Below are 51,732 nucleotides of genomic sequence, written 5' to 3'. Positions count from 1 at the left end.
AAAAATCAGTACGCAGTCTGACTAAACCTAAATCTGAATAATCTTATGTTCTGAAGTTGTTTAGGCTGTTAAACTAAAGTCGTCAAGTTTTGAGTTTTGATGTGGTTCGTTATGCTCAATCTTGTTTTTGACGTTGTGTTTTGTATCTTGTTGTAACGCTTTATGAATATGTATGTCCCATTCAAGAACCTTTGGATAAAACAAGGCAACATTTGTAAACCAGTGTTCAAAGAGCCAAAAGTCGCTTGAGAAAAGCAATTCAGGGTACAAATCAATTCCAGAGAATCACATCATCTATAAGAGGAAAATGGAAAAGACACACTAAAGTACAACAAAACCCAACGCCTGACACATCTGATCAGTTAGTTGCGTGCATTGTTATCCATCATATAAGTGTTACAGTCCTTGTTTTGCGCATACAATGTTTAAAATTTTCTTATATTAGCATGTTGTTGCTTTTGTCTTTTAACCTTTAGTGTTAACAATTAACTTAATCCAAAGCTTCCATTTGGTATTTTTATAGGTTTCAGTTTCTTTTATTATCAACAATGCGATGTCAAGAGGTTATACAAGTATCCGTATTATAATTGCTCCTTTGTAAGAGCAATAAAATTCATTTACACTTCATAAACACAAACATTAAGCAACATCTAACTGTTTTTGCTTCTATTTTTGGTTATACAATTAAATTTGAGACTGCTTTGTTTCCATATATTTCGTTATTCTATTGTTGATCGACAGGTAAGAATTCAGGTATAGATTTTATTCCTAGGTATCTAAAAACAGGTTTTCTATAGCTACATACAAACTTGCTGTGTGTACGGTAAAAATTCTGTTTAAAAGATGCCCAGACATAAGTTAATAATTAAACAAAAATGGAAAGTCATTAGTATGCGCACTAATGAATTAAATCTGCGCAGAATAGCTGTTCAATTTTGTGTTTCATATAGTGTCCTGACGAGGTTACTAAAGCGCCATAGCGAAAGTTGGACCGTTTTTGAGCGTAAACATTCTTGTTAGAATATAATGACGCTTAGTTCAAAGCATGTTACGACGGGTGGGTGAACTTTTACGGAAGCGTAAAGGATACACTCGCTACTAACCTAAATTGTACTTAAAAGTATTCATAAGTTGTAACTATTGAGTTTTGAAAAGAATTTCGTGTATAGTGAATAGCAAACATGTCAAATACTACAGTTTAATATTAATTAAGTTGAATCTTTATCTAGTCTTTATTGGTTGCCATTTTACAACCATTTGCCCAAAATAAAAGAGACAACTATTCAATCATGAAAACAAATTTTCACTTGTCAATTAATAGTTTGTGTGTTATCTTATAAAAACATGAATTGAGTTCATTGCATAGATATTTCGGTTACTTATGAATTCTTAAAAAAAAAAAAGATTCTGAAAAATTATCAGGTGTTTAATGTTCGGCATTCCCGCCAACATGGAACAGAAAAGAGAGACCTAAGGAAGAGTTATCTTGTAGGGACATTCCAACCAAGAATAAAAGAGTTTGGATGTAAGGTAGTTTTCTTAACTATTCCCCTCTGCATTTTGATTTATAAGCTGCAATGATATTAATCTGGTGCTATTTTTGGCGGCTTCCTATTTTTCTGTCTATTGACAAGGATTAGTTAAACTTTTTCAGCAATTGTAAACTGTAACAATCCTTTCTAGACGCATTAAAAGTAACTGTTAAATTATTCCGTCATGTAAATAATAGAAACGAAAATAGATATAAGAATCAATAAAACGAAGGATTAACCTGAGTGATAAAAAAGTCCAAAAACTAAGGTAGCAATACACAATTGATGTTTAGTTAACATATAGGTCTGTTTGAATTTTTCAAATATGACATATATTGTGCATTAAAATTGATTTTAAATAGCCTTCACAGTTGATATTGTGAATACCAAGACATTTGCTTATTTATATTTTATAAGCCATTTCTTGTTTGACAGTCCGCATTTTCACATCCTGTCTCGCCATTAGATCCAGAAATCATTATAGTTTTTTCCAATACAATTGCGATTTTTGAATGTAATGGCAATGGGCTGCATTACATGGCTATTGATTGAGGTTAACTATATAAACTTACCCGCACCGTTAAGCTTCAACAGGCCTCGACATGACGTAATGTTAGAACATTACCAGAAACAATATCATTGCACTAGATAGCCTTTCCAACAAACGAAAAATTGCATTAGTGATACTCTAGGCTTATCAAAGTAAATTGCCAAAACATATTACAAACGTCAAGGAAATGTTAAACCAAGTACGTCGTACCAAATGAAGTGTCACAATCCTCACAATAATCAAGTATTGGCATAAAAAAGCATTTGATATAATTTGGTTAAATTTGAGATATTATCAAAATGATTTATACTGGAATAAAAACTAATGGTGTGTTTTAAATACAAATAGCTGTATTCACTTTTTTCCTTTTTCCTTTTTCTGATTTGAACGTAACTTAAAGTCTTGTATGTGTCTGGCGTCTGGCGTACGAAATGAAAAGTCTTGGTTTTTTTTAGGTTTGGTTTATATAAAACAGTAATGTACAGGCCATCTACATGCTTAAGAGATGTATGAACTACTAAAAGTATTTAGTGATGTTTGCTATAAAAAGTCCTCTGTTTTTCACATTTCAAATTTCCAATTACACTTCGTTTTTAGAGAATATCTATTTACCAGAAGTTTTTTTCAAAGTGCTATTGCACGCATTTGAATTTAAGCTTATCTTGTCAGAATACTATAAGGTAAATACTTCATGTAGACAATTAACAGAACCATTGTATGTTGTTCTTCAACGCATTGCATTAATTTAATCATAATACAATTTCTTGCAGATAACAGTTGAGTTATTATTTTATAAGAAAACATGGCAAAAGTGTTAAGATGTTTATTCAACATATAAGTATAAGTATATATCAAACTATTGGTGTCTCAAATAAAAGGCAACACTTATAACAGGGCATATATGCTAGTTCATGCAAAACTACAAACAAACATTCTCTCGAAACAGACTAATAGTTGAGAAATTTAGAAGAAACCAATTAAAGATAACGTCATAATTAGCTTTCGACCAGTCATTTGCTAAGAACAGATACTTCACAAGTGAGGACAAATATTTTTCTCCCACCACTCATGAAATGTGAAAATGGCACAAACATTTAATTTAGATAAAATACTAGTATAAGGTCAGGAATATGAAAGTATTTATCCATTTGTTTGATGTGTTTAAGCTTTTGATCTTGCTATTTGGTATGGGAATTTCCATTTTGAATTTTTCTCGGATTTTTTTTTTAAATTTTATTTTGTGCTAGCTGGCAAAGTCAAAATAAAGAATTTACCTGCACCATACGGCTTTATGACCATTCCGAAATTTTAAGTTAAAACCAAGGACTGTGTTAATCTCTAGCCGTTCAATATAAATAGAAATTTAATTCGTTTAATTGTCGACATTTTTTTTTACTTCGGCAGCGCATTAAAAGTTGTTTTGAACATTTAATTCAGTACATTAAAACCATAAATATATATGTATAGTTTTAACCTTTTTAAACGACTAAAACAAAGAAGTTATGTAGTGCTTCAGTTGTTGTTTTATTCATTTATTTATTGTAAAAGATCTTAAGTTATGATAAGATAAAATCTTATTAAATAATGTGTGTTTACATCTTTAATATTATTGGTATTCTAGCTGACGTATGCTATATAAGACACAATTGGACACTAACATTTTGTTTGATTCGAATCAAGTCTTGCAACTGTAAAAAAATCGTTTGCTAGCTTTTTATAGATATTTTGATTTTATTATTCCATGTTGGTGTCAAAGGAATTCAATATTTTTTTATAATTTTACGATTTGGATGTAAGCGTGTTCATAAAACTGAGGTTTGTCGAATAGTATATTAATTTTACCCTATGTGTTTGGTCTTAATTCTATTGTAAAGGAATGAAAATCAAGGAGAAAAGAGCTTATATATGATAGGAAAAAAGATATACCTCTGAAAATAAAATAAAAAAAAAACACATTGCTTTTGATGATTTTCTATTCGAAATACATATAACCTTATGCTGATTAAGCATGATAGAAATTTCCTTGTCGCTAATTAAGTGCAATGAATGTGAAACCAAATTCCTAGAAGTTTATCTTAATGAATGGCGTGAATAAGTCCTGTTATAAAAATTGGACAAATATTTGAGCATTTAAACACAAATTTGAATTAAAAAAGCCCTTAAATTTTGCATTTTTTCACTGTGTAAAGATTGACAATAAACTCAAAGAACTAAAGAATATATAGGATGTAGCATTATTGCTTGCTTGCTATATAATGTAAATGAAGTTAAAAAAGACAAATATCAAAACCCATTAAAATAAAGCGTGCGCCAAACACAAAATTTATAAAGGAATATATACAATCAACAGTTTATCTGTTTATTAATATACCTTCAAATATTTAAACATAATTGTTGATTCTGAAAAAAAAGAACGGTGGATCCTTTTGTTCTCAAGCCCTTTTAAGGTATACTATATAAACCCAACAATTGTAGTCCTATTATGTATGCCACATTTGAAGTATAATATACCTCCCCTTCCGGAGCATTTTTGACCACATCTAACTGAGCTCGAAATGCTTAGTGTTTAGTTTTCGACGTTTTGTTTGGTAGAGTGATCGTTTTCTGTTGTTTTGCCATGGCGTTGTCTGTTGAACATTCCTGTCCCTCTTATACTGTCAGATATTTTGGCAAATTATGTATGAGTATTCTCAATAATAGATGCAATCGAAAAGGTTATTCAACTATTAATGGTATGGTTATTGTGCGCTCTTTATTTGAAATATTTGAAACTTGTGTAAGAAATAAACATGATTCTGCACTTTGAATGCTTGGTTAACATAGACTAGGTAATACAAAGTATAACACAAATACAGCAATTTATTATTAAGGGCGTAAACGATAGATAAATCAACAAATCAGAATGATTCGAATGATAGATTTAATTCCGACAATGTTAAGTTGTAGTCTCGTTTTTTGTTTCAGTATGTTTGTATGATCGAGAGGAATATCTAATATTGAAAATTTGTCCGGTTTTATTCAAATCCCAAGCGAGGTCCAAAATATTGTAAACATGGTAACTACTCCTTTTTAGATATTCTTACGGTAGATAAATCAAATTTTTTTATCGAATAAGAAAAAAGACTTCACTTGAGAATTTTGGAAAGTATTGTGGTTCTTTGGAAACTTAATTTTAAGGACTAAATAATTTTCGCTCCATATTACAGTAAACACCCTTGCACAATACCACTGTGAAGCATGGTGATTTGGAAATGTTAAATACTTGGAAATTTTATTTGAAATTCTGGAAACTCATAATGTATGTTAAATCGAAAAACAAAGCATTTATTAACGTAGTGCTTGGACGATATCTTTCAAAACTAGATTTCAATGTCAGATTAGTATCGAACCTGATTCAAATTCTACAGATCACGGACAGTAAATAGTGTTTTATTATGTATAAAGTAATAGTATACCTAGATTAGGCAAACTAAGCCGGTTCTGTATGGCTTTATCATATAGAACATATTCCAAAAATGTGTCGTTCTTCTTTTGAAATGTTAGTAAGTATGAACACAGTTGGGTACCATTTTCAGTTTTTCATAGCATAATTAATTTATATCTTTATTTTACCATAAAGTTATTATAAGCACATAATTATAGAATTGAATTTAATTGAATATATAAAAGAAAATGTGGTACAATTGCCAATGAGAAAACTCTTAACAACAGACAAAATGGCACAGAACAACTAATTCAATATTTAAGACAAGGGTATATTGACCCGCTTGAAATTAACAATTTAAATGTAAAAGAAGATTGACCATTTAAAGAAGAAAGACAACTGGTTTACTGTGCAAAGCTTAGGATATTTGAGATGAATATCTCTTGATGATACTTTGTTGATAACCCGGCTTGAAATGATACGACAAATGTAAACCATGGTATTATTTTGAGGTTAGGGATTTTGTTACTTAAATTTCAAAAGGTCACAAGTAGGAAATCTTTCTTAATTCACAAGAATTATGACAGAAAGTGTTTGTTTTGTTGGTTAAACAGTCTGAAAATAAAATTGACTGGTTACCTCTGAATGTAGATTGTAACTTGTGATTGGTATTGATTGGTAACACATTCCTAATCTCTCTACTTTTTTGTTTTTTTCCTTGCAATGTCACGCTACAATTTTTTGTACCTTTATCCCATCTCCTTCATGTTTTTTTTTCTCTGCATTGCCACCCAAACATCGACGATTGTTCCCAACATTGGTCCAAAATTTGAATAATAGATTGTCTGTTCGTTTTGCTTACACATATGTTTTAAAATAATGGAATTCAATGCGACTATCATACAAGTGAGATGTTTGGCTAGCTTTAAAATCCACCGTTTTCTACACGTTGAATATAACATTTATTTTCCATTCATTTGATGTGCATGAGCTATTTTGCCATTTGATAAAGGATTGTCTGTTTTGAGTTTACCTTAGAGTTCGGTTAGTTTGCTGATTTACTGTAATTACATGAAATATTACGCATACAATCTTGAAATTTAATATTCTAATGAATAAACGTATATATGCGATAGTTATCGATATTCATATGTATAATATTCGTATCTGAGTTGTGGTACTGTTATGTTGTCGAACTATCAGTCAAATATAGTACATTTTCACATTTTATTTTCCGCAAACCCAATTTTACTTTTACAACAACAGTTGCCGTACTACCTTATGATCATTCTGCTACCGTAAATATGTTTTTTATCTTCTTCTGAAGAAGTTATGTTATAAGGGAAGGAAATATGTCATATGCCGGAACTGATTTGATGATAGTTTCTGCCAAGTTTTAAAGTTTTATTTTCGTTTGAGTTCTTATTTTTTTCAATCTCCTAGACGTGTACTTTTTTTCTTTCGATAAATGACTTTCACCTCATTTTGACATGACCGGCTCATGAAGCCAAAGTAGTTACTTTTGTGAACATATGATATACTTGTAACTGTTTTATATGTTTCTGATTTTCTATTCGATATTTAGGTGAATAATCTGGACTATCATTTTGTAATATTTTATATTTGTACCTCCAACTCAGGATTTTTATATTCATTCAATTCCCCACATGAACAAATATTCGACAATTTTAAATATGCTTTTGAACACTTATGATTTTATAGATGTTCATTTTATTTTGTGCTTCTTTTTTGGCAGCTTTTCTAGAGCGGAAAGTGAAAAAAAACAAGTGACTTTTCATCATTTGATCAGAAAAGATGATACCACTTTGGACCAGTAAACAATATTTTCTACTTGTATTTTGGCTTTTATCACTTACAACAATATCAATTGGTCAAAGTAAGTGTTTATCAAACTTAACATATTTTCAGACGGCAGTAGGGTACTGATCATAATAAAACATCATAAACCAATGAAGGCGAGAAAATCAAGGTGACACACAAAAATTGATGGAATTGTATGTACTAAAACACAAACATCTTCTTGTATAAACTAGTTGCGTGCTTCTTGGTATTTATGTTTTCCCAACATGTAAATCTACAATAAGTCATAATGTCACCATCAGAAATACGTCGTAATCAGCAAATATTAGGAGAATTCATTGTATTGGGACTACATTCATTAGACATGCAAAACATATCTGAAAGATATCTTGAGGAAAATATTATGTTTAAATTGGCAATTATGTATGATTCATCTGAGGCTGTTTTTGTTGCTGTAGGGCTATGCATATATATGAAAACAAAGAATAGTGTTCTAAATGTTTAACATTTGATTTCTTTTACCAATTTACTTTTAGATACTCGACCGTAGTCTGAACGTATATTCAACCTGTACTCGACACGTACTTAATCATTTTATACGAGTCTGAACCATGTTCGACCCAGTCTGAACCATGTTCGACCCAGTCTGAATCATGTTCGACCTAGTCTGAACCATACTCGACCTAGTCTGAACCATACTCGACCTGGTCATAACTTTACTCAACCAAGTATGAACCAGCCTAGACCATTTTTTTGGTACCTACATATAAATCATTTCATCAATTTAGGGTCTGTTTTAACAACAGATATTTCCCTTAGCTAGTTTATAAATGAGTTAAAAAGGCGGAGTTAATAAAACAGCTTGAATAACAAATATTATTCCACAGGCATTTTATACAATTGTTTTATTTTTGTTATTTTGCGGAGCACTGAAGTAACAACCTGTGAAATCAACATGTTTTAAACCTTCCCAATAAGAGTTTTCATAATTTCCAATATGTTTTCATTGGATCACATTTATCTTTTGCCAAAGAGATGTTGAAAAATCAATCAAAATACAGTCAGTCTTCTAAATTGTCAGGGCATTGACACAATATAAGTGAATGCCAATCTCCAGATGTCCTTTTCTTCAAGATAAAATCACACAACTTATCATAAAAAGAAAACATCAGTTGAAATTGCCTACTTAAAATATATGAAAAAACTATAGCAATAGCCAAAAACATTCTTTGATTCTCGAAAAAGATTTCTCTTATTTTCATGCGTTTTTTTACATTTCCTGACCGGTGTTAGAAAAATATTTCTAATCTGAAGTGAAAAATTTGTTCTCAGCAAATGATTGGTCAAAATTTTATTGTGACGTTAAATTTTCTTTGTTTCTTCTGAATTTTTCTATTTTGACGTCATGAATATAGCGACCATTCCTGATGACGACACATACAAAGTACACAACCTTCTTCAAATCTTTGAAAAAGAAGGATAAAAATCATTAGTCTAAGAGAAACAGATTCAACAACTATAACTCGTGTATTATGATATTTCTCCACTATCGACAGTTAATTTTTAACTATTTAAAAGGTCGGCAAAGCCTCGCGCCTCAAATATTAAATTTCAAACGTCTCGAGTGGAGAAATATCGTAACACACTATGTTGTGGAATCTATATGTTCCTCATTGAGAAACTTTTGTTCTACACATAGTTCTTGAAATTCGTACTTTGGAAAAGAAAATAAAACTTGTAAATATATAAGAATGATCCGAGTTAAAAGTTTACAAAATACAAGACGATTTCAGAAAATCAGAAAAAAATATCCAAATTAGAAGTTTACAAAATACTAGAGGTTCTCGGAAAATCAGAAATGAGGCTAAAAACAGAATATAACTTTACCAATCCTATTTTTAGGTCCCAAAAAACTTTGTGTTTATCGATAGTCACGATACACAGAACAAGAACATTTAAATAGATTTTTAAAGATCGTTTAAGAGATTAACAGTTAAAATATTTTAAAATCATAATTAAAACAAAGCATCGAAATATTCGTTCACTTAATCGTCGATGTCTTACGAGAAAAGAAACCACTTTATATTATTCTCTTGGTTTCCACAACAGAAATGTGACATTTCAATTGTCCACAAGAAACTCATTAGTCAAAAGAAATGATTTAACAAATTAACAAACATATTTTTGTCAAAACAATTGAAAGTCTATTTACCCGAAAATATTTATTTTGATTACAAACATTATAAAAACTGGTTTAATATGTCATTCCCTGGTAAAATGATAGCTGATTGTACGATGATTTAAAAAATATATGATTACTAGACACTTTTTTTTTAACTTTTATATAATTGAGATAATTTGATACATCCGGTTTGAAAAATGACACGTCCTGTATAATTTGATAGTTTTCTTGACACGGATTCCTAAAACATATGGTTTTATATGCTTGTGCATTACACACATTCTATTCTTCCGGTTTGCACAAGGTCACTTCCAGTTGTCTTTGCCAAGGTAATATGGCTTGCACCTCAATGCAAAAAGTCTCATTGCTTTATTATATATACAAATGAAATAAAAGCAACATTCCTTATCTAGAACGTCAAAGTTGAGCTCAAATTGAAGGTCATAAACCAAGGACCTCAAATTAAAAGACACTTGTTCTTAACATACATGTTGAATGAGTTATGTCATCAATCGTGAAATTTCAAATATAAAAGAGGATAAAGCTCAAATTTAATGTTAGCATACCTTTTTTCAACAAATATGTATGTGTCGGAACTAACAATTTAGCGAAAATATATTGTTGGTAAATACGGCTTTTTGAAAGAGAAATATGCTAAGAACAAAATTTAGATTATGACATTTTTCGATGGACCTTAGGTCTCTTCACTTCTGGTTTACCAGTAAAAGAGAGATGTAACTTATATCATGCGCATAAGAGGCTCATGTATAGTCTCCAGATAGCTTTCGTCAAAATAAAACGTAACAACCTGAGGATATAATGAGCATTTTGAAAAATGAATTCGTCAATATCTTTTACGGGTGCGAAAGATTTTTCATAACAAGAAAAAATATGTTCTGAAAGATAACCCTTACACAGACAAGTGTTCTGTTTAACAGGGCCAGTTTTAAAAGCACATAGACTGTATGATGGTATGTAGAAATAAAATCAGAGACATCTTGTGAAACGAAAATATAACACAAGAGAAAAATCTGGCAGAAAAAAAAATTATAATCCAAATTAAACCACTAGATCTTCCCATAAAAAATCATTTTTTTTCTAACTAACAACTTAATTCCTGATGTCATCATAATATCCTGACCTAACACTTAGCGGAAGATGAGATAGAGCAGATTGTGCCGACAAGAAATCATTGTCAATTTAGGAAAAATCTAGGATATCACGGATATGTGTTATAATAACTGACATAGATATGCTTTTACAATTGTCCTTTCCATTTGTTTATTACTTGCTTTCAATCATTGGTTTTAATTTCAAAATATAATATGCTGTCTTTTATTGATTAATCTACACGAAAGAATGACCTAAACACAATTGTTAAAAACATATGATTAAGAGAATGCAGTCCTAGTGTTAAATATAGATTACTAATTAAGGAATAAAAGTACTGTAGTTGAAGAGTTGCCACCGTCAATTGTCGATTTGATAATCTCAAAGGCAGTTTCACGTCGACGCGTATTCATTTTTAATAAACTTGATATTATAATCTGAGATAGAAGATGAGGTGTTTTTACACTCCAGACATTTCGAGGTTTTAACAGTTTTAATGTACTTTGAAATTATTCTAAATGCATATCATCTGATATATATATTCGTCTTTTTCAACTATATCCACATATTGATATGTTGTATTTTTTTAGCTCCTGATATTCCAATAATCACTGGTCCGACGTTTATACTTGATGGTAACTCTGTAACGTTAACATGTACATCAACCGGTGGCAATCCTGCACCCACAGTATATTGGTACCGTGTAAATAAGTTGTTAGATACAACATTCAACACTACAAATGGAGTTACAACAAACACATATAACTTTGTTGCCAACGGAAGTCATCATATTGCTGTATTTGAATGTCGGGTTAATAGTTCAGAATTAGAGAGCTATCTGAGCGCAACATGGTACTTCCAAGTTTACAGTATGTACCATTATCTTGCAGGGATAACATGCACTTAATTAAAATTTCTTCAGCACTTAAAATAGATTCATACAACATAGATGGTAATAAAAATGTATACACTGTAATTATAAGACAAACCATTTTAAAATGAAATGAGATCAAAGTGAATATATTTGATATTCGAATTAACAATGTTCATGCATCAGAATGAAGTAAATCAGAATATTCAAACACGCCTTTCTATTATATAGCATCATATTTTCATACAAATATTGTTATTTAAAAAATAAATATGTTTTTCTAACAGAAACTATGTTATTTTAATAGAAATTATGTTCCTTCAATAGAAATTATGTTTTTTCAACAGAACTTATATTATTTCATAAGAAACTGTGTTATAATGTTAGAAACTATGTTATTGTAACAACATACGTGTGAGTTAATAATTAGACACAACGATATATGCTTTTTTAAAATACTCACTAGAAATTACAAATTTCAAATTGAATATAACTCGATGCGTATAACTTCTTACAGTCGAACCAAGTCAACCGACGTTGACTGGACCTCAAACTCTTTTGACTGGTAATACCTATCAGTGGACGTGTATAAGCACAGGAGGAAATCCTTCGCCAACAATGACTCTGAGGATAGGTAACAGTCAGTTCAGTACTGGCATCACACAATCATCAGTACTGCAGTCTGACAGTACCCATACTGTTACCGTATCACTATCATGGAATCCAAGTATAAGTAACAATGGACAGACACTTTTCTGTGATGTACAACATTCAGAGACACGTGGTAATAACCTCCAGACAGCCAGTCTTCAGTTAACAGTTAATGGTACGCTTACAAATAACGGCAATAGTAGTATACCACTGTTCAATAATCATAAATCGGTTTAACGGAACTAAATACAGGGTCACAAACCAAAACTGAGGGAAACATATCAACTATAAGAAAAATCAAAAGGAAAACAAAAACACTGAACTGTAACAAAAACAAACGCAAACGTACATAGAAACGGACTATCTGATACAAACTGACATACTTCTGACCATGTATATGATATTTTAAGATAAACGGTTGTTTCGCCTGGTTGTATTGCTAGCCAAACCTCCCGCTTATATGTCAATGTCATATTTACCGTTCAAATGCCATCAATACGTGACAGGAATACAGTACAAATAAATGCAAGAACACTCAATACAGACAAACACATAAATAAATAATACAATATTAAATTTCAACATGTAAGCCACAGAATAACAATGAACACCTAACATTAATGTATGACAGAAGAAGATGATTATGAACTAGGCGTCATACGACGTATCAACGCCACAAAACAAGTGACTTCACAGGAAAATTTCTAAAAATAAAACATGATATTTGGATCAGGTTTGTCATCTGTGTGAATGTTGGCGAAACGATCAATGTATGAAGCAGTTCTTTTAATATCAGAATAATCCTGAATTTTAAGTTCACTTGAATAAATGAATGTGTTTGTTAATAGATGTTTTTGTGTTCTGATAAATTGTTCCTTTTAAAATTGTTACACGATGATGACTGCTGTTCCCATATTTTGACTATTTTATTTATTATGTCTTTTTAGTTTACGAATCATTTTAAATATAACGGAATGTGATGAGACTGTCATCAAAGTGAGAGGGTTAGCGCTATAAAACCAGGTTTAATCCACCATTTTTTACATTTGAAAATACATGTACCAAGTCAGGAATATGACAGTTCTTGTCCATTCGCTTTTGATGTGTTTTGTTATTTGATTTTGCCACGTGATTATGGACTTTCCGATAAGATTTTCCTCTAAGTTCAGTATTTTTGTGATTTCACTTTTTGAAATATGAGATATAATTACTGGTTGAAAAATGGGATATTCAGCGATAGCACATCATCACTATATCTGAAAGTAAAATTTAAGAATTTCGATATTTGTATTTTTTTGTTTTATTTAGAGATTTTTAATAACTGAATGATAAGCAGCACTGTTGTATTTTAAATGACGAGTGTTTTAGTTTGATTTTCAGACACTTTTTCGATGAATGCTGACTTTACCACTGTCGTATCTCATATTTCAAAGGTTACTGTCATTTGCCAAACCTTTATCAATGAAAACAATATTGTTTCTTTTTATTTCGCATTGTATGATTTTTCTACCATTTATTAGTCTGACAAAATCAGACGTTAGACTTTATCTTCCAACGGATAGAATAGAAAATAATTGATAAATTCAATATTTATTTTATTTATTTGCAGACCCGTTATCTGTGAATGCGCCTCAGACACAGTATCAACAGAATGTGGGTACCTTAGTTGTAATGAACTGTGTAATTACTGGAACCGCGACATCTATCTCTTGGTACTTTAACAACCAAGTCATTAATATTGCTTCTTCTTCGAAATATTCCAACGGCAATACCATCAACCCTTCATTGACTGTATCAAACGTGGCTTTGTCTGATGCGGGACAATATTACTGTCAGGCAACCAATGGATTAGTCACAGCCAACTCCAATACCATAACATTAACAGTTCTAGGTAATTTTAATATTTATTTCAACAAATGTATTGATATCTTTCAGCTTGTTTCAATACTTTTAAGAAGAAGATTAATCGTGTATTTTATTTCCTCAGTACAATGACAATTATTTCATGCAAATCAAAGACAAAAAGTCTTTACCCTCAACCCGTTGAAGCGAATGGTTTTTAGTAAGTCTAGTAAGATATGATTTATATTTGAAATAAGCGATCAACTGGAATTCAGAAGCTGCGAGTTCGTTAGATTCATACTTCCTGTCTTCTATTTTGTCTTCCAATTGTGCACCTCTTCTTGCCGACTTGTTTCTTTATTATTATGAGGTTGGCTTGGTACAGGAACTTTTTAGGAAGAAAGATAATAAGTTCACAATATCCTTTAACTTTACTGTTTGCTATATAGATGCTGTTCTCTCACTAAATAATTCAAACGTTGGTGACTATGTCGAACGCATATCTCCCATCGAACTAGAGATAAATGATACTACAGGTACAGTAAAGTCGGCCTCATATCTTGACTTATATCTAAACATTGACAATGGTGTTCGATTGAAAACAAAACTTTACGAGAAAAGAGATGATTTCAGCTTTCCAATTGTGAACTTTCCATTTCGAAGTAGCAACATTCCAGCAGCACCTGCATACGGGGTATATATCTCCCAATTGATTCGATATTCCCGTGCTTGTATTTCTTATCATGATTCTCTTGATAGAGGGTTGCTGCATACAATGAAGCTATAAAACCAAGAGTTCCAAATGATGGAGTTGAAATCATCCCTTCGTAAATTTTACGGAGGCCATCACGATTTGGCTGACCGTTTTGGAATAACCGTTTCACAGATAATATTAGATATGTTCCTTACGTCGAAACTACAATCTCCTTCCCTTTCATGAATGTGACCTACCGCACTAGACATTTTACCGAATGTGTTAAAACATGAGCAACACGACGGGTGCCACATGTGGAACAGGATCTATTTACCCTTCCGAAGCACATGATATCACCCCTAGGTTTTAGTGGGGTTCGTGTTGCTTATTCTTTAGTTTTCTGTGTTGTGTCATATGTACTATTGTTTGTCTGTTTGTCTTTTTCAATTTTAACCATGGCGTTGTCAGTTTATTTTCGATTTATGAGTTTTACTTTCCCTCTGGTATCTTTCGTCCCTCCTTTAGGAGCTAGGATTAATATAGAATTTGACATTTGCAGATATACCAAGCGTTAATTTACAACAATCGATATATAATGTCAACTATGGTAGTTCTGTTGTCCTTGTATGTTCCGTCACAGCGAATCCAGTTCATACAACAGTTTACTGGCGAAAGATAAAGAATGGCGTTACCACAGATATAAATGTAGTTAACAGTAACAACAAGTATAGTGGTTCCTCAGTCAGTAGCCCGTCTCTACAGATAAATAACGTTGATCTAAACGATGAAGCATATTATGTTTGCTTTGCTACCAATAGTGTTGGTTCCGGACAAAGTTCGCAAACGTTCCTAGATGTGATTGGAGGTAAGTTATATAAATATGCATGAATGAAATAGTATATGTCTTTGTTGCCTGGATCATTAACTCGGTTTTAAAAATAGTACAACTAAGTAAGAATTCCATCGTACTTTTCAAAATTTTGCATTTAACCATAATACTCATATCATAGGAGAGAAGTGATCATGCACATGAAAAATCTGTCACATTATCCATGTGCAAGAAATAGAAATATGATTGATTGTGGTTCATGTCTGTTAAAAAAATTGTTTTTTTTTATTAATGAATAACGTCCTGTCTGGTTTTTTTTTTATATAAAATTGAGAATGGAAATGGGGAATGTGTCAAAGAGACAACAACCTGTCCATAGAAAAAACAACAGCAGAAGGTCACCATCAGGTCTTTAATGTAGCGAGAAATTCCCGCATCCGGAGGCGTCCTTCAGCTGGCCCCTAAACAAATATATACTAGTTCAGTGATAATGACGGCCATACTAATTTCCAAATTGTACACACGAAACTAAAATTAAAATAATACAACATATACAAAAGAAGATGTGGTATTATTCCCAATGACACAACTATCCACAAAAGACCAAATTGACAGAGACATTAACAACTATAAGGCATAGCTTATTTTATGCCATAGTTTATTTTGATTTTCAAAAATGCCACATATCTCTATTGTACAGTTTTCACATCGGCAATTATACTGTGTCACCTTTATTTTTCTCAATTGTTAATTGTAAATCTGTGTAAATGTAAAAGATTAAAAGAACAGTTTTAAGATTTATTATTGAAGATATTATAGTTTTTGATTGATTAACAATAAAATGATTCATAATGAGTTGTAGATAATAAAAATGGGAAATTATTTTCGGGTGCATGTAACGTCTGAAATAGATACGTATATATTTCATTGTTTTGGGAGTACATAAATGAAAATGAAAGTGACTTTTTTTTGCAGGCTTCCTAAATATCACCATTCCACAATCATCCTACAGTGTTTTGATTGGTCAACAGGTAACCATATCGTGTACTGTTACCGGAACTCCGACTCAGACTAACGTGTTCTGGAGTAAGGTGGTCAATGGTGTTCTAACAAACGTAGGTATAAATGGTAACGGTAGATATTCTGGAGGTACCACCTCAGCTCCATCATTGACAATAACCAACACTCAGAGATCAGATGAGGGAACATACGTGTGCTATGCTACAAACATTGTTGGTACATCAAACAGTCAAAATACATTCTTAGACGTTACAGGAGGTATGTAGGATTTTATGCGATGACAAAGATAAGATAATGTATTATTCCTAATTAAACAACTATCCAAAAGAGTTCACTTGGTTTAATATCAGCAATTATTCGCAATCATTCAGTCTTTATCAATACAAAAATACGTATAGGTGGCCATAAAAAGCCTCATCATGCAAAATGTGAATCAATTCAAACAAGTAAACTAACGGCCTGTTGTATGAAAAAACAAATTGACGAAAAGCAAATATAACAGACATAAAACAATTACTTTCACTGAACTTTGGACTGGTATGTAAAAAGTATATTTTAAAGATTTTCTTATTTCACTCCGAACTTTTTATCCTTGATATGGATCTTACTTCGAAATGTTTTATATTGGTTTTGCAGCAACAATTTACATGTTGTATCACTTTTCTAATATTATAGCACCATCTGTAACTATACACTATGTTTACTTTCAAAAAGTAGCAAATAACAAGTATGTTGCAACCATTTAGTTGATCTGGTTCAATAAAATTGAGAAGGAAAATGGGGAATGTGTCAAAGAGACAACAGCCCGGCCATAGTGCAGACAACAGCCGAAGGCCACAAAATGGTCTTCATTGCAGTGAAAAACTCCCGAACCCGAACGAGTCCTTCAGCTGACTCCTAAACAAATATGTATATTCAGTGATAATGGACCTCATTCTAAACTCAGAATTATACATAAGAAACTAACATTAAAAATCATACACGACTAACAAAGGTTTGAGGCTACTGACTTGGGATAGGCGCATACATGCAACAAAGAAAGAAGTAAGTGAAACAACGATATATGGTGGTCACCTTAGTACTGTACTGTAAGTCATAATATGGTGATATTGCCCAAGATTTTATTCTTAAAGTTGATTGAAGGGATTGCATTTCGATGTTTTAATGTTACTTGTTGTGTAGATTGCGCCACATTAGTATATACATTTTCTTTTGTAGGTGTTCCAATAGTACAAGTTAGCTTTCTTAGGTACCAAATTAATTTTGGCGGTTCGATAACTCTTGGATGTTCAGTCGTTTCAAATCCCGCCCACTTCCAAGTTTACTGGCGGAAGACTATCGGTGGAACAACATCAAATGTCGACGTCACCAATAGTGGCGGGAAATATTCTGGTTCCACGCTACTCATTCCAACTCTAACTATCAACAATGCTGCATTAAGTGATGAAGCGAACTACACATGTTATGCCACAAACATTGTAGGAACTGGACAGAGTGCAACTACCTTATTAGATGTTGTCGGTAGTAAGTATGACATATTGCTATTTTTCTAATCCGCCGTCAACATGAATAATATTTAAAAAAAAATGATTTTTAATGTTACAATTCCGTATGTTGCTTTTGAAAACATCTGGTGGTTTATTAACAACATCAAACTATTTTTTGAAAGTTAACTTTTAAACGATAAAGTCACTGGTTTATTAACCAAACAATTTTATAAATATTTATTTTCAGTATTTTTGATTACACAATATGGTAAAATATCAAAGCCCGACATGTTATGCTACAAAAAAAATCACAAAAATATTGAACTCCGAGGAAAATTCAAAAACAAATACCTTATCAAATGGCAAAATTAAAAGCTAAAACACATCAAACGAATGTATACCAACCTGACAGAATAGTAATGTGTGATATGAACTGGTAAAATTACTAAAATGTCACAAGTGCTGAATGTAATGTTATAATAAGAGAGACTGCATAGACATACATTCCCAATGAATAGGAATGACCGATTTTAACTGATGTTATACTTAAATTTCTAAGTTTGACTACGTTTAAGAAATGAGAACATGTACTGTGTATTTATAAATTCCAAATATATAGCACTGATAGATATGAACTAAGAATTTTTAAATTTCAAATTTTGATGCTAGTTACGCAATGAGAACGTGTCTGTGTACTTATACATCATAAATATATAGCATAGTGCCATCTAAACTGGCATAATTGTAGGTTTCAATGAGAAATTACAACAGAAACGGTGTAGTATTAAAACCCAAAGAAAAACACTGAACGATTAAAAATACACCTTTTCATTGGGGTTATCATGTGATAACGTTTCTAGTTTTCTTATCAAAAATATCTCTGTCAAGTGGCACATTTATTGGGTTAAGGAATCTATTAATTTGTTTTCTTTATCATTGAATTTCAACAGTTACTTGATCTTTATCTGAGTCAAGTCCGCTTTTGTCCCCATGAACGTGAACTTTAGTTAGTAGTGTTATGTTAAAAATGTTCCTTGATTCTGAGGGAATTTTGATTTTGTCAAAACTAACAATCTAGCAATATACCATTTCAAATTAAACGGAGCTATTCATATGATTTATTTGGGATGCATAAGTTCGTAGTTATGTAGTTACTAATTAACTTTTGTTATTATTTTTAATTTACGAATTCCATCTTAGATACTTAATTACGCAGCCTCTGTTGTAGTTGCGTAACCTTCGTCAATATGTTTACATTTTAGTATTATATGATTAAAATCGGTCAGTGTTCTTCACTGAGAACGAATTTCTTAAGTTTCCCTTGTAATATTTTAACTCTGTCACCTGTGGAATGATAGAATTGTATCTGTTTATATTGCACAATAATTTTTCTTGAAACGTCTTCTGATTGTTTGGAAGTTTTCTTTCTATCAGGTCATAGACATAATTTTGTCAGGTGTCCGTCCCGTCAGCGACATTATTACATGAATTACTCCTTACAAAATAAAATTATAAGGAAGGACTGTCATATTTTTTCTGTCTATTCGTTATAACCCAAAATATGTAGGCACACTTTAGAATAACTCGCTACGCGAGACAGAAACTATATTATAGTCATTTATTAATTAGAATCATACATGCGATTCCCGGTGTAAAATTGTAAACCTGTAACGCTTGTTCCAATTAAACAAAAGTAAGGTGCTATGATTCCGTTTACATCGTCATAAGCATAATAGCTTATGAAGGATATCTGTATCCGAAATATTTATAGATACATTTTATGTTTTCTTTTTTAAAATATTTTTTTTTGTGCAGTTGTTTGGCATTAATGTGTCTAAACATCTATAAACATAACGTGCACATGTTGCAAATAAGTATTGCGATGCTTTATTGATTTAAGTCATATTTCCTACTACATATTTCATTAAAAGATTGTTTTCCCAATATTACATAGCTACAGTTTTCGTATGATTTTACAAAAGATTTTACACGTTATACAAATTATTAAACCAGAGACTTGGACTAAAATAGAGTTTTACAATTTTAGATCTACCAACTGTTTCTATACAACAATCGATATACAATGTCAACTATGGTAGTTCTGTTGTCCTTGTATGTTCCGTCACAGCAAATCCAGCTCATACAACAGTTTACTGGCGAAAGATAAAGAATGGCATTACCACAGATATAACTGTAGCTAACAGTAACAACAAGTATAGTGGTTCCTCAGTCAGTAGCCCATCTTTACAAATTAATAATGCTGATCTCACCGATGAAGGGCATTATGCTTGCTTTGCTACCAATGTTATTGGTACAGCACAAAGTGCACAGGCATTCCTGGATGTCACTGGAGGTACATCACTTTTGCATTAATGAAATAGTCTATCTAATATAAAAAAGAAGATGTGGTATGATTGCCAATGAGACAACTATCCACAAAAGACCAAAATAACACAGACATTAACAACTATATTATATTTGATTTGGTTCAACGTAATTAGTACGATGCATTACGGTTGCAGTTTGATTCTGAATTAACCGGACATAGAATATAGGTAGTTGTCTAATTGCTACCTCAGTATTGCAATTTTCATTGTTTTTTTTTTTGTTTTTTTTTTTTTTTTTGCAAAGTTAATATCTTTTATTATATATCTGCTGCTTTAACAATTTACTCGGATTACAGCGTTAGCCCGAGTATCCCTGTAATTAGTTACTGAATTTCCAGGGAAAAGTTCAGTAAAGTATACTAAAGTATTAAAGTGTTAATTATATATATCACATACACATTCTTTTAAATACAGTGTATGCATATTAACAATAAAATTTCATAGTATAAATCACGTGTTTACGGAACATCATTTTGCCTTCCGAATTTGTGTTCATCGTCCCGTGTTTACATCTTTGACCCAGTTAATTGTACTTGACCTTTTGTGCTGGATTAGTTACAAATCATTGTCCGAAAGCTAGTGCAAAAGGAAGCACATGTTTGTTGTGAAAATAAATTTTTGGATTAGATAAAACTTGTTTGGTAAGTGTTATTTACTATTCGTTAACAATTTTGTCATAGAAACAAAATAAATGTATCTAAAGTGAAAAAGATTAGATGTTTCTGGAAATATAATAGAAAGAATAAAGATTTTAACATGTGATTTGATACCAACAAAGTGAACATACACACAATAAATTACTTGATGATATTCGGTGTAAATTTAACAAATCAGTGTTGAATTATAATCATTTTAGCTTTATATATTACATTAAATAAAGTGTTTTGTTTGGTTTGTTTATACATACAAAAAATGAAAAACCGACCACTACAACATACATGTACAATATAAAATCTAGCATAGCTATTGATTATCACACCACACAATTGTATACATTTCAATTACATATAATTTTGAATATTTTTAAGCATCTTACTTATTGTTTTATTTCTATACTCCATCAGATGATATCTGTATTTAAATTCTTGTTTAAATATTTCATAAACATTAACTTGATTTATTTTATTATTTGAAATACAATTGCATTTGTCTAGAGTGAATAGGATGACTGTCAAGAGATAATTAATATCATTTAATGAGTCCTCTTCTATTTTATATCCTACTACTAAGTGTTTTAAAGTAACTATATGCTCACCAATATGAAGCCTATTTAATAAAATACAAATTTTATTCCAAAAAACTTTAAAATAAGTACATTCCATGAAATTGTGTTGATAAGTATCCGGTATCCCACACACTGAACACAGATTGGTGTTTTTAATTTTCCATGTGAAAAGATGTGTACCTACAGGTAGTGTATAATGTAATAATTTCCATCGAACCATTTTTAATTTATTGTCTTCTAAATAATTAAAAATAAAATTTAATGTGTATTTAATTTTTGGTTGAATTTTATCTATATTTAGTTCTTTTCGCCATTTTGTAAACCCTATAGGAATATCTTTATTTGCATTAGATAAGATGACATAAATATCTTTATTATTAATTTTTTGTAAATCATATATAATTGCGCCTTGTTTTAAACATAGTTGTTTTTTACAATTAACAATAGTTTTTAATGAGTTTTGTTTTTGTAATATATCTTTCCAATGATTTGGTATGCTCTTTCTTATTTGTATTATTTCTGCAATCCAATTTCTTTTACATTTTAACTTATTGAGTATTTTTTTTTTTGATATTTTTCCTCTGTCATCAATTATGTCATTTACATAGATTATGTTGTCTTTTATCCAATGATTAAAAACTAAACTGTGCCCATTTAACTTTATGTATTTGTTACCCCATATAATTTGTTGTCTAATGGTTCTAAAGTTTTCTGGTTTATTAGTTTGACCACCGCCATATTTTACCCAGGTTTTAAGTATTTCAAAGTAAAAATTAGGGATTTTGTTGTTCTTGATATTTATTGATTTTAAATTATCCAGATTCATGTGAAATATTAAAAAATTTGATCCATATTGATTAAAGTATAATGTGGGAATAATTTTCCAATTTGACTGTTCACCTTCTATTAATCTTTTTACCCATTTAATTTTTATTGCATCAATAAACTTGTCAATATCTATCATTCCAAGTCCTCCCTCAGTTTTTTTCATGTTAATTGTTTTTCTTTTAATTTTTTCTTTTTTATGGTCCCAAATGAATTCATAAATCATTTTTTTAAACTTAAATAGTGAATCTTTGTCGATATCAGTTACAGAAGCTAAATATGTTATATTTGGTATAGCTAGAGATTTCACGACAGTTACTTTTCCGATCATTGTTAGCTTTCTTTTTTTCCATGAGTTAAGATTTTTTTCAGATTTTTGAAGTTGTTTTTCTATGTTTAAATTCATACATTGAGATTTATTATATCCAAAGTGAATGCCAAGGCTTTTAACAGTCTCTTTGCTCCAGTTAATATTCTCAAAATTGTCTTGAATATGTTTTAATTTTCCGAAACCTAATCCTTCAGTTTTACTTCGATTTAAAATAAGTCCTGATAGAGAACCAAATACTTCAATTATATTAAATGACTGAGAGATTTCATCTTTAGAGCAGAGAAACAATGTAGTATCATCAGCTAACTGGCTTATTATAAGGCTGTGCGTTTTTCCATCTAACTTTATATTTATTCCCTTAAGATTATTGTCGTTTCTTATTCTACAGGCTAATATTTCGACTGCAAAGACGAATAAAATGGCGCTTAAAGGACATCCTTGTCGAATTCCTCTAAAAATATTCAGTGGGCTTGAAATCCATCCATTATTAGAAATACATGCCTTGATATCTGCATACAAGGTTTTGACCCATCTTAACATAGAATTTTCTATACCAAATTTTGTTAGTGATTGATACATGAATTCCCACTCTAGGGAATCAAAGGCTTTGGAAAAATCTAGAAAAAGTATAGCTCCATCTATTTTTAACTTTTCTGCATGATCTATAATGTCTTGTATCTGACGTATATTAAAACCTATATAACGGTTTTTAATGTATCCATTTTGGTCACTGTGGATAATTTTTGACATCACAGGTTTTAATCTTTGGGCTAATGTATATGCAATAATTTTAACATCAACATTTAATAGTGTAATTGGTCTGTAATTACCTAATTCAGTGGGGTTTCCTTTTTTAAATATTAGAGAAATTATGCCTATTTTTTGTGATTCAGATAACATTCCTTTTTTATAGCAATAATTAAAGCTTTGAATTGCATAATTCTTTAATTTGTCCCAAAATTCTCTATAAAACTCTACTGAGAGTCCATCTAGGCCTGGGGATTTATTTAATTTCATTTGAAAAATTGATTTTGTACATTCTTCTGTTGATAGAAGTCCATTTAGAGAATTGCTTTCTTCTTTACTTACTGATTGTTTAATATTTGTATCCTTAATATATGTGTTTATAAAATTTTTATCTGGTTTAGTGCTTGTGTAAAGCTTTTCATAATATTTCTTTTCTAAATTTAGTATTTCTGATTGTTTTGTAATTATCTCCCCTTTATCATTTTTTAAATTTATTATATTTTTTCTTGTTTGTCTACTTTTCTCTAATCCTAGAAAAAATTTAGAATTCTTTTCCCCTTCTTCTATCCATTTTATTCTTGAACGTATTTGTGCACCTTTTGCTTTATAACTATAAAGAGATTCTATCTCACTTTCTAATAAATTGATTTTGTTCTTTTCTACTTCACTTGGTTTATTATTATCCTTTCTTTTCTGTAATGTTTGAAGTTTTTTTTCCAAATTTTGAATTTCATTTTTCCTTTGCCTAGATTTATTTTTGCAAAACTGTATCGTTGATTCTCTTACTTCAATTTTAAACAGGTCCCATAGTTGTGATAAATTTTCAGTGTAATTGCTTTTAAGTATAAAATAGTCTATAACTTTTTCTATTTTATCTTTATAAGATTTGTCAGTTAGTATGCTGTTGTTTATTTTAAAGAACCCTTTACCCTTATTATCATTGGACATGTTAATTTTCAATGAAATTGCCTGATGGTCTGTACTAGAAATTAGGGCTGGTCTTATATCTGTCGACTTTATCATTGTTCTCAATTCTTTACCCGTTAGAAAATAATCTATTCTACTTGCCTCAACGTCTTTATTTTTACGCTTCCATGTATATTGATATAGTTTCGGATGTAATTGTCTCCAAATATCTTCTAGTTTGTTTGTTTTTATTAAAGTTTTCAAACTATTTGTAATTTTTGTTCTCTTTTTTTATTATTATTCTTTCTATCTGTACTACTCAATGTTTCATTCATATCTCCCCCTACTACTAAAATTCCGAGACTATGTTCTTCGATTATTTTATTTACATTTTTAAAGAAGATGTTTCGCTTTTTTTTCTCATTAGGTGCATATAAATTTATTAAAGAAAATATGTTGTTGTTTATTTCAACATTTACAAGAATTATGCGACCTTCTTGATCAGTAAAAGTATCAATTATCTTTGGGTTTATTGTTTTTTTAATAAATATAGCTACTCCTTTTGATTGTGTTGTGCCAAAACTGTGAAAAATATCTGCGTCATATTCATTACTTACTTTATTTTCTATTTCTTTAACAAAATGAGTTTCTTGGATAAAAAGTATATCTGTTTTTTGATATTTTAACCAAGTATAAAGCCTATTTCTTTTTTCTTTTTGGACTAGTCCTTGACAATTTAAGGAACAGATATGTAAAGTTTTATTCATTATTCTTATATTTGTTGTAGCTTAAAGCGAGTATTTTAAAACTAAATACGTTTGACAAACATACATGTATACAACAACAATAACATGCATAGTATAAAAAAATATATATATACATTAAGAACAACAGTATATTTAACATGATTATAATAACTATACATATCATAAATACATAATCTTTTATATATATTTTATCTATTCTAAAAATTGGACACCAGTTCAGGAAAGGTGTACATGTTTTAAATAATTTGTGTAGGGATTTTCCCACATCTATAAATAGCCATAGTTTGCTCATGTAATTTCTATTAATTGTTTTTGTTCTGTTGAATTCTATTGGTTCTAATAATGCACTTATATTGCTATGTTTTGTTTTAGTTGAAGTTGATTGTATCAATTTTGTTTTTATTTTTGTAGGTACTTCGGATATATTCGACACCATTTGGTAATAGGATAAATTTTCTTGTTTCACAAGAAGACTAAAACTCTTGGATTTAGTGATGCTGAAGACTTTTACAAGAATACATACGTGTGTGAGCAATACTATTGCTGAATTTTGACTAGGAATTCCTTCCCAGTATCTATATCTGTGCGTGCATTTGTATAGTGATGCAATATATTGAAGCCAATTAATACGAACGAATTTACATGTACAGTGTGTTTTTTTCCAGATGTAATTATGATCTGCAGTTAAATGTTGCTGGATTACTGGTTGATTCTTGGATTTATTTTCCCAGCTGCATAAGATTGGAATTTTGAGATTCTTACTCCAGTAAAACTGTTGGAAGTTATATTTTGTTTGAAAACTGTTCTTTCTAGTATGATAATTCATACATAAAGGAATCGATATTGCAAATTTGTGGAATATTATTAGATATGTATTGTGTATAGGTCTGTTTATTAAAGAACATTCTTTAATTATGTTTGTATTCTTTGCATGATCCAGTTGATAACACAAACCAATACATTTTTTATTTCTATTACTCTTTGACATTATGTTATAACATACAACATTACAGTTCTTTTCTATTTTACTCTTCTTTCTATTACTTCTTGAAAGTATGAAATCTAATATTCCATCACAATCATCGCTACATATTTTGGTATTTTTACTGGTTTTTTTTTAAATTTACATAAAAAGCATTGTCTTCAAGGTGGTTTTTTACCTTTAGGAATATGCTTGTCATACATATATGTATGAATAATAATAAAAATATATACAAACAAATCATTGTAAGCAAAAAAGTATATAGAGATGATAAACCAACAGAAAAAAAAGGAGTTAGCTACATAATTGTTTATACATGTTTATTTCTCCTTTTTAACTTTGTGTTTTTGGTTTGGTTGTTTGATTCTCTCTATCGAAAAGGTCCGTTGTAGGAGTTGTTGCAGACCTTTTTGAGACTTTATTTCCAGGAGTGGTTGCACTGGTTTGTTTCTCAACTAGAAATTGTTGCATTGAACTTTGTTTATCGTCTTTCGAATCATTTTGACAAGTTGTCTTCTTTTGACCAGATTTTTTTTAGCTTTTTTAGAACTTGGTGTTGCTGCATCTCCTGTACATTTGTCATTCTCTTCATTGGTGATTGATTGAAATGAAGGTTGAGATTGATGAGTAGGTACCTTTTGTGAATTTTTGTTTTGAGTTTTCTTCAGATCACGAGTAAGCGTTTTCTGTGATTGTTCGTTAGGCATGTCTTGCATTTGTTCAACTTCAGGTTCATGTTGTTGAGCATGTGCAGCTTCATCATTGTTATTGTCATCAGTTTCTGAATCTGTGTTGTCATCATCAGTGTTTGTTGATTCATTTTCATTGTGTTCATTGTTGTTGTCTGAAAAGGGCTCTTCACATTCTGACTGTTTGTGTCCAGATTTTTTACATATATTACATGTCCAATCATTTGGACAATTGCTGATGAAGTGGCCCTTTTCGAGGCATTTTTTACAAACTATGTCGTCTCTGTTTTTAGTTGGCTGACCTTTATGTAAGATTGTTGCTCTGTAGTTTCCTATTGTTACTTGTCTTGGAAAAGGATGTTCCATCGGATCACAATAAAATATTCGGTCTCCTGATAGGCAGTTTGTTATTAAGCCATCAACTCGTATGCGCTCCCTAAAGTATCTGTGTATCTTACACCCTGCATTCTCTAAGAAATAGGTAATCTGACCATCGTCAGCCGAGCATGGAATGTCTTTTACTCGAATTTTAACGTGATCTGGCTTTACACTACCTTGGAATCTAGGGTTTTGTGAATAAAAATTCACCAAACGGTCTCTTACCACAATTCCTGATATTAGAAGCTTGCTGCGATCGTCTTCACTCTGTGTGTAGACTCGCCACATACCTCGAACTCTTTGAAGGGCTCTCAGATGGGAAGAGGGTATGAGTTGACCAATTATTTTGTAAAGTTCGTGATGCAAAAGGAAATCTTTGTCAGAGGGTTTTGGACCAAACATATCTGATTCCAATAAGAAAATTGGTTTCACACTCATGTCGTTGTTATTACCATTTTGGACTACCTTTGAATATGTTTCCGCCATTTTTTCTTTGTTTACAGTTGAGTTGGCACTGTCGAAATTCAATGATTTTGTCATTCCAAGACTCAAAAGAGCAAAGTTATTGTACCATATAATGGTTACTAATAGTTTTAAATACTGTTCTTTCAGAAATTTGACAAATTATCGTTACTAATGATTCAAAAATCTAAATTTTGCAAGAGCTCAGAAAAACTCCGTAGTGTCCACTGGGCCGCTTAGCACCTTTTTCATTGTTATTAAATGTAATATCAGTATTTCGTACAAATATAATATTAAATCAATCCTAATTCTATCTTATTTTTGACAGATAGTCTTATTCATTCAAATGTGACGTCATTTTTCATTTTGCAAAATGAGGCGGAGGAAGCCGTGTCTGTCGTTTCTTTAATTTCTAGTTCTGAGGGATATATATATTTATGGAAACCAAACAGAAAAGTTTGGTTTGTTAACGAAAAGAGCATCATCGCTATTTATAAATGTTAAATTGAATAAACTAACTTTTCCGATCTTCTTGTTTTTGCCCAGTGTCTGAAGGAACTTCGATTCATATGCTAATTAAAAAAGGTCAGCAAGGAGAGGCACACAGTTTGTTCTCATTGGAATGCCGACAATTTGTTGAACAGTTCTTTTTTTGTCATTTTTTACAATTTCAAATATGACGACACTTGGCGTTGAAGTTTGAACTTATTCTGTGTTGCATTTCGTCGGGTTATGTAATGTATTTCAGTTGTTTCCTGTAATAAGTTAATACTTCAGTTTTATCATATATCTTTTGTATAGTCATTTTATAAAATTTACTGTTTGCAATAGTATAAATTATTCTAAATAATAGGGATGTTCTGGTTCCTAACAGAAAACCCTGGCCGTTGATGACACAACTTTTTTTAACTTTGGGTCCTCGATGCTGTTCAACTTTGTACTTGTTTTGGCTTTCAAACTTTTGTATCTGGGCGTCACTAGTCTTGTGTTGACAAAACGCACTTCTGGCGTATTAAATTTTAAACCTGTTGCCTTTTGTTAGCTATTATTCGTATGTTTCTTTATTAATTATGTTCTCCTATTTATTTGTATTGTAGTCCTGTAATATTGTGTTGTCCTTTTAATGTTATATTTAACATGGCCATAAAAGAGGGAGGTTTGGCATGCCACAAAACCAGGTTCAACCCACCATTTTTTTCTTTAAAAAATGTCCTCTACCAAGTCAGGAATATGGTCATTGTTATATTATAGTTCGTTTTTGTGTGTGTTACATATTAACGTTGTGTTTCTTTTGTGTCGTTTGTTTCCTCTTATATTTGAGTGTGAATTAACATTATTATAACACGTTTCACGGTACTTTTCTATCCCAAATTCATGTATTTAGTTTTGATGTTATATTTGTTATTCTCATCGGATTTTGTCTAATGCTTAGTTCGTTTCTGTGTGTGTTACATTTTAATGTTGTGTTGTCATTCTCTTGTATTTACTGCGTTTCCCTCGGTTTTGGTTTATGACTCGGATTTGTGTTTTTTTCTATCGATTTGTGAGTTTTGAACATCGGTATACTACTGTTGCCTTTAGACTGTGTCACCTTTATGTATATCCAGTGTTAATTTCAAATCTGTGTAAATGTAAAACGAAAAGTTTTAAGATTAATTTTGAAGGTACCACAATTTTTAACTCATTAACAAGGACACGAATTCACAATGAGAATGTAGATAATTAAAAGGAGAAACGGACTGTAATAACCTAGTATCGCGTGCATGTAAAGTCTCAATTATATACCTATATATCTCATCGTTTTGGAAGTATGTAAATGAAAATGAAAGTGATATTTCTTTGCAGGCTTACTAACAATAACCATTCCACAATCATCCTACAGTGTTTTGATTGGTCAACAGGTAACCATATCGTGTACTGTTACCGGAACTCCTACTCAGAATAACGTGTTCTGGAGAAAGGTGGCCAATGGTGTTCAAATTGACTTAGATATTAATGAAAACAGTAGATATTCTGGAGGTACCAGCCCAACTCCATCGTTGACAATAACCAACACTCAGAGATCAGATGAGGGAATATACGTGTGCTATGCTACAAACATTGTTGGTACATCAAACAGTCAAAATACGTTCCTAGACGTTACAGGAGGTATGTAGGATTTTATGCGATGACAAAGATAAGATAATGTATTATTCCTAATTAAACAACTATCCAAAAGAGTTCACTTGGTTTAATATCAGCAATTATTCGCAATCATTCAGTCTTTATCAATACAAAAATACATATAGGTGGCCATAAAAAGCCTCATCATGCAAAATGTGAATCAATTCAAACAAGTAAACTAACGGCGTGTTGTATGAAAAAAAATTTGACGTAAAGCAAATATAACAGACATAAAACAATTACTTTTACTGAACTTTGGACTGGTATGTAAAAAATATATTTTAAAGATTTTCTTATTTCACTCCGAACTTTTTATCCTTGATATGGGTTTTACTTCGAAATGTTTTATATTGGTTTTGCAGCAACAATTTACATTTAGTATCACTTTTCTAATATTATAGCACCATATGTAACTATACACTACGTTTACTTTCAAAAGTAGCAAATAACAAGTATGTTGCCACCATTTAGTTGATCTGGTTCAATAAAATTGAGAATGAAAATGGGGAATGTGTCAAAGAGACAACAGCCCGGCCATAGTGCAGACAACAGCCGAAGGACACAAAATGGTCTTCATTGCAGTGAAAAACTCCCGAACACGGACGAGTCCTTCAGCTGACTCCTAAACAAATATGTATATTCAGTGATAATGGACCTCATTCTAAACTCAGAATTATACATAAGAAACTAAAGTTTAAAATCATACACGACTAACAAAGGTTTGAGGCTCCTGACTTGGGATAGGCGCATAAATGCAACAAAGAAAGAAGTTAGTGAAACAACGATATATGGTGGTCACCTTAGTACTGTACTGTAAGTCATTTATTCCTTTAAACTGAAGTCATAATATGGTGATATTGCCCAAGATTTTATTCTTAAAGTTGATTGAAGGGATTGCATTTCGATGTTTTAATGTTACTTGTTGTGTAGATTGCGCCACATTAGTATATACATTTTCTTTTGTAGGTGTTCCAATAGTACAAGTTAGCTTTCTTAGGTACCAAATTAATTTTGGCGGTTCGATAACTCTTGGATGTTCAGTCGTTTCAAATCCCGCCAATTTCCAAGTTTACTGGCGGAAGACTATAGGTGGAACAACATCAAATATCGACGTCACTAATAGTGGCGGGAAATATTCTGGTTCCACGCTACTCATTCCAACTCTAACTATCAACGATGCTGCATTAAGTGATGAAGCGAACTACACCTGTTATGCCACAAACATTGTAGGAACTGGACAGAGTGCAACTACCTTATTAGATGTTGTCGGTAGTAAGTATGACATATTGCTCTCTTTCTAATCCGCCGTCAACATGAATAATATTTTAAAAAAAAAAGATTTTTATTAATGTTACAATTCCGTATGTTGCTTTTGAAAACATCTGGTGGTTTATTAACAACATCAAAATATTTTTTGAAAGTTAACTTTTAAACGATAAAGTCACTGGTTTATTAACCATACAATTTTACAAATATTTATTTTCAGTATTTTTGATTACACAATATGGTAAAATATCAAAGCCCGACATGTTATGCTACAAAAAAAATCACAAAAATATTGAACTCCGAGGAAAATTCAAAAAGAAATATCTTATCAAATAGCAAAATTAAAAGCTAAAACACATCAAACGAATGTATACCAACCTGACAGAATAGGAATGTGTGATATGAACTGGTAAAATTACTAAAATGTCCAAAGTGCTGAATGTTATGTTATAATAAGAGAGACTGCATAGACATACATTCCCAATGAATAGGAATGACCGATTTTAACTGATGTTATACTTAAATTTCTAAGTTTGACTACGTTTAAGAAATGAGAACAGGTACTGTGTATTTATAAATTCCAAATATATAGCACTGATAGATATGAACTAGGAATTTTTAAATTTCAAATTTTGATGCTAGTTACGCAATGAGAACGTGGCTGTGTACTTAAACATCATAAATATATAGCATAGTGCCATCTAAACTGGCATAATTGTAGATTTCAATGAGAAATTACAACAGAAACGGTGTAGTATTAAAACCCAAAGAAAAGCACTGCACGATTAAAAATACACCTTTTCATTGGGGTTATAATGTGATAACGTTTCTAGTTTTCTTATCAAAAATATCTCTGTCAAGTGGCACATTTATTGGGTTTAGGAATCTATTAATTTGTTTTCTTTATCATTGAATTTCAACAGTTACTTGATCTTTATCTGAGTCAAGACCGCTTTTGTCCCCATGAAGGTGAACTTTAGTTAGTAGTGTTATGTTAAAAATGTTCCTTGATTCTGAGGGATTTTTGATTTTGTCAAAACTAACAATCTAGCAATATACCATTTCAATTTGAACGGATCTATTCATATGATTTATTTGGGATGTATAAGTACGTAGTTATGTTGTTACTAATTAACTTTCGTTATAATTTTAAATTTACGAATTCCATCTTAGATACTTAATTACGCAGCCTCTGTTGTAGTTGCGTAACCTTCGTCAATATGTTTACATTTTAGTATTATATGATTAAGATCGGTCAGTGTTTTTCACTGAGAACAAATTTATTAAGTTTCCCTTGTAATATTTTAACTCTGTCACCTGTGAAATGATAGAATTGTATCTGTTTATATTGCACAATAATTTTTATTGAAACGTCTTCTTATTGTTTGGAAGTTTTCTTTCTATCAGGTCATGGACATAATTTTGTCAGGTGTCCGTCCCGTCAGCGACATTATTACATGAATTACTCCTTACAAAATAAAATTATAAGAAAACTGTCATATGTTTTCTGTCTATTCGTTATAACCCAAAATATGTAGGCACACTTTTGAATAACTCGCTACGCGAGACAGAAACTATATTATAGTCATTTATTAATTAGAATCATACATGCGATTTCCGGTGTAAAATTTTATACCTGTAACGCTTGTTCCTATTAAACAAAAGTAAGGTGCTATGATTCCGTTTACATCGTCATAAGCATACTGATGAAGGATATCTGTATCCGAAATATTTATAGATACATTTTATGTTTTCTGTTTTAAAATGTTTTTTTTTTGTGCAGTTGTTTGTCATTAATGTGTCGAAACATCTATAAACATAACGTGCACATGTTGCAAATAAGTATTGCGATGCTTTATTGATTTAAGTCATATTTCCTACTACATATTTCATTAAAAGATTGTTTTCCCAATATTACATAGCTACAGTTTTCGTATGATTTTACAAATGATTTTACACGTTATACAAATTATTAAACCAGAGACTTGGACTAAAATAGAGTTTTACAATTTTAGATCAACCAACTGTTTCTATACAACAACCGATATACAATGTCAACTATGGTAGTTCTGTTGTCCTTGTATGTACCGTCACAGCAAATCCAGCTCATACAACAGTTTACTGGCGAAAGATAAAGAATGGCATTACCACAGATATAACTGTAGCTAACAGTAACAACAAGTATAGTGGTTCCTCAGTCAGTAGCCCATCTTTACAAATTAATAATGCTGATCTCAACGATGAAGGGCATTATGCTTGCTTTGCTACCAATATTATTGGTACATCACAAAGTACACAGGCATTCCTGGATGTCACTGGAGGTACATCACTTTTGCATTAATGAAATAGTCTATCTAATATAAAAAAGAAGATGTGGTATGATTGCCAATGAGACAACTATCCACAAAAGACCAAAATGACACAGACATTAACAACTATAAGTTACCGTACGGCCTTCAACAATGAGCAAAGCCCATACCGCATAGTCAGTTATACAAGGCCCCGATAAGACAATGTAAAACAATTCAAACGAGAAAACTAACGGCCTTATTTATGTAAAAAAATGAACGAAAATCAAGTATGTAACACATAAACAAACGACAACCACTAAATAACAGGGACTCATGACTTGGGACAGGCACATACATAAATAATGTGGCGGGGTTAAACATGTTAGCGGGATCCCAACCCTCCCCTAACCTGGGACAGTGGTATAACAGTACAACATAAGAACGAACTATACAAATCAGTTGAAAAAAGCTTAACTCATCAGATGGACAAACATATAAGTGGACGTGGCCGGGTACTTATACATCCCGACACAAAAAGACACAATGAACAGATCTGAGAGTACTCGCAGTTATCTGACAGCTAGTATAGCGTCTTAGTTGAAATTTGCAACTGTGAATATTCTTTTATTGAGAATATTTATACTTTTTTAAAGTTCAGTATTGTATGTTTATTTTCGACAAATAGTTGAAAATGTGTTCTGATGCTGTACTGTTATACCATTGTCCCAGGTTAGGTAAAAAATTACAGCTCATTTCTATGAACAACTCTGTAATATTATGTGAATGCCAGAAATCTATAAAAGCGTGATTGCTATAATAATACAATGTAAAATAAGATTTTTAATTGGCAAATAAGGTCATCTCGGTTCTTTGAATAAAAAATATGCAAATGTTATCATGCCTTGGTCTTTTACTACATGGCACGATTTAGTTTTATTGTTAAAAGCTGCATGTCTCCTTTGTAAAGTTGTAACCTTGCAACCGTTCTGTTTCACCTTTGCTCTATAATGTATATTAATTTAAGTCAAAACTGTGTAAATAAGACTGAATGTAAGTTTTAACAAAAAAGTTTTAAAATTAATTATGATATGAATGAAAGTTTATCGCTCCTTAACTAGTAAATATATTCATAATGAGTATGAAGATATTAAACATACAGACACTGACGGTTTAACTATTAATTGTACATTCATATACATTTTTGTAACTGCAGTCTACATTAATTTGTAAGATTCTCCACAATAGATAAGTCGGCTAATCTGTAATATTCCATCTTCAAGCCGTATATATCATGTACTGTGTTAAGAGGCCAAGTAAAAACTGACAAGGAAAGGTAACCTCCGTCCACTGAAAGCTAGAACTTAGTCGAGCATAGGTGGTCGAGAGGTCTAGCGGTCCGGTTACAGTGCAGGCGATTTGGTACCACGATATATCTGTAGCATAAGTTCATATCTCGGTCAGGGAAGAACAAAAATAAGTTTTCGCAAATAAAAATTTGCTTTTGCAAATAAACAGATCTAACATTGTTGAGCTGTTATTTATATGACTTACATATATATATATATATACCTACATTTTAGCTAAAAACTCATTTTTATCGCATTGCTTTTTTATTATAATTTTTTTTCTCTGTTTTTTTACAAGTTTTCTTTTTTGTATCAAATTCTAATGCTAGTTTTTGTATTTCTTTTTTGGGGTTTTTGCTTGTTTTGCATGATTTTAGACAAAATTGGAAATGTTTATATTTTGTTTTAACATGTATTTTTATTATTGATCTTTTTTTTGTAATGGTATGCATTTTTGTTGTGTTTATCAATACAGTATTTTATCTTTGCTTTAATAACCATGCTGATTGTACAACATCTAAGAGTATTTATATATATAGCGCTTTATTAGTTTTTATTATGATAATTATCATTTCAAAGTTTTAAACGTACGCCAATAAAAATGATTTTTCTTTCAGACTTACTTAATGTTAGCATTCCACAGTCATCCTACAGTGTTTTGATTGGTCAACAGGTAACCATACTTTGTATTGTTACCGGAACTCCTACTCAGACTAACGTGTTCTGGAGAAAAGTGGCCGATGGTGTTCAAACTAACGTAGATATAAATGGCAACAGTAGATATACTGGAGGTACCACCTCAAGTCCATTATTGACAATAACAAACACACAGAGATCAGATGAGGGAATATACGTGTGCCATGCTACAAACCTTGTTGGTACATCCAACAGTCAAAATACGTTCTTAGACGTTGCTGGGGGTATGTAAAATCTGAGTTGAAAATGTTTTTGATAGTCAACTTTAATTCGAAATTTATTTACTGGTTTATTAACCATTCATTTCTACAGACATGCATTTCCAGAATCCTTCAAAACAGAATGTGATGAAACATCAAAGTCTTGCATGGTATAATACAGTTTATACGTTTGTTTATTTTTGAGTATCCCAACTATCAAATTTTACCCCTACTCTAAACATATATGTTCTTTAACTATTACTCTAATGTAAAAAAAACAACTCTTACCTTACACACAGGCTTTACCAAAACTTACACTGAATCCTCACCTTAACCATAAAGTAAGCTTTCCGTGGTTTGGTCTCCTTCTTGTATACTTTAGACAATAGGTCAATTATATTTAGAAAGATTGTAAGGTATACATGTGTTTACGTGACAATGGCGTCGTTTTCTTTGCTTATGTCAAATGTATATGATACTTGTATACATTCTTAATGTTAGTACTATCAACATTAAATCAATGGTCAGTGAAGGACGCAAGTCATTTCTGCGTGTGCACTTTTGTGTAGACAAAATCTAGATACAGATTTATAGGTCTATGTTGTTCAAGTAGAACCAGGTTTTATTTCTTCTCCCTTTCTGAATGACCCCGTAAATATCTCAGATTATTTGTTTTCTCTAAATATAGGTTATAAAATTCAGCTGTCGTTTAGAGAGGTGATACCTTCTGTTAATTGTTAAACTAGGACATCAGATTATTATCACAAAACACAAAACATTTTTAAGCGTAAAGAAATTATCATCTACTCATCTCCCGAATATAATACAGAATACTAATTTATTTTTAGAATCATACTACTACTATAATTATTATATTTTCTATGTTTGTTATATCATTATGTGTTGTTATATCAAATATAAAAAGAGAACAATACAGAATGCAGCCTCGGTCAAAAAGAAGGTAAATAATGACATATATACTTACATTGTTTTGTTGATTCTCTAGTCACTTTATAGATATTTTAACACCTGGTTCTCAATCATAACAAATCTGATACACAAGGTATACTATAAATTACACACTACTTACATCAAAATATTACTTGCAAATGGTGCACTATAAGTCATAATTTCACCGAGTAATTGTCGGTCACCGAATGATATATTCAAATACATCATTTAAAACAATAAAGACACAAACAAGTGAATCATTTTTCATGAAAAGGTTTTTTTTTTCAATATTGCAAAACTTCATTTCTCCATAATCGTTTTTTCTATATGATTCATATAGTACAAATATGGAGTTTAACAATTGCAGATATACCAACTGTTACAATACAACAATCGAGATATAATGTCAACTATGGTAAATCGGTTGTTCTGGTATGTGATACCTATTCTGACATCGGACTTGGACTTGTTTTGAACAGTGCGTATTGTTGTATGTTTGTTTTGTTTTTAATACAACTGCTAGATGGATAGGAGAGGGTTGAGATTTGAAAAAACATGATAAACCCCGCCGCATTTTGCGCCTGTCTCAAGTCAGGAGCCTCTGGCCTTTGTTAGTCTTGTATGATTTTTAATTTTATTTTCTTGTGTATATTTTGGAGTTTATTATGACGTCCATTATCGCTTCTGTTAAGGGGCCAGTTGAAGCACATCACCGGGTGCGGGAGTTTCTCGCTGCATTGAAGACTCATTGATGGCCTTCAGTTGTTGTCTGCTCTTTGGTCGGATTTTTGTCTCTTTGACACATTCCCCATTTCCATTCTCATATTTGTTGTCAGAGCAAATCCAACTTATACAACCGTTTACTTGCGAAATATATAGAATGGAGTTACTATAGATATGAATGTAGTTAACAGTAACAACAAGTATAGAGGTTCAACAGTCAGTAACCCGTCTCTACAGATAAATAACGTTGATTTCAATGACGACGGACATTATGTTTGCTTTGCTTACAACAGTATTGGTACCGGACAAAGTACGCAAACTTTCCTCGATGTATTTGGAGGTGAATTACCAATGCATTCATGGAACAATATAGTTCTTTGTGCTAGATCATTGTTTCACTTTTTTAATATTACAATTGATTTGGAAATCAATGTACAATATGTAAACTTTCTTTACCGACAATATTCATACAATTTTAAAACAAGTTTAGTATTGTGTATGTATGAACGGCAATTAAATAATTGAAGAAAAATTTGAACCGTGTGTCTCTAGTAACATTATATCTTTTTATTTGTCAGATATTCCCGTTGTTACTATACCTTCCAACGTCTATTCGGTATTGCTTAGCGGTTCAATCACAATACAATGTACAGTTTCCTCTAACCCATCCCATACCTCTGTCACGTGGCAAAGAACCGTTAACGGTGTACTCACTACAGTAACAGTTGATGGATCCAGAATAATGGGTAGCTCTGTCAGTTCACCATCTCTCACCATCAGTTATGCTGTATCTGGTGACGAAGGCTATTATATCTGTACTGCAACTAATATTGTTGGAACCGGAACCAGTCAACAGACATTCCTAGATGTCACAGGGAGTAAGGATTTATGTGTGTTTTGTTGTGTTGTGTATTTGTTTTTGTGTATTTGTCATCAATGCAAATATCTGTTCCAGTTTAATTATCTTATATAATTTATATTCTTATTTACCCAGAGAATATTAATAGAAACTCAATATATTTGTTTTTCAGACATCCCTATAGTTAATGTTGGTCAGAATCTGTACTCTGGTAGCTTCGGACAAACTGTTACAATGGTATGTACAGTACAAGCTAATCCAACAGAAACCAGTGTTTACTGGAGAAAAATTATAAACGGGCAAATGACAAATACAGATATGAACAATGTGCGATATACAGGTTCGACTGTAGGTTCGCCATCACTTACCATTACTGCCTTGGAGTTATCCGATGAGGGATACTTCCAATGTAATGCTCAGAATAGTGTGGGTACTGGTAGTAGTCAACAAACATTTTTAGATGTGATTGGAAGTAAGATATTGTTGTGTCATGTTAACTTTTTTTTAATTTATTTTGAACTATCAGTGTTATGTAGAGATTTCTAATGTGTGAGTGTTATGTCCTGGAGTTTAACTGTATAAGTAAATTCCTATGTATATCTGCTCGTTTTATTCTGAAAAGGTATTTTTATTCCTCATTTAACAGCAAAAGTCAACTGAGTTACCACATGGCTTTTAACGAAAGCAAACTATACAATCGATAGGCTAAGCTTGAAACCTCTTCATTTCTATAAAAAAAACTATCTGACAAGCGTTAAACATATTTGTGTTTACTTGAACAATATGACAAGATTTACATTACTAGTACTCTATACTGTTGATTCATTATTATTCGTTGAATACCAATTTTTGTAAGATCCTCTATCAAAAGATACGTGTATATATATGTGCATACAGCTGTTCATATGAATAGTTCTATTAACTAAATCATCACTTGAAACTGAGTATATGGTTTCATTATGATATGCACCTTATAAATGTTTAAGATATGTATAATGTATATATATATATATTCATCTGAGACAGAATAAAATAAAACTCTAGCATAAATTGTGATGCATGCTAGGGTCACTAATTCGAATCATGTCCAAAAATATATATGAAATAAAAGTAGCTATTCAATGTTAGAATAATACAAACCCTTTCTGAAACTATAAAATATATAGCAAAAAATATTGACAAAAATCGGAGGAATTAAAAAAGATAGGACAATGGGTGAGATGACTTCGTTATAAAATTGTTCAATGACAACAGATATACTAAATTAACAATTTTGTTCTATTCTAATCAGATATACCTGTTGTTACTACGCCTACAGCATCATATACAATCTATATAGGCGATCTTGTTACCTTAACATGTACCGTGACAGCTTACCCACAACACACTAGCGTATACTGGCAGTATATATCTAGTGGTTCATCTACAAATGTGAACATTGGTGGAAGATTCAGCGGATCATCCATCAGCTCCCCATCTCTGACAATATCCAATGCACAGTTATCAGACCAGGGAACATATGTGTGCTATGCTACAAACAGCATAGGAACAGGACAAAGTACCCAGGTTGTAATGGTTGTTACTGGCAGTATGTATAAACTTATTCAACATTATTTTTTTTTTAATTGCTCACATCCATAAAAAGTGAGTGACATCCTGACCTAAACATAGTTTGAATGCATCCATCTATATTTTTTTTTATATATAATGAAAACGAATAAATAAATCTCAATTATGAGCATCATCATTAATAACATAGATACAACAAAGAATAACATTTAAACACTTTTAACTAAAATGAATACTGCACAAGTACCAAAGAATATGCATTCCAAGGGGAGTACTCTAGTGTAAAAATATAAGTACATTATAAGCAGCAAACAAAAATTTCACTCTTATATTCTAAGTAACAAAACTCATGTTTTAATACTAAGCTTTACTTTTTCATACATCAGTGTCTTCAGTACTTAACAACCACATAAACTGAGAATTATTATTTGTAGAATTAGTAATGTTTTTATTTAAACAGTTGTTCCTTCCTTAAATGAGAAAATGTTTGACAATTTAATAAAAAATGTAACTCATCTTCAACCGAATTTATAAAACAGTTCATACACATCCTGTTTTTGGTATAGTGTATATACCGATTTCAATATGAAGTTTATGACTGCTGGTTCTGAACCTTGTCATACTTACTCTTTCATTATCATTTCTTAAAACGGATAAATATTTTGAATTTTAAAATATTCTTAAATAATCTATATGTTCTCAATTTAACACTAGTTTTTAGATGCTGAGACCACTGGTTTTTTTTTATTTACACTGAAGACACTTTCTTAATACTAACACACATTTATTTTTCATAGATTTTGGATTCTTATAAAAATGTGACAACCAACATTCATTCAAATACATTTAATACTACTAAGCCAACATTGTTGGGTATTATTTATCATAGTAATATTTTCAGCTAATGCTTCTGACAGTAAAGGATCTTTAGGTTTATCATTATATAATCTAATCCAGTACTCAACCATTGACATAGTAATATCAATGTATTATGAAAAACGGTCTAGCGCACCATACAATGCCAGTTTACATGTTTTTTATTTACAGCAAAAATCTGCACATATTAAGATTTGTCATTTTGATGCAACATTAAAAATCTAGTCAAATATATTTTCACTGTTATATTTATCATATTTTCTGGTGTCTTATAAGCCAAAAATTTCAGAAGCATACAGTACAACTGGTTTCACAGTATGATCAAATACAAATGTAAAATTTTGAATGTCACAAGGAGTATTTTTAAATATATAAGTCAATTTAGAAAATACCTTCTGACCTCTAAAATTTAGGTCATTGAGGGCACGTTTGAAACTCCCGTTCAAACCAAATAGAACATATAAATATGTATATTGATAAAGAGACTCAATACTCTTGTCGTTTATAAAAAAAATGTGTAGAATTTGGTTGCCCTGTCGTAAAAAAGAAGTATGTAGTAACGATTTTTTTAGCGTTAAAAGGTCAAAGATAAGCATTTGCTAAGTTATAACCTATTTAACATTGTTTTGAAACAATCACCAATGATGAGGAGCTTCTATTCTTAAATGTATTCAAACCACTTTAACACTGGAGACCGTCTTGTAGGTTGTTTTTTGTTTCTCTCTTTTTATAAGCTTATCAATAGGACACAAACGAGCTTTTGGTTATTTGAATTAGGAGGATCTATTGGACGAGAATGTTTGTAAAATAATCAAAGTGCAAACTTTCATCATTTGATTTATTAACGCTAAAACATAATTTCGAAATTAAATTTAAGTCTGAGAAGCTCCTGCGGCTACGTCATCGAATTTTGAAGTTTGATAGATCTGTCAGTTGACGACTTCTAAAGCTTTACGACAGACTTTTCTCGAATCCAAAAAAGTGCTGATACGGACTAAAAATAAATGATTTAAAGTTTTTGATATAATTTGTAACAGAGAATGACAGAATTAAAAATAAAATCTTATACAGTTAAGTCGGCCTCATATCTTGCCTTACATCTAGAAATTGACAATGAGGGTCGGTTGATAACAAAAACTTTACGACAAAAGAGATGATTTCAGCATTCCAATTGTGAATTTTCCATTTCTAAGTAGCAACATTCCAGCAGCACCTGCATACGGGGTATATATCTCCCACTTGATACGATATTCCCGTGCTTGCATTTCCTATCATGATTTTCTTGATAGAGGGTTGCTGCTCAAAAGGAAGCTATTAAACCAAGAGTTCCAAATGGTGAAGTTGAGATCTTCCCTTTACGGAAGCCATCACGAGTTGGTTGACCGTTATGGAATAACCGTTTCACAAATACTATCGGATAAGTTCCTTACGTCGTAACTACAATCCCCTTCCCTTTCATGAATGTAACCTACCGAATTATACTATTTACCGGATTTGTTATCACATACGCAACACGACGGGTGCCACATGTGGAGCAGGATCTGCTTACCTTTCCGGAGCACCTGAGATCACCCCTAGATTTTGATGGGGTTCGTGTTGTTTATTCTTTAGTTTTCTATGTTGTGTCATGTGTACTATTGTTTGAATGGTTGTCTTTTTCACTTTTATCCATGGCGTTGTCAGTTTGTTTTAGATTTATGAGTTTGACTGTCCCTTTGGTATTTGTCGTCCCTCTATTCTTAAACATTTTCCGCATATGGTTAATGTTACTTCACGAGCATACAGTTTCACAGTATTTCTGTAATCCCTGTTTTATAAAGATTTATTATCTTATTATGATTTATGCACCATAGAGAAATAAACAAAATAAAGAAAGACAGATATCTAAAATTGCATTTGCCCCAATTACTTCTGCAATGTAGCTTAGCTTGCAATTTACCGTTATCTGTACAAAGAAAAAGAAAATATCAACATTGATTTTTTTTTCTTTCAGATGTTCCTAGTGTAAACCTCACTCAGACATCTTTCACTGGAAATTATGGAGATACAATTACACTTGGTTGTACTGTATCTGCTAGTCCCGTTGTTACCTCTGTTTACTGGCAGAAAGTTTCGGGAAGTACAACTTCCACTGTAGACATGTCTAACTCCAGATATACAGGATCATCTGTCAGTACACCATCCCTTACCATAACTAACCTCAATAGTAATGATGCAGGAAATTATGTTTGTCTAGCAGCTAATTCTGTTGGAACTGGTCAGAGTATAACAGGACCTTTAACGGTTGTTGGAAGTAAGTATGTATTCAAATAAGTAATCATCATTTCGGTTCTTGTATTGCAATATAAGCAATAGAAATTACGAAGAACGTTACAAAAGTCAAAATAACTTAGATGTTGGCAAATATGGAACTTTGCATCCCTCAATAATGGAAAACACCTATAACACTCATATGTAAAGGACCTATTCGTGGCAAAATATGAAACAATGTTAAAACAGAGTGTTGTAAATCTAAGCTAAAAACTAATTTTTATCCCATGGCTTTTTAATCAGACTTTTTCCTTTCTCTTTTACGGGTTTTTACTAGTTTATGTAGTTTTGTATAAACTTTTAATGCATTTTGTCTGTATACCTTTTTATGATTTTTGCTTGTTTTGCATACTTTGAACCTAGATTGCTATTTTTTTTTTTAATTTGTTGTTTAACAATGATTTTTTTGTATGAACCTTTTATATGATGGTAGGCATTTTTGTTTTATATTTTATGTTAGTACCTGAATCTAACATAGTGTATGTTTTATGTTTGTGTTTTTGTCTTTGATTTGTTTTTATTACCATGCTGAATGTACAGCGCCTTAGAGTAATTTTTATTTTTTATAAAGGGCGCTCTATAAATTTTCCTTATTATTATTATTACTACGAAGGAGATCAGAAGGACAGTCAAACTCAAAAATCGAAATTAAACTACTTACCTGAGCGTCTGGCGCAAATGCAAAATTGCAAAACTGGTATCTATGATGAGCTTATTTGTATTTTTTATTCATGTGATTTTGTTTTATATTTTCTAAATTAATGTTGATTCAGACGTCCCTGTAGTTACACTACGGCAATCAACATCTTCAACAAACATTGGAGATACAATTACACTAGCTTGTGCAGTATCTGCAAACCCAGCACACACTGCTGTTTACTGGACACGGCAGAGCAACAATGGCAATACGGAAACTTTGAACCCTGCTTCTTCTACAAAATATTCTGGATCAACAACACAGTCAGCCTCCCTTACTATTAACAATGTAGACACATCTGATGAAGGCAATTATATATGTCATGCAACTAATGCTTTTGGCACAGGTCAAAGTTCACAGACATTCTTAGATGTAACCGGAAGTAAGTATAAACAGGTGTAGGATGGTCCCCTCCGTAAAACATTCGGTATGCCTTTGGAATTTACAAATATTGTCAAAAGTTTTAATAACAGCCGGGAAACGGACTAACAAATGTGTTGATGTGGCAAAAGCATAGACTCATATCAAAGAAGTAAAGTCTAAGTCCATTATTAAATGAGCAATATAACTTCACACATATGACATTTGAATGACTTAATCTCTTCTGATTATTTCCATTTTTCTAGACCAGGGTTAATAAATAAAACTATGTCTACGCAAAATGGATGCAATTTTTATGTTCTAGTCCAATCATACCGCGTCTATCAGAAGCTATTCAGATAGTTCGACAGCAATTTGTTAAACGTATGATAAGTATTATGCATGTTAGGAGTATTAGATACAGTAGGGCAACTACATCTAGATAAGCAATTAATGGTAGAGACAGTATAAAATGTGTAAACTTTATGTTTGTTTGTTTCAGATGCACCTACATCCATTGCTATTATTCCCAGTCCAATAACTGTAAATGAAGGCCAGACTGTAACAGCTACATGTACAGCCCAAGGAAGTCCAACGATAACATACACCTGGTTTAAGGACAATACCAATACACAGTTGTCCACAGGTTCTGTCCTTCAGATCATATCCTCCACACGGACAGAAGCTGGAACGTACCTATGTAGGGCTACCAACGCCTTTGGCAATGCTGACGCAGCGGTAACTATAGATGTTCAGTGTAAGTATCTTCTAATTCGATTGTTAACTAATCGAACACAAATATCTTTACAACTGTCATTTGGTGATATATATACGAGAATATAATATACTATCTTACCTCCTATACATTTAGAGGAATATGATTGGTTAATAGCGACCTCGTGGAGACCGTTTATATTCAATATTAGGTTAGTAGGGAGGCGGAGCTTTTTCAATACACGGTTAGTAGTGGATTTACAACTTAGGCATTGTTTGATTATCAAAAAGTATTGAAAGATCTGTTTAATATTGTTATATCAAGGTTGTAAAATAGATATTTGTCGTTTACATTAGTTTTTTCTGTGTAGACCATTTGAAGACGGTTCTTAAAATTGAACACTTTTATACAGACATAAGAAGATGTGTTATGATAGCAAATAAAACAACTTTAGTCTAAATTCAACAAATACAGATAGTCGGTAAGATAAATTCGTTACATAGTGTGCTAGTGACCTAATATGATATATACAGGGTAAGTAAATGCCATATGGGGTTCGAGCTTCGCTCTCATCCCATATGGAATTTACTGACCCTGTATATATCATATTAGGTCACTAACACACAATGTAGCTAATACTCTTACCTCCTATACATTTCTAGGAATGTGATTGGTTAAAAGCGTCCTCGTGGATCCGGTGTATATTTGGTATTAGGTTAGAAGGGAGAGGCAGCTTATTTCATATACGGTTAGTAGTGGTGATACGTCCCTTTATATTCTATATTAGGTAAAAAGGAGGCGGGGCTACTTTCATACACGGTTAGTAGTGGTGTTACTACCCTTTATGAAAACAAAACGGTACTGAGAAAAAAATCATATATGTTTCAATGAAATAAATGATTAAGATGTTGGGATCTGTTTTTGTAGGATCTATGGAAGTAGCTAGTTTCTTAATGCTAACATTATCGAAGACTTGCTCATTTTGATAGGTCACTAGTCTAAATTTCGCATGTTAAGATAGTCGGTAAGATAAATTAGTTATATAGTGTGCTAGTGACGTAATACGGTATATATGGGGTCAGTAGATTCCACATATCACCAGCCCAGTAGTCAGCACTTCGGGGGTCATTTTTATAAATTTCCTGTTTCGAAACTTTAAATATTTCGAAAAAATAAGGATTTTTTTATCCCAGGAATAAATTACCTTAGCCGTATTTGACAAAACGTTTTGGAATTTTGGATCCTCAATGTTCTTCAGCTGAGTACTTGTTTGGCGTTATAAGTATTTTGATTGGAGCGTCACTGAAGAGTCGTAGTTTGATGAAACGCGTGTCTGGCGTACGTACTAAATAATAATCATGATACCTTTGATTACTATTTACTGCCGACCTGTTTCTGTCTGCATGGTTACGAGTAACAATTTATGACTAAAATTAGCAAAGATTCACTAAGACAACACCACATATAAACACCTAATAACACTTTTATATATTTAGATGATATATTGACTCCCAACAAAGCGACTTTTCTACGTTCACAAAAGATATGTATACTGCTGGACTGCTTTCAAATAAAACTTATTCTAACAATTAACACTGCAATTTCCTAGGTCTTGATACCATAATTTATGATGTTTCATTTCCTATTTAATTGGTAATATCCATTTTTATATTGACGTTCCTTTGTCGCAATTTTTGAGTGATAATCTATCTCAACTTGTTTGTTTTGTTTCAGTATGTAACAAAGTATTTGAATTTAACGAATTTTAAAATTAATTTTATCATTGGCACATCAACATCGTTTGTTAATATAAATCAAGGAAAAGATATGGTATAACTTAAGTAATTTCACATCCAATCTTTGATTGTAATTTTTTATACAAAACAAACAAATGTCGTAATTCCCATCAAGCTAACCACACATTCAACAGGTGTATTCAGAAACGTTTGGCAGGTAATTGATATGTTATACCGCCATTGGTCCCTCCCTTTTAGTCTTTCATTTATACGTTGTGGCGCTCAGTCTGGAAAAAACTAAAAAACATCGAAATACCTTGAAGTTGACTGTTGCAGTTTCATTGGCGTTATTATGTGGTCAATTAATTTATACGAAAATGGCAGAAGATTAAACGAGACTAATTGAAAGGAGATACAAAGCTTGTAATAGAATCGCGTTGTCAGTTTATTTTCGATCTATGAGTTTGACTGTCCCTCTGGTATCTTTCGTCACTCTTTTATTCTTAATTCGTTCTGCATTAGTTACTTATTGGATGCATATTTCCTATCCATAATTTGCTCCTTATTTGTTATTCTTCTTACATATATAATATTCTTTGCTTTCCAAGTTTTTGTTGTTCTAAATAGTTTGATGCATACTTTGAATACTAATACTCGTTTCAACTATCTGCTGATTAATTCATTCGAATTTTAAACATTTCGTACACCGTAAAACGTCACCGTATTGAAGCCTCAAGAAAAGGAAGTATCCTAAACGCAAAAGTTTGTAATTTTAAGATTGACTATAATCAAATATTTTTTGAAATTTATACAAAACAAAACACAATCGTTTGTATTATCTTAAAGGCCACCAGTCATGCATTCCAATATCACCTTTGCACATAAGCTGCGACACGGGGGCTGTCATTATTGAATAAACTGATTTCACAGGAAACAGTCTGATACATACTATCTTTGTTTTCCTGATTTTCTTTTTATTTCAATTGTAGACGATATCTTTCATCAAAACCTCAGGTCAAATTTTGGAAGAACAAAAATTGTATAACATTATGTAGAAATAGATATAAGAATATTTGGTAGGCTCCTCTGTGGCCGAGTGGTCTGAGAAGTAACTACTGTAATCAATAGTCAGTCGACAATGTGGTTGTGAGTTCGAACCTCACTCTTGCGGGTGCACTCGACTCCAACCTGAATTGCTTAGGATTGCCAGTTTCCCTATCGAAGGTCGGTGGTTTTCTCCGGGCATTCGGCTTCCTCAATCAATTAAAACTGATCACCACGAAATAGACGAAATAAATAGCTTAACAGACGCGTAAAAACAACACAACAACAAAAAATGGTAACAGTGACAATGAGACAACTCTCTATCCAAGTCACAATTTGTAAAATAAAGGGCAACCAACAAAATGCATACTAGTAAAGGTTTAAGGTATATCTTATTATTTTAAAACATTTGTCCAAAACATCAACAACAACTTATCTGATTAATTTATTGTTTTGTTCAAAGATGTCTCAGATGTAACTATCACAAAGCCGTCTCAAGGATTTCGAGAACAGGCTATTACAATACAGTGCTCCTACGTTTTTAATGTGTACGTTTGTCTCCACAGATGTACCAGATGTAACTATCATACAGCCGTCTCAAAGATTTGAAGGACAGGCTGTTACAATACAGTGTTCCTACGTTTCTAACCCTGCAGCTACTAATATTGTATGGAGAAAAGAAAACCAAGACATTACAGTTGATGGTAACAAATACGTCGGTGGTACCTTGTCCAATCCTAGCCTTACAATCACTAACCTAGCTTCTTCTGATCAAGGATTATACAGATGTTCAGTAGTCAACTCTGTGGGACAAGAATATTCATCATCTGTCACTCTTTCCGTTGATGCACCAAGTAAGTGACATTGTTGTTTGAATAAGGCTAAAATACTTCTTAAACTTCAAATATGTTTTTAAATTGTCTGAAATTTGCTTGAAATAGTCTTTAAAAGTATCGACATGATATTTGATTGCATTCAGTATTCTGGTTTTGTTTTGGTACGTTCACGACTGAATAGTGATTAAGTTTGTCTCGTCCCTTTCCTGACAGTCTAGTTTGTATGTTCGTCGCGACACATCCTCGACAGACTCAAATTAAATTTATTATATCAATGTCGTTGTTTAGCGCTTAGCATATGTGTCTTTCGCGTCACCTGTCGACATGACAATCGCCCTTACAATCTTGTATAATCTGTTAAGGTAGTATCAAATTCGTTAATACTTGTTTTGTGTGTGTGTGTGTGTGTGTGTGTGTGTGTGTATCAGCTACTAGTTTTGTTTATTTCTATGATATTTCAGATTATTTGAATATCTGAAACATAAAGGTTTAACATACACTTTTACTTTTGTAGTTTCGGGACCAGCTGCATCATTGAGTGACTCGTCAGAATTGTCTATTGGAGAAATAGTCGCAATCGTCTTATCCATTCTTATTTTGCTATTGTTATTCATCGTTGTATGCTGTTGTTGCAAAGGTAAAGTTTCGTATATGAACGGTCACACTTGATTTAAATTAAAACCAACCACCGAGCGTGCCTGGATGTATCCATATCTACGGAAGTATTTATTTTAGTATTGACGAAGCATAGAATTGTTATTTCTTCTCGTTTGTACTATGAATATGTAACCCAGAACATTATTATGAGAACTAATCGGTTACTTTTAAAGCTATTTTTCCTGCTAACTTGTCAAAATTGCAACTCAGCATCGTACAGAGGAGGATAGATACATATATATGTTATTGTCCCAAAAAAAGCACTATAGATTATGTTAGTTAAGGATCGATCAGTCGAGGAAAACACGAAACTAGTAAATTCAGTTATAGATATTTTCTTAAAATGAAAACTATATGGCATCACTATTTAGAAATCTTTTAACTGCTTTATGATTCTTTTCCACAATATATGTTGTCATAGACACCAAATATCTATTAGTCAAAAGACGACAACAGTAGACAAAGTAGACAATAATCTTATAAATACAATATGTCGAAAACATGCCAATCATCCCGAGTGTAGATTATATTGATAATAACAGATTAGCCCTTATCATTATTTCCATGTATTTATTTATAAATTTAGGTTACTGTGTTCCCTTGTGTGGTGGACAGACAGGCAAGGTTACTCCACAAGAAGATCATGAGAGAGTCCAGAAACAAATGTTCTACAAAGATCCACCTGAATCGGTTTTTTATCTTCATAAATTAAAAATACCAAAATTTTACGAGATTCCGTACGTTAAGTATTATTTTTATCAAAGAATGTAACACATATCAACATTTTCGTTTTTCTTATTACTGTTTTAATAGCGAAACAGGGAATAGCAAAAAACTGCAAAAGGAGCAGTAGTTCTCAGAAACGTTAGGACATCTTTCGGCAAGCAACTATGAAAACAAAAACATAGCGTATGATAGAGACTTGCTGATCACAAGGAAACTATAAAACCAAAAGTTCCAAATGGTGAAGTTGAAACCATGCCTCCGTTAATTTTACGGACAACATCACGAGTTGGTTGACCGTTATGGAATTACCGTTTCAAGGATGATATCGTATATGTTCCGTATGTCGTAACTACAAATCCCTTCCTTTTAAAAGCGTCTTCTTGGTCTTTGGCATCAACAACGAATATGTTTGTGATAATGTTAGTTTATGAAGAACCACTAGCGTTAGCTATAGGCAAATGATATTTCATATGCAATTGTATTATCATACTCATTACCATTGTGAGTATTTGGCCTTGCCCCTCAGTAATGGTCTATTGACTTTGAAACATTTTTTGGTTAACATGCATTAGTTTGTGATAAGTTTGTTTATGGGCAACAAATAGTGGTATATCAACTATGTTTGATAAAGAGCTGTTTTAAATTAAGGCAATAGTAGTATACCGGTGTTTAAATGTCATAAAGTGATTGAAAATAAAAAACAAATCCGGGTTACAAAACAAAAAAGGGACTTACATTGGCACATATCAATTCCTTGTAGGTTTTTTTTTACCCTGTCCGTCCACTCAGTCACATTGTATTGAATTTAAATTTGAAACATTTAGCATGTTTTTTTTTTGTGATTATGTCAATGATATGGAAACAACTATTGCTAGGCTACTGATATTTGGTACACAGTTGTATAAGCAGGGGTACTTTATTTCTTTGGTATATGATTTTGCACTGTATTTTTATGCATTGTCCATTGAATGGATATTTTGCATAACTTACATGCTTAAGTATTGTTATTGTAAATTAATCACTTAATTTATTTAACAAAATAACAAAAGAGACAGACAAGACATACCTCAGTAATATCAAATTTATAAATTGTACTTTTCCGACGCGCTTTTTTTGATTTGCGCATCCTTTCTTTTCTGATATACAGTATCCATCTAACCTTTACTCGAGGTTGTTACTTGAACTCGATTCTAATATTTCAGATGAACATAAAATTCTCCGTAAAAGTGTTGATCCAGGTCGGTTTTGATATATTTCAGGAAACAATCCGATGAATACGATATTACCAAGTACATTTTCCTTACGCCTAGGGATGAAAAAGAGTTGTAAGTAGGATATTTCAATTCTTTCTAATAAATTTCAGTTTAATTTTACTTTCATTTGTTTATTTTTTTGAATTTTTTTTGTACATGCATATCATAAAACTCATCATACGTTCTATTAAAAGACTTGTAGTATTATAGAACTCATTGTGTTGTTACAGGTTGACATTAAATCGTGCCAAAGACAACACGTCTGAATCAACTACAGGAACACTTCAACAATACTATCTGCACGATGTTGAGTATACAAATGATATGGAATTAAAGCCAAAACGACAAAAGGATAGAAGAAGAAGGCATTACGAACGTTTTTACGATGAAGAATTGCGTGATAACGAAATATGTGTAGGAGATAGGAGAGAAATTGTGAGAAGTTAGAGAGACACAGGGACCCGCGATCCAGAGATTCATTTCGTATTGAAGGTCTCAGCTGATACTGATTACGAACAATGCAAAGTAGAAACAAAGACTTTTTGTCAATATTGAAGTTTGGGAGGAGGAATAAATTTCTTAAAATTTTAAGAGTCCAGTACGGAAGCAGGTGTGAGTGGAAACGAGTGATGTAGACAAATGAATGGCTCCTCCTATGATAGTTAATGTATGCCCCCTGGTTAACTGTTGCTACTTCATAACTTTATCAATTCTAAAAAAGGAAATTGTGCTAGTTTAAATAACAG

At 31.7% G+C, this 51,732-nt stretch overlaps 2 protein-coding genes across 2 annotated transcripts; both read left to right on the top strand.

The window, feature by feature from the left end:
- The first annotated feature begins 9,586 nt into the window (after nt 1-9,586).
- Nucleotides 9,587-35,706, top strand: LOC134705928 (hemicentin-1-like). The gene is made up of 12 exons (XM_063564644.1): nt 9,587-9,617; nt 11,210-11,488; nt 12,008-12,316; nt 13,751-14,032; nt 15,237-15,542; nt 16,482-16,784; nt 17,745-18,050; nt 20,061-20,366; nt 29,558-29,860; nt 30,842-31,147; nt 33,157-33,462; nt 35,396-35,706. The coding sequence occupies exons 1-12, from the start codon at nt 9,587-9,589 to the stop codon at nt 35,704-35,706; spliced, it is 3,348 nt and encodes a 1,115-aa protein (XP_063420714.1).
- Nucleotides 35,707-38,090: 2,384 nt separating this feature from the next.
- Nucleotides 38,091-51,433, top strand: LOC134705918 (hemicentin-1-like). Its single transcript, XM_063564636.1, has 11 exons — nt 38,091-38,226; nt 38,380-38,679; nt 39,499-39,795; nt 42,646-42,945; nt 43,736-44,041; nt 44,522-44,776; nt 48,081-48,368; nt 48,865-48,987; nt 49,594-49,744; nt 50,993-51,058; nt 51,217-51,433. The coding sequence occupies exons 1-11, from the start codon at nt 38,091-38,093 to the stop codon at nt 51,431-51,433; spliced, it is 2,439 nt and encodes an 812-aa protein (XP_063420706.1).
- The last annotated feature ends 299 nt before the right edge of the window (nt 51,434-51,732 follow it).

The sequence above is a fragment of the Mytilus trossulus genome, chromosome 1 (assembly GCF_036588685.1).
Source record: "Mytilus trossulus isolate FHL-02 chromosome 1, PNRI_Mtr1.1.1.hap1, whole genome shotgun sequence".
Lineage (NCBI taxonomy): Eukaryota > Metazoa > Mollusca > Bivalvia > Mytilida > Mytilidae > Mytilus > Mytilus trossulus.
This window is presented reverse-complemented; position numbering and strand designations above follow the sequence as displayed.

Excerpts from the sequence above, each read along its gene's own strand:
- LOC134705928 (XM_063564644.1), top strand. The coding sequence starts at position 9,587 with ATGTCATTCCCTGGTAAAATGATAGCTGATT. Across the intron at positions 14,033-15,236 it reads CATAACATTAACAGTTCTAG|ATATACCAAGCGTTAATTTA; the intron begins GTAATTTTAATA and ends TGACATTTGCAG. Across the intron at positions 33,463-35,395 it reads ATTCCTGGATGTCACTGGAG|ACTTACTTAATGTTAGCATT; the intron begins GTACATCACTTT and ends TTTTTCTTTCAG.
- LOC134705918 (XM_063564636.1), top strand. The coding sequence starts at position 38,091 with ATGGGTAGCTCTGTCAGTTCACCATCTCTCACCATCAGTTATGCTGTA. Across the intron at positions 38,227-38,379 it reads ATTCCTAGATGTCACAGGGA|ACATCCCTATAGTTAATGTT; the intron begins GTAAGGATTTAT and ends TTTGTTTTTCAG. Across the intron at positions 48,988-49,593 it reads TGTATGCTGTTGTTGCAAAG|GTTACTGTGTTCCCTTGTGT; the intron begins GTAAAGTTTCGT and ends TTATAAATTTAG.